The sequence below is a fragment of the Rhinopithecus roxellana genome, chromosome 12 (assembly GCF_007565055.1).
Source record: "Rhinopithecus roxellana isolate Shanxi Qingling chromosome 12, ASM756505v1, whole genome shotgun sequence".
NCBI lineage: Eukaryota > Metazoa > Chordata > Mammalia > Primates > Cercopithecidae > Rhinopithecus > Rhinopithecus roxellana.
In genome coordinates, this window is record NC_044560.1 from 104,801,695 (window position 1) to 104,870,352 (window position 68,658).

Consider the following 68,658-nt stretch of genomic DNA (forward strand, 5'->3'; position numbering starts at 1 on the left):
TCACCCAGGCTGTAGTGCAATGATACAATCATAGCTCACTGTAGCCTTGAACTCCTAGACAAGCAATCCTCCCACCTCGGCCTCCTAAGTAGCTGGGACTACAGGTGCATGCCACCACGCCTGGCTAATTTTTTTATTTTTAGTAGAGACGAGGTCTCCCTATGTTGCCCAGACTAGTATCTAACTCCTGGGCTCAGGTGATCCTCCCACCAGCAATTACAAGGGATTACAGGCATAAGCCACCATGCTGGCTCCCCCCTTTTTTTTTTTTTTTTGAGATGGAGTCTCTCACTGTCACCCAGGCTGGCGTGCAGTGGCACGATCTCGGCTCACTGCAACCTCTGCCTCCCGGGTTCAAGCAATTCTCCTGCCTCAGCCTCCTGAGTAGCTGAGATTACAGGTGCCTGCCACCATATCCAGCTAATTTTTTTTTTTTTTTTTTTTTTTTTTTGGTATTTTTAGTAGAGACGGGGTTTGCCATGTTGGTCAGGCTGGTCTCGAACTCCTGACCTTGTGATCCACCCGTCTCGGCCTCCCAAAGTGATAGAATTAGAGGCGTGAATCACCGCACCCGGCTTTTTTTGTTTGTTTGTTTGTTTTTTGTTTTTTTAGAGATGGGGATCTTACTATGTTGCCCAGGCTGGGCTCTCAAACTCCTGGGCTCAAGGAATCCTCCTACCACAGCTTCCTGAGTAGCTGGGGCTACAAGCCCCTGCCACAGTACCTGGCTGTTTTTGGTTTTTATAATTGTGATAAAATATAAACAACATGGCTGGGCACAGTGGCTCAGGCCTGTAATCCCAATGCTTTGAGAGGTCGAGGTGGGAGGATTATGTGAGCTTCGGAGTTCAAGACCAGCCTGGGCAACTTGGCAAAACCCTGTCTCTACAAAAATAAAAAAATTAGCTGGGCGGCCAGGCGCGGTGGCTCATGCCTGCAATCCCAGCACTTTGGGAGGCTGAGGTGGGTGGATCACTTGAGAGGTCAGCGGTTCAAGACCATCCTGGCCAACATGGTGAAAACCCATCTCTTTAAAAATACAAAAAATTGAGCCGGGCATGGTGGCTCACGCCTGTAATCCCAGCACTTTGGGAGACCGAGGCAGGTGGATCACCTGAGGTCAGGAGTTCGAGCCCAACCTGGCCAACATTGTGAAACCCCATCTCTAGGCCGGGCGCGGTGGCTCAAGCCTGTAATCCCAGCACTTTGGGAGGCCGAGGCGGGCGGATCACGAGGTCAGGAGATCGAGACCATCCTGGCTAACATGGTGAAACCCCGTCTCTACTAAAAAAATACAAAAAACTAGCTGGGCGAGGTGGCGGGCGCCTATAGTCCCAGCTACTGGGGAGGCTGAGGCAGGAGAATGGCGTAAACCCGGGAGGCGGAGCTTGCAGTGAGCTGAGATCTGGCCACTGCACTCCAGCCTGGGCGACAGAGCGAGACTCCGTCTCAAAAAAAAAAAAAAAAAAAAAAAAAAAAAAAAAAAAAAAAAAAAAAAAAGAAACCCCATCTCTATTAAAAATACAAAAAATTAGCTGGGCGTGGTGGCAGGTGCCTATAATTCCAGCTACTGAGGAGGCTGAGGCCAGAGAATTGCTTGAACCTGGGAGGCAGAGGTTGCAGTGAGTTGAGATCGCACCATTACACTCCAGCCAGGGCAACAAGAGCAAAACTCTGTCTCAAATAAATAAATGCATACATACATACATACACACATACATACATACAAAAAATTTGCCGGGAGGTGTTGCCCCGCGCCTGTAATCCCAGCTACTCGGGAGGCTGAAGCAGGAGAATCGCTTGAACCAGGGAGGCAGAGGTTGCAGTGAGCCAAGATCGTGCCATTGCACTCTAGCCTGGGTGACAGAGTGAGACTCTGCCTCAAAAACAAAAACAAAAAAAACAAAACTTACCATTGCAGCCATTTTTAGGTGTACAGTTCAGTGGCATTAAGTACATTCACCTTGTTGTGCAACCATCACCACTATTTCCAGGATATCTTCGTCATCCCAAACAAACTCTGGGTGTTTTCAATCTGCTGATGATTGTTACCGAGGAGCTCCAGGGGACATCTGCTGTGCTCATGCTGGGGCCTCTGGGATGGACAGGATTCTGCCAAGGCAGACATCTGGGTCAAGACAGTCCTGCACTGTTGTTCAGGTTGTGGCCAAGGTTAGGTTTACAGATTTGCCATGTAAAAATGCAGGATGCTCAGTTACATTTGAATTTCAGATTAATAGCAAAAAAACTTTTTGGTACAATTCCCAAATATTGCATGGGACATATTTATACTAAAACATCATGCACTGTTGATTTGAAATTCAAATATAATTGGGCCTCCTCTACTTCATCTGGCAAGCGTAGACAAAAGAATCCAGTCCACAGTCCCCTGACTGAGCCATGTGCCCTGGGGTGCAGCTGGGTCCGTCAAGAGAAAAATGTTCTATTTCTGGCACTATTTCTGGCCTGATGTGAGTTTCTTTTTTTTTAGACAGACTCTCACTCTATTGCCCAGGCTGGAGTGCAGTGGCACGATCTCGGCTCACTGCAATCTTCGCCTCCTAAGTTGAAGCGATTCTCCTGCCTCAGCCTCCTGAGTAGCTGGAACTACAGGCACACGCCGCCATACCCAGCTAATTTTTGTATTTTTAGTAGAGACGGGGTTTCACTATGTTGGCCATGATGGTCTTGATCTCCTAACCTCATGATCCACCCTCCTTGGCCTCCCAAAGTGCTGGGATTACAGGTGTGAGCCACCGTACCTGGCCTTTGTTGGTTTTTGTTGTTGTTATTATTGTTTTGTTTTTGAGACAAGGTCTTGCTCCATTGTCCCCCCCCCCCCCCAGTAGCTGGGATTACAGGCATGCACCACCACACCCGGCTAATTTTTGTATTTTTAGTAGAGACCAGGTTTCACTATGTTTCCCAGGCTGGTCTTGAACTCCTGGCCTCAAGTGATCCGCCTGCCTCAGCCTCCCAAAGTGCTGGGATTACAGGTGGGAGCCACCGCCCTGGCCCTGGACCTGATGTTGATGACCTCCTACTATGTGCACCTGCAGTTCTCCTGCATAGGCCTCAGCCCTCCTGCATGAGGACGCTGGGAGGCAGGTGCTCCCTATCAACCCCATGTTACATTTGAACAAATTGAGCCCTGGAAAAGAAAACGTATTTGCCCAGGTCATGCAGTGAAGGAATGGGGAATTCGAAGCCCAGGTCTGTCTGAAGCCAGAGTCACCCGGAGGAGAAAGAGCTGGAATTGAGAACTCAAGGAATGCGTGGAGGTGATCGGGTTCCAGCCCACCCGGAAAGAAACAGTGGCTGGAGACAAGACTGTGTTGCTATTTCCTGCCATCATCCCTTGGGCCCTGTTGAGGCCCTGCCACAAGCCTGGCCCTGCAGCCCAGTGGCTAGGAGAAATCAGACACAAAATAATAATAACAGCGATGATCTTTGAGCACCTATAATGCCAGGCTCCACGGTAAGAGCTTTCTTTGTTTTTGTTTTGTTTTGTTTTGAGACAGAGTCTCTCTGTCACCCAGGCTGAAGTGCAGTAGCGTGATCGTGGCTCACTGTAGCCTTCACCTCCCGGGTTCAAGCGATTCTCCTGCCTCAGCCTCCCGAGTAGCTGGGATTACAGGCGCGTGTCACTACGTCTGGCTAATTTTTGTATTTTTAGTAGAGACAGGGTTTCACCATGTTGGCCAGGTTGGTCTCAAACTTCTGGCCTCATATGATCCGCCCACCTCAGCCTCCCAAAGTGCTGGGATTACAGGCATGAGCCACTGTGCCTTTCTTTGTTTTTTTTTTTTTTTTTTTTTTGAGACGGAGTCTCGCTCTGTCACCCAGGCTGGAGTGCAGTGGCCGGATCTCAGCTCACTGCCAGCTCCGCCTCCCGGGTTTACGCCATTCTCCTGCCTCAGCCTCCTGTGTAGCTGGGACTACAGGCGCCCGCTACCTCGCCCGGCTAGTTTTTCTTCGTTTTAGTAGAGACGGGGTTTCACCGTGCTAGCCAGGATGGTCTCGATCTCCTGACCTCGTGATCCGCCTGTCTCGGCCTCCCAAAGTGCTGGGACTACAGGCTTGAGCCACGGCGCCCGGCCACCTTTCTTTGTATTTGTTCAAGTAATATCCTGAAATATGTACTATGTCTCGCACTTTATAGAGGAGGAAACTGAGGCCAGCAAATGAGGCTGTCATGGGAGGTGGAGACAGGATTTGAAACTGCTTCAGTGCAGGAGGCTCAAGAGCCTCTGTCTTCTCTCAGGGCACGGTGTGGGAGGGTGGGAAGGAGGGAGGCCCACAGAGGCATGACCTCTGATTGCCACTGTCACCTGGGCCCGGCTCTCTAAAGTCTCTGCCAAGTGGGGAGGTGGCTGGAGGAGGGCCCTGCTCTGTGCAGCCTCCCCTCCCCCGGCCCGCAGAGTTGAGCACAGAGGGACAGAGACACAGAAACCCCAGAAATGTCCCTCTTCAGAAACAGGCTCCAGGACCTGCCTACCCTGTGCCTCTGTGTGCTGGTCCTGGCCTGCATTGGGGGTGAGAAGAAGAGGGTGGAGGGATGGGGGGCCCACACCTGATGGGTGTGAGTGTGGCTGTGTATCCTGTGGCTCTGTAGCCACGTGAGACGTGAGTACGGAGCGTGTGCGTGTCGGGGAGTGTGTGTGTCAGTGGTTGAGAGTAAAGTGTGAATATAACATTGGTACAAACTGGGATCATCTGTGCATGTGTGTGTGTGCGTACATGGAACTGGGAGTGTGCAGTCGTGGTAAAAGTGCATGTCTGTGTGCGTGTGTGTATTTGTGTGCACCTGTCTCTCTGTGGGGTACATGTGTGCAAAATATTTGAGTGTGGACACATGTGAGGGGGTCTGTGAGTGTGTGCTGGTGTGTACGTCTGTGTTTTGCCTATGCATTTAATTTTTTTTTTTTTTTTTGAGACGGAGTCTCTGTCACCCAGTGCGTGACAGTGCAGTGGCGTGATCTCGGCTCACTGCATCATCCGCCTCCCCGGTTCAAGCGATTCTCCTGCCTCAGCCTTCAGAGTATTTGGGACTACAGACTCACACCACCACGCCTGGCTAATTTTTTATATTTTTGGTAGAGACAAGGTTTTGCCATGTTGCCCAGGCTGGTCTTGAACTCCTGACTTCAGGTGATCCGCCCGCCTCGGCCTCCCAAAGTGCTAGGGTTACAGGCATGAGCCACCATGCCCGGCGATGTACTTTATTTTAAAATGGGATCATATTCTAGATCAGTGTCATCCAGTAGAAATTTAAATTTTTAACACAGGGCCGGGCACATTGGCTCATGCCTGTAATCCCAGCACTTTGGGAGGCCGAGGTGGGCAGATCACAAGGTCAGGAGATTGAGACCATCCTGGCTAACAGACGGGTAAAAACTTGTCTCTGAAAATACAAAAAATTAGCCACACATAGTGGCACACACCTGTAGTCCCAGCTACTCGGGAGGCTGAGGCCAGAGAATCACTTGAACCTGGGAGGCAGAGCTTGCAGTGAGCCGAGATCACATCCCTGTACTCCAGCCTGGGCGACAGAGCAAGACTCAGTCTCAAAAAAAAAAAAAAAAAAAAAAAAAATTAAAACGTATATAGCACCTACAATGTGCAAGGCACCATTCTATGTGCATCGTATGTATTAACTCTTAATTCTCACAATAACCCTGCGGTAGGTACTATTATCCCATTCTACAGAAGGGGAAACTGAGTCATGGGAAGAGAGGATAAGTCACCAGCCAAGGCACACAGCCAGCCACATGTGGCCCCCGCGTGACGGTTGGTCTCTGTAGGCGAGGCTTTGTCCAGACGCGTGGGTAGAAGGTCTGGCCTGGAAAGAGGAACTGACAGCAAGGCTAAGCCAATGTCTGCCCCTGGGGGCAGAAAGTCACCTTCTGCTTTCCCTCCACTGTCCATAGAGGTAGCTTAGACAGGGTGGGGGTCACAGGAGAACTAAGGGGGAAAAGGGTAGTTCCTGGGCAGCAAAATCAGGCGGTGAAGGGAGGCATCAGAGGATGGCAATTAGAGAGGCCATTAGAGGGAAACCATAGGCAGACAGGATGACAGGAGGGACTACTGACACAAGGTGAAGAGATGGCCCGGCTGGACGGGGTGGCTCACATCTGTAATCCCAGCATTTGGGGAGGCCGAGGTGGGTGGATCACTTGAGGTCAGGAGTTCAAAGCCCCAACGTGGCGAAACCCCATCTCTACTTAAAATACAAAAATTAGCCGGGCATGGTGGCACATGCCTATAATCCCAGCTACTCAGGAGGCTGAGGCAGGAGAATTGCTTGAATCCAGGAGGTGGAGGTCGCAATGAGACAAGATCACGCCACTGCACTCCACCCTGGGCAACAGAGCAAGAGACTGACTCTGTCTCAAAAAAAAAAAAAAAAAAAAGGGAGAGAGAGAGAGATGATTGATGGTTGAAGAGGGGTAAGCAGTCAGGGAACATATACGGGTAAAGGCAGGAGGCAAGAGGACTGGCAGGGGGCTGCCCCAGGGCCACCAGGAGTGACACAGGATGAGCATGGTGGGAAAGGAAGAAGGGGAGATTGTAGGGTCCCAGCCCGCCCAAGTTGCCCTCTGGTTCCACCTAGCATGCCAGTCAGAAGCCCATGAAGGAACCCCCAGCCCCCCACCAAAGCTAAAGATGAGTCACTGGAGCCTGGTGACGGGCAGGATGAAGGAGCTGCTGGAGCCATTGCTGAACAGGACCAGAGACAGGTGGCAGTGGTTCTGGTGAGTGTGTGCTGGCCTGGGTGGCAGGAGGGGACTCCTGGGTCTGAGGGAGGAGGGGCTGGGGGGCTGGGGGTCTGGGCTCCTGGGTCTGAGGGAGGAGGGGCTGGGGGGCTGGGGGCCTGGGCTCCTGGGTCTGAGGGAGGAGGGGCTGGGGGCCTGGACTCCTGGGTCTGAGGGAGAAGAAGGGGCTGGGGGCCTGGGCTCCTGGGTCTGAGGGAGGAGGGGCTGGGGGCCTGGACTCCTGGGTCTGAGGGAGGAGGGGCTGGGGGCCTGGACTCCTGGGTCTGAGGGAGGAGGGACTGGGGCCTGGGCTCCTGGGTCTGAGGGAGGAGGGCTGGGGGCTTGGGCTCCTGGGTCTGAGGGAGGAGGGGCTGGGGGCCTGGACTCCTGGGTCTGAGGGAGGAGGGGCTGGGGCCGGAATCCCTGGGTTTCAGGGAGGAGGAAAGGGCGGGAGTGGGGCTGTGACCCCTAGGTCTGGGAGGAGCAGAGCGTTAGAGCTGAGAACAGGAACTGGGTCAAAGAAAGGAGCAGATAAATGGGGCAGAGAACACCCAGAGACAGCTGGGGCCTCCACTGTGATGTCCTCTCTCCCGCAGGAGCCCCAGCACCTTCCGGGGCTTCATGCAGACGTACTATGACGACCACCTCAGGGACCTGGGTCCGCGCACCAAGGCCTGGCTCCTCAAATCCAAAGACAGCCTCTTGAACAAGACCCACAGCCTGTGCCCCAGGATTGTCTGTGGGGACAAGGACCAGGGTTAAAATATTCATAAAAGCCAGGTGTGGTTGTGGCGGGTGCCTGTAGTCCCAGCGACTCAGAAGGCTGAGGCGGAAGGATGGCTTGAGCCCAGGAGTCGGAGACCAGCCTGGGCAACACAGCGAGATCCCTTGGGGGGAAACAAAAAGAAACAAAAAAAGTTCATACTTCTCCAATAAATAAAGTCTCACCTGTGTCCCTGTCTGGATCCTTCCCCAGTGTGGCCAGAAGAAAACCCACCCCACCCCCTCCCAGGAATTAATGAGTAGAAGAGGTGACACCTGATGGGGAAGGGAGAGTTGGGGGATAGGGAAGGGTATCAAGGGATAACACCCTACTGTGGGTTTGCGGAGAATGGGGGACTTTGAGGCGCACCAGTTTCAGGAGGGTGAGGGCAGGAGTGCAGGTGGAGTCAGCAGGTCCCCATGATGGCCCTCATGAGAACTTCGCCCTTGTCTCCCACAAGCTCTGACTCCATTCCCAGTGGGCACCCAGCACCTCCAACCCCTCCACAGCCCCCAAGCCACCTCTGTCAGAGGCAAATTCTCAGAGTGAGGGTTCCCTGTCACTTGAGTGAAGGTTCCCTGTGGCGTGACCTTGGGGGACGTCATTGACCTTTCTGTCCCCATCCACCCCCTCGGTGGTTCTGTTGGCCAGGACTTTGGCCTAGACAAAGGATGGGGGTGGTGGCTGTGGAGCGGAAGTGGGTCTCAAACGCTATAAAGCCTCTCTATGCCTGTCTGGAGCTGGAGAGGACAGCCTGCCGGAGTCTGGTAAGAGAGGGATCCAGGGTGCGGGAGCAGGGGGGCGTCAGCAGGGAGAGGGCAAAGATCGATAAAGTAGGAATTGTAAGAGGCACAATGTTAGAAGCCTGTGTTGGAACCATGACTTTGTGTGTGTGTGTGTGTGTGTGTGAGAGTGTGATGAAGTCTTGCTATATTGCCCAGGCTAGACTCAAACTCCTAGGCTCAAGCAATCCTCCTGCCTCAGCGTCCGCAGTAACTGGGACTATAGGTGCACCACCACACTCTGTAAATCACAGAATTTAGAAATGTAGACTATTTGAGCCTCTACTTAGAGTTGGGGTGGCTGAGGAGGGGAGGATCCCTTGAGCCCAGGAGTTTGAGGCTGCAATGAGCTATGATCTTGCCACTGTGTTCCAGCCTGGGTGACAGAGAAACCCCATTTCTAAAAAAGAAAAAGAAAAAGGGCTAGGCACATTGTCTCACGCCTGTAATCCCAGCACTTTGGGAGGCCGAGGTGGGTGGATCATCTGAGGTCAGGAGTTCAAGACCAGTCTTACCAGCATGGTGAAACCCCATCTCTACTAAAAATACAAAAATTAGCCGGGTGTGGTGGCGCATGCCTGTAATCCCAGCTACTCCGGAGGCTGAGGCAGGAGAATTGCTTGAACCTGGGAGGCGGAGGTTGCAATGAGCCCAGATCATGCCACTGCACTCTAGCCTGGGTGACAGAGCAAGACTCAGTCTTGGGGGAAAAAAAAGAATGAAAGAATTTAAAAATCTAAAAAAGAATTGTAGGCTGGGCGCAGTGGCTTACACCTGTAATCCACACGCTTTGGGAGGCCGAGGTGGATGGATCACTTGATATCAGGAGTTGGAGACCAGCCTGGCCAACATGGTGAAACCCCGTCTCTACTAAAAATACAAAAATTAGACAGGCATGGTGGTGCATGCTTGTATTCCCAGTTACTCAGGAGGCTGAGGCAGGAGAATCACTTGAACCCGGGAGACAGAGGTTGCAGTGAGCCAAAATTGTGCCATTGAACTCCAGCCTGGGCAACAGAGAAAGACCCTGTCTCAAAAAAAAATTAATAATAATTGTAGACCATTTGCTTGAGCCGTTCTTTCTCCAGGGAGCAGATCTCAACCTCTTTCTGATGTAGCTTCCTCATCTCCTATGTGTGGATGATGATATTGTGCCCTGTACATGTTCTTCGTAACCAAAAGTGTCTCCCTCATAGGGCGGGTGAGAACTCAATGAGCAGATGGGACATGAGGTCTGAGTTAGGGCCTTTGATCTAGTGTGGGTCCTTAATGGTGTCTGCAGAGCACCTCCCTGCACTGACTCAGGCTTAGCAAAGGGCAGGGGCTTTGCTGTGTTCCTGCTGGGCCCAGAACTGTTTAGGTGCTCAAGAAAGTCTTCTAGGCTGGGCTCAGTGGCTCACGCCTGTACTCCCAGCACCTTGGGGAGGCCGAGATGGGAGGATCGCTTGAGCTCAGGAGTTCCAGACCAGCCTGGGTAACAAAGCAAGTCCCCCATCTCTACAAAAGAATAAAAATTAGCAGCCAGGCATGGTGGCTCACGCCTGTAATCCCAGCACTTGGGGAGGCCAAGGCAGGCAAATCACTTGAGGTTAGGAGTTCAAGACCCGCCTGGACAACATCCTGAAACCCTATCTCTCCTAAAAATACAAAACTTAGGTGGGGCGCCATGGCTCACACCTGTAATCCCAGCACTTTGGGAGGTTGAGGCAGGTGGATCATGAGGTCAGGAGTTCTAGACCAGCCTGGCCAGCATGGTGGAACCCCATCTCTACTAAAAATACAAAAAATTAGCCAGGCATGGTGGCAGACACCTGTAATCCCAGCTCCTTGGGAGGCTGAGGCAGGAGAATTGCTTGAACCCCAGAGGCAGAGGTTGCAGTGAGCTGAGAACACACCACTGCACTCCAGCCTGGGTGACAGAACAAGACTCCATCTCAAAAAAACAAAAACAAAAACACAAACAAAAAGCAGCCGGGCATGGTGGCGGATGGCTGTAATCCCAGCTACTGGGGAGGCTGAGGCAGGAGAATTTCTTGAACCTGGGAGGTATGGGTTGTGGTGAGCCAAGATCGCGCCACTATACTCCAACCTGGGTGACAGAGTGAGATTCCGTTTCAAAAAAGGAAAAAAAAAAAAAAAAAGAATTAAAATGTCAAAATCAGGAGTAGAATCACAGGATGTTGGAAAGTGAGGCCCAAGAAAGGGGCTGTGTCCAAGTCCATGCATGGGAAACTTGACTTGGACACCGAGTACATACAGAGCAGGATCTCAGTCCCCCCATCAGAGTGGGGCGTGACCACAGGAACAGCCGCCTCCAGTCGGCTCGCCATATGACACCCGCTCAATGTTCCAGGTCTCCCGATACCATGGGCACACGATTCCTCCTGGCTCTGTGTCTCGTCCTCCTGGTACTGGGAATTGGTGAGTGTGAGCTTCCGGGGAGGGAGGCCGTGGGGAGGGGAATGAGCTCCAAGCATCTTCCTAGCCCAGGACCTTCTTACCCCTGCCTCTGCCCTCTCCTCTCATTCCTGCCACCTTTCCCCCTGCTGCAGCCCCATGGGTTCCCCTGACACACTCTCCCCCTGCAGAGGTCCAGGGGGCCCAACTGCCCCAGCAAGATGAGCCACCCAGCCCGGCCTTGCTCACCCAGGTGCAGGAATCTCTCTCCAGCTACTGGGAGTCAGCAAAGGCAGCCGCCCAGAAGCTGTACCAGAAGACATACCTGCCTGCTGTAGACGAGAAACTCAGGTAGCACCTGCCCCTGGAGAAATGGGGTATAACCCATACGGCCCATACCACCGACTCCATCCAGGACCCAGAATTTCAGGCCCCAGCCCCTCCTCCCTCAGACCTAGGGGTCCAGACCTCAGCCCCTCCTCCCTCAGACCCAGGAGTCCGGGCCCCCAGCCCCTCCTCCCTCAGACCCAGGAGTCCAGGCCCCCAGCCTCTCCACCCTCAGACCCAGGCCCCCACCCCCTCTTTCTCCCTCAGACACAGGAGTCCAGGCCTCAGCCCCTCCTCCCTCAGACCCAGGAGTCCAGGCTTCCAGCCCCTCTTCCCTCTAACCCTCTGTGCATTCTCCCCAGGGACTTGTACAGCAAAAGCACAGCAGCCATGAGCACTTACACGGGCATTTTTACTGACCAAGTTCTTTCTGTGCTGAAGGGAGAGGAATAACAGCCAGACCCTCCATCTGTGGACAAGGGGAGAGTCCCCCGCTCCCCTGATCCCCCAGGTTCGGACTGAGCTCCCCCTTCCCAGTAGCTCTTGCATCCTGCTCCCAACTCTAGCTTGAATTCTTTTCAATAAAAAATACAATTCAAGTTGCTTCTCATGGATGGCACTGCTTTTCTGAGGACTCAGGGGCCAAGATGGAGGGGCTGACTCAGTCCAGCCAACATTTAATCAGCACCTACTGTTGTGTATGGAGCCCTAACCCATGGGTCTGTTGGAATAAAACAGTGAATAGTAACAATAAATAATCGAAACAGCAATTAGAACTACTCTGTATTGAAGTCCAGCTTTCTCTCTCTCTCTCTTTTTTTTTTTGAGGCTGGGTTTCACTCTGTCACCCAGGCTGGACTGCAGTGGTGCAATCTCGCCTCACTGCACCCTCCGCCTCCAAGGCTGCAGCGATTCTCTGTGCCTCAGCCTCTGGAGTAGCTGGGATTACAGGCATGTGCCACTGTGCACGGTTAATGTTTGTATTTTTAGTAGACACAGGGTTTCGCCATGATGGCTAGGCTGGTCTCAAACTTCTGACCTCAAGTGATCCACCTGCCTCGGCCTCCCAAAGTACTGGGGTGACAGGCATGAGCCACTGCGCCAGGCCAAAATCCGGCTTTCTCATTTGTAAAATGACAAATCATAGACACAGCTAGTCCACAGTGGCCTCTGACAGTCTCCAGTTGTTTTTTTTTTTTTTTTTTTTTTTGAGACGGAGTCTCGCTCTGTCACCCAGGCTGGAGTGCAGTGGCCGATCTCAGCTCACTGCAAGCTCCGCCTCCCGGGTTTACGCCATTCTCCTGCCTCAGCCTCCCGAGTAGCTGGGACTACAGGCGCCCGCCACCTTGCCCGGCTAGTTTTTTTGTATTTTTCAGTAGAGACGGGGTTTCACCGTGTTAGCCAGGATGGTCTCGATCTCCTGACCTCGTGATCCGCCCGTCTCGGCCTCCCAAAGTGCTGGGATTACAGGCTTGAGCCACCGCGCCCGGCCATCAGTCTCCAGTTGTTAACGGTGGATGGTGTCCAGGTTCTTGGCGTCTTGAACAAAGAACTGAACAAAACAGACAAAGCAAGGAAGAAATGAAGGGATTTATTGAAAATGAACGTACACTCCACAGTGTGGGAGCGGGCCCAAGCATATGGGTTCAAAAGTCCTGTTACAGAATTTTTGGGAGTTTAAACTCCCCCTAGAGGATTCCCCTTCCACTGGTTACTCCCCTACACCCTATGTAAATGAAGAGGATGAAGAAAAGTTACAAAGTCATTCATCACCTACCTGAGAGGATGTTTCCTGTTATAGCTGAAGTGAATTGGCCTTATGTTCCCTGCCTCCGGACCCTATTTTCCTGCCTCACAGTTGCTGGACTGACACATTTTTTATTTATTTTGTTTTGAGATAAGGTCTTGCTCTGTCACCCAGGCTGAAGTGCAGGGGTGAGATCTTGGCTTCCTGTAGGCTTGACCTCTTGGGCTCAAGAGATCCTCCCATCCCAGCCTCCCAAGTAGTTGGGACAAGAGATGCCCACTGCCACACCTGGCTAATTTTTTGTATTTTTAGTAGAGACGGGGTTTTGCCATGTTGCCTAGGCTAGTCTCCGATTCCCAGGCTCAAGCGATCTGCCCACCTTGTCCTCCCAAAGTGCTGGGATTACTGGTGTGAACCACTGCACCAGGCCTGGGCTGACACTTTAAATGTGCCACTGCAATCAGGTATGAAGGTCCCGTGGCAGAGGGAAGAATGGTGCCCAAGTCAGTGCTGCATTGGCCGGGACCCAAGACGACAGACCTCTAAGGCTGGCGCGGTGGCTCATGCCTGTAATCCCAGAGCTTTGCTTGGCCAAGGTGGGCAGATCATCTGAGATCAGGAGTTCAAGAGCAGCCTGGCCAACATGGTGAAAACACAAAAATAAAACACAAAAATTTCTCTAATAAAAACACAAAAATTAGCCAGGGTGGCCCACGCCTGTAATCCCAGTTACCTGGAGGCTGAGGCAGGAGAACTGCTTGTACCCAGGAGGCAGAGATCGGGCCACTGCACTCCAGCCTGGGCAGCAGAGCGAGACTCTGTCTCAAAAAAGAAAAAAGAAAAACTTATTAAAAAAAAAAATGCAAGTAAAAAGCACAGAAGGCAGAAGGTGCAAATAAGCAGAGGCTTCATGGTCAGAAGGAGGCCACTGCTGGGACCATGAATGCAGGGGGCTGGGGGCCGAGATTCCTGTATCCTGAGGGAGTCCAGGGTGGTCCTGCTCCCCAAGTCCCATGGGTGGGGCTATTGGTCTCTGGAGATCCACGGCTTTTGTTTCTCCTAATCTGCTTGGCATTAACCTCCAGCCAGGCTTTCAACACCCTTGGGGCAGTTTTCCCAGGTCCTGGGGCGGGGCAGCTGAGTCCAGTAAAAAACAGGGGCCCTGGAGAGGGACTGTGGGCAATGCCCCCGAGTCCCCGGGGCCTGGGAAGAATGGAGGCTGCCAAGCGCAGGAGGTGGTGGGGAGGGGGAGACCCTGGAGTAACAATCCCTGCTCTGTCCACTTGGTTCCCACGGACTCGAGCCAAACCAAAGCACTGCCCGGACCAGTTCGGCTTCCAACCAATACTGGTGCTGGCGTCAGACTCCTCCTTCCTTTCTCAGAACCCCATTCCCCTCAGGGCCCCCAGAGTCCAGGCCCCTAGATTCTTCTTCCCCTAAGACTCAGGAGTCTGGGACCCCCCAATCCCTTCTCCTCAGGACCTAGAAGGTTGGATCCCCAGTCCCCTTCTCCCTTAGAACCTGAAATCACAGCCCTTGATCAGTATTTTGCGCCCCCTAGTGGAGAGAACAGTGGGTCTATCCTGTGACTTACAGTAGGAATGGCAGAATTTTTTACTTACTATGATTCTTAATTTTTTTAGAGACAGGGTCTCACTCTGTCACCCAGGATAGAGTGCAGTAGTGTGATCACAGCTAATTGCAACCTCAAACGAACTCCTGGGCTCCGGCATCCCTCCCACCTCAGCCTCGGAGTAGCTGGACCACAGATGGATGCCACCACACCGCCTAATTTTTTAAATTTTTAGTAGAGCTAGGATCTTGCTATGTAGCCAAGGCTGGTCTTAAACTCCTAGGCTCAAGCGATCCTTCTGCCTCAGCCTCCCAGAGTGCTAGGATTACAGGCATGAGCCACCAAGCCTGGACGGAATGGCAAAATTTATTTGGTCACTCAACAGAGCATAGGAAGGCTCTGCAGGGAACCTGGCTCCACAGGAGCCCTGTCCAAGATCACACTTTTCATGAGAAGCTGAGACCTCATCATGCTCCAGCACATTGGCCCTTGCAGTGTATGAGACTTGGAGGGCACATTGGGGCAGTTTGTATTTACAGCCTAGAGCACAGTTGGGGTTGCAGTGAGGCTGGTGAAAGTTTCAAAGACCCTCACTTGGCTGGGCCCAGTGGCTCACGCCTGTCATCCCAGCACTTTGGGAGGCCGAGGAGGGCAGATCATGAGGTCAGGAGATCGAGACCATCCCGGCTAACACAGTGAAACCCCGTCTCTACTAAAAAAAAAAAAAAAAAAAAAAAAAAAATTAGCCGGGTGTGGTGGCCGGCACTTGTAATCCCAGCTACTTGGGAGGCTGAGGCCAGAGAATGGTGTGAAACTGGGAGGCGGAGCTTGCAGTGAGCCGAGAGGGCGCTACCGCACTCCAACCTAGGGCGACAGCGCAAGACTGTCAAAAAAAAAAAAAGGCCCCTCACTTGCCTGGGCTTTCCATGGTCCTCTACCTAAATTTGTACAAGTAATTTTGTACTTTTTTTTTTTTTTGAGACAGAGTTTCCCTCTTGTTGCCCAGGCTGGGAGTGCAATGGCATGATCTCGGCTCACCACAACCTCCGCTTCCCGGGATCAAGCGATTCTTCTGCCTCAGCCTCCCGAGTAGCTGGGATTACAGGCATGTGCCACCATGCCCAGCTAATTTTGTACTTTTAGTAGAGACGGGGTTTCTCCTTGTTGGTCAGGCTGCTCTCAAACTCCCGACCTCAGGTGATCCGCCAGCCTCAGCCTCCCAAAGTGCTGGGATTACAGGTGTGAGCCACCATGCCTGGCCAATTTTGTACTTTTTAAAAGAGGGCAGGCCGGGCACGGTGGCTCACGCCTGTAATCCCAAAACTTTGGGAGGCCAAGGCAGGCGCATCACAACGTCAGGAGATCAAGACCATCCTGGCTAACACAGTGAAACCCCGTTTCTACTAAAAATACAAAAAATTAGCTGGGCCTGGTGGCGGGCCCCTGTAGTCCGAGCTACTCAGGAGGCTGAGGCAGGAGAATGGCATGAATCCGGCAGGCAGAGCTTGCATTAAGCTGAGATCACACCACTGCACTCCAGCCTGGGTGACAGAGTAAGACACTGTCTCAAAAAAAAAAAAAGGCCCACAAAACACATAAGTCTCCTCAATCCCTGTCTTAGTCTATTCACTTCATCCTGGACTTAAAAACTGGGCTGACAACGTTCAAAAAATCGTTATTAACACCATTATTATCTGTAACAGAGGGGATGAGCCACGAAGTTTTCTTTTTTTTTTTTTTTTTTGGAGGCAGAGTCTTGCTCTGTTGCCTAGGCCGGAGTGCAGTGGCATGATCTTGGCTCACTGCAACCTCTGCCTCCCGGGTTCAAGCAATTCTCCTGTCTCAACCTCCCAAGTAGCTGGGATTACAGGCGCCTGCTTCCATGCCCGGCTAATGTTTGTATTTTTAGTAGAGATAGGGTTTCACCATGTTGGCCGGGCTGGTCTCAAACTCCCGACCTCAGGTGATCTGCCTGCCTCAGCCTCCCAAAGTGTTGGGATTACAGGCATGAGCCACTGTGCCCGGCTGCCAGGCATGAAGTTTTCTAAGTTTCCTTCTTGCCCTGTGTTAGCCCTCAGAGAGGTAAGTCACTCACCTTCTGCACTTAGAGAGCCTCATACTTACTTTTTTTTTTTTTTTGAGACGGAGTCTCACTCTGTCGCCCAGGCTGGAGTGCAGTGGATCTCAGCTCACTGCAAGCTCCGCCTCCCAGGTTTACGCCATTCTCCTGCCTCAGCCTCCCAAGTAGCTGGGACTACAGGGGCCCGCCACCTCCCCCGGCTAGTTTTTTGTATTTTTTAGTAGAGACGGGGTTTCACCGTGTTAGACAGGACGGTCTCGATCTCCTGACCTCGTGATCCGCCCGTCTCGGCCTCCCAAAGTGCTGGGATTACAGGCTTGAGCCACCGCGCCCGGCCGAGAGCCTCATACTTTCTTTCAGCAATAATCCCCAGGGCAGTGACCACAACAGTCCAGGATCAGCCTGCCCAGTTGGGGAGACACACCCATCCCTGACAGTGATGACACAAAGTGAGCAGGGGTGGGGTGGAGGAGCTGAGGAGGCAAGGGAGGATGGGAAAGCAACTCAGAGAGAGCTTCCTAGAGCGAGAGCTAGTATTACAGAGCTGAGATCTAGAGGAAAGTGGAGGAAACCGATAATAAAATTATAATTAAATATTTAGAATATCCCAATGCAAAGCTTACTCTCTTTCCAGGTAATATATAAAGTTCATAATCACAGCGCCCCGAATATTGACCACTTAAGCATGAGGCCCAGGGCCTGATGTTTTACATTCGCGATCTAACTACGTCTTCCCAATAACACAGGGGGGCAAAACGGGAAGATGAATAACGAGTACGATTAGAATCCCTAGTTTAGGCCGGGCGCGGTGGCTCAAGCCTGTAATCCCAGCACTTTGGGAGGCCGAGACGGGCGGATCACGAGGTCAGGAGATCGAGACCATCCTGGCTAACACGGTGAAACCCCGTCTCTACTAAAAATACAAAAACTAGCCGGGTGAAGTGGCGGGCGCCTGTAGTCCCAGCTACTCGGGAGGCTGAGGCAGGAGAATGGCGTAAACCCGGGAGGCGGAGCTTGCAGTGAGCTGAGATCCGGCCACTGCACTCCAGTCCGGGCGACAGAGCGAGACTCCGCCTCAAAAAAAAAAAAAAAAAAAAAAAAAAAAAAAAAAAAAAAAAAAAAAAAAAAGAATCCCTAGTTTATAAAAGGGGAGAAACTGAGGCTCAGAGATGTCACTTGTCACCAGCCTGGCCAACACGGTGAAACTCCGTCTCTACTTACAAAAAAAAAAAAAAAAATTAAAATTAAAAAAATTAGCCAGGCGTGGTGGCGAGCTCCTGTAATCCCAGCTACTCGGGAGGCTGAGGCAGAAGAATCACTTGAACCCGGGAGGCCGAGGTTGCAGTGAGCCGAGATCGCGCCATTGCACTCCAGCCTGGTGGACAGAGTGGGACTTCATCTAAAAAAAAAAAGAGAGAGAGAGAGAGATGTCACTTGTCCAGGATCTCTTATCCGGTCAGTAGCACCACAAGGATTCGAACTCTGGCCAGACGTCTACCCAATTTCACGTGTGAAGAGTTAACAGCCTCCTAGAGTCTTGTCCTCTCTGGGCCTCCGTAACACCCTCTCCAAGCCAGGGGTCTCCCATCATATGGCTGCGTTTAGAGCTGTACGAAGACACACAGCTAATGAAAAACTGTGGAATTCTCAGAGCCTGTGAAGCCTAGTCCAGGGATGCGAGGTTTGGACCACTAAGGGAAAGCGCATGCGTGCTAGGCAGGGCTGACCGAAGGCTTCGGGGTGTATCATAGGGTCTCATCGGAGATGTGTTGGCCGTTAAGACCTCTGGAATTGGAACTCTAAATACACAGAAAGGCTATGAGCTCAGGAGACTCGGACGAAAGAGTTGTGTTAGGAAGAGGGGTCAGAAGACAAGGGTGCTGGGCAAAACGCTTCCTCTTCGACTCCGAATACGGTGGCTAGAAAGGTTTCTCTGACGAAAGAGGGGCGTGGTTCGAAGCCGTACTGTGGCCGGTAAAGCTCAAGGCACATGGAACGAAAAGGACGAAAAGAATCGGCAGGGAGAAGCGGACAGGATGGCCCGAAAGGCTCATATAACCGAAAACGTGGGTTAATGTGAAGGGGCGGAAGAAACAGAACTTATGGGAGGTGCATGCTGGCCGAGAAAGTCCTGGAGTTCGGAACATACAGTGTTTCCATCAGGTGGAAACAGCCTGCGGGAAAGAGAAATACGGTGGCCAGGTTGGTCCTTTCACAGCCGAAAGTGGCCTTTCTGAGAGGCGTGGCTGCGGCACTCTTGCTGGATACGGTGGCCCGGCGGGGCTAGAAAGCATGAAATCTCGCGCGATTACTCTGCGCCGTCTGGGACGGGGCGGGGCTGGCGGCGGGGGCGGGAACCCGGAGCGGGAAGATGGCGGCGGCGCAGGAGGTGGACGGGGCCCGCAGCGCCGTGGTGGCGGCCGGGGGAGGCGGCTCCGGTCAGGTACGGAGGCCGAGAGGGGACTGAGGGGGTTCTTCCCCAGTTGGGGGGCCTCCCACGGGGCGTGTCGTGCTCCGTGTCGTGGAATCCAGTGCACTGGGGGCCCCTTGCCCAGAGGGACCTTGAATACCCGGCCTAGGGAGGGCCGGACCGCCCGGGAGGCCGGACGGTGCCGGGAACGGGGCCCTGTTGCGTGTCGGGTCCCCTGCGCGCTCGCGCCGGGCTGCCACCAGCCTTATCGCTGGAGCCGGGAAGACAGTGGCTCGGAGGGGCGCAGGCTTGTGCCTTGGCGCGCTGGGTTCTCGACTCCGCGATTCCGGGCTCTGAGGCCGTTCCTAGAGTGATCTGGCGTTCAGGTTTCGTTGTAGTGCTGGAGGTGTGCGCAGTGATTAATTGAGAGTTTTCTAGCTCTGGGGAAGTCAGGATTAGCAGGGCATGGCCGACAGACCCATTTTACAGACGGGAATCCAAGGAACAGTGAGACTAAGGTGCTTCCAGAAGGTCATCCCGGTTAGGTTTGTAACTTTATGTAGAAGTTACAAGACATTGCTGACACAGGAACTGGTATAGATGTGCTTTTAACATGAACTAGTCCTATGGGTTAATTAGTCCATGTACGGATGACTTCTGACCCACTGCTGCCTTAACACACTGCAGAGCATACCATTTCAGGCAGCTACCGTTTAGGCATTTGGGGAATAGATGGAGACATCAAGGTGCTGTCGACCCACCCACTGGGATGTCACTGACATGTAGGAGGCAGCTCAGGGAAAAGGAGTGCGGGTTGAGAGGGGAGAATGAAGCTGACTCTCTGTATGACCTTGGGCAAGTTCCTTTCCCTCTTCAGGCTTTTATTTCTCCCCTGTTAACTGCAGAGGTTGGACAGGAGGGCCAGCCATATCCCTGCTGTCATGGGACGGGGAGAGGAGACTGACATGTAAACAAACAGTTATAATCCTGAATGATTAGGTTGGTGACAGAAGTCTGTGTCCAGGGACTGGGGAGCCCAGAGAAGGAGCAAGTGGTATCACCTGGGGAGGGCACCTGGATGAAGTTAGTGTGATAGAGCCCACTATATCTGCTCTGAATCTGTTCAGCATTCTCAGCCAGGGCCTGGCCTCAGGGACAGCTCAGGAAATGTGTGTTGAGTTAGTGCTGGAATGAAGGCTCAGTTCCTGTCTTCAAGGGTTTTCCAGTCTTGCTGAAAGGAGGTCGTTTCCCCTCTGGGTTTCTGTTGATTATTGGGTTGGTGGTGGATTGAGAGACCAGGGCCCAGGTTGTTCTGATTGCCCTGAGCTTCCATATGGCACTCTGATCTTCTCTTGTACCAACTCTGCTTAAAAACAATCAAGACTTACCCCTTTGCCTTTAGGACAAAGTACAAATTCTTTTATAAATCACAGCCTTGCATGATCTGACTCTTTTCTTCAGACTAGACTAGGATTTTTCGAGCTCGGCACTGTCAACATTTTGAATTGGATAAGGCTTTGTTTGGGGGACTGCCTTGCGCATTTTAGGATGTTTAGCAGCATTCCTGGCCTCTACGCACTAGATGTCAGTAGCTCAGTAGCATCCACGCCCCTCCCCAGTTGTGACAACCAATAAATGTCTCCAGACATTGCTAAATGTTCCAGGAGCAGGGGGGCAAAGTCATCCCTGCATGAGAACCACTGCGCTAAAGGGGATCCACTGCTCTGAAACCTATTTTATTTCTAAACCTCTTTTATTGCCTCTCAGTCTCTTTCCTCGCAGTCTATGCACAGATCTCTCCCCTCTGTAGCTAGTTAATGTGTGTTAGTCCTACAGATTTCAGATGTTCCCTCCTGCAGAAAGCCCTCTTTGACTGTCTGGGATCCCCTGTCCCAGGCCTGCACCCGCTGGGTTTCACTCTCTGGGGACTGGTCTCCTCCACTGGACTGGGAGCCCCAGGAGGGCAGAGCCGGGACTGCCTTGATCACCACTAGTTCCTTAGCACCACTCAGCTCAGGGTTGGGCACAGAGGAGGTGCTCAGTGTTTGTAGAATGAGTGGATCTTGAAACAGAGGCTGGGCTGAGGTGGAATTCCCTGATGCGCAGTGGTGGATCCAGGTAATCAGTGAAAACATGCCGTAAAATGTAGCTTCCTCCCGCTCTTGCCTAGCCCTGGTGGTCTCAGCTGCTTCTTGGGCCCCTTAGCAGATGTTGCTGGGCATTGTGTGTGTGCGTCGATGTGCAGATCCAAGAGCAGGAACTAACTGTGTCTTAGTCACTGATGTGTCCACAGCCACTGCCACCCTTCTCCCATGCCCAGGGCCTGGTACACAGCAGGCAGACCCTCAGCCCTGTCTCCTGCTTTAGCCAGCCTGCTCCTATAGCCAGGAACTCAGCTTTGCCATTGAGTCCTTCAGCGAATACAAATTGAGTCTACTACATGCTAGGCCTCGTGCTGATGCTGGGGATACAGCTGTGAACAAAATAAGTGCTGCCCTCTTGAAGGCCCTTACCCTTGTGTTCTAGTTGGAGCTGAATTTATAGGGGAAGCACAGACAGGGACACACAGTGAACAAGATAAGTAAGAAAAACAGCAGTTCAGATGACTCTGCATGCCATGGACAGAAATAAAGCTGGGATGGGAATAAGAAGTGAGGGGTGGGTAGAAGAGTTGCAATTAAATAGGGTAGTCTAGGAAGGCCTCTCTGAGGAGGTGATGCTTGAACAAAGACCTGAAGGAAGTGAGAGAGGGAGTCCCAGAGATACGAGGGAAAAGCCTTTCAGGCAAAGGAACAGCCAGTGCGAAGGCCCTGAGGTGGGAGGTGCCTAGTGTGATGAAGGAATGTCAAGGAGGTTGGAGCCGGTGAGGGGAGAGGAGTGGGTGGGGACAGATGCAGATTATGCCAAGCTTTGGAGGCCTTGGGGAGGACTTGGCCTTTACTCAGAGAAATAGGAGCTGAAAACTCTGTCACCACAATCTCAGCTCACTGCAACCTCTGTCTCCTGGGTTCAGGCAATTCTCCTACCTCAGCCTCCCAAGTAGCTGGGATTATAAGCATCTGCTACCACACCCAGCTAATTTTTGTGTTTTTAGTAGAGACAGGGTTTCACCAGGTTGGCCAGGCTGGTCTTAAACTCCTGACCTCAGGCAATCTGCCTGCCTCGGCCTCCCAAAGTGCTGGGATTTCAGGCATGAGCCACCACGCCCAACCTTGTAGTATAATTTAGATGGTATAACGTTAGTTAACCTGTTGTCAGGATAGAGTTCATTGACTCCTGGTCCATTTATGCAGTTGTGTGGTGCAGCCATCACCACAGTCTGGTCTGAGAAAGCTTCTGTCCCCTCAAAAAGTTCCCTTTTGCAGTCTCTGCTGCTCCCAGCCCTAGGCAGCCACAGAGGTGTTATCTCTGTAATTTTCTACAAGTTTCTTAAACAAGGACCTAAACAACATCCAGTCTTTTGTGTCCAGCTTCTTTCATTGGGCATAATGGGTTTGAGGTTCATGTTACACAGATCTGCAGTTGTTCCTTTTTATTTTATTTTTTAACAACCTAGAATCAGGGAAATTTGGCCTTTGGGGAAATCCTAAAGTACATGCTCTCATTTGTTCCTTTTCACTACTGAGTAGCAGTCCACAGACGTGACATGGTTTATTCTTTCACTCCTCAAAGGATATTTGGGTTGTTTATAGTTTTTGGCTGTTGCCAATAATGCTGCTATGAACATTCATGTACAAGCTTTTCTGTGGCAATATTTCTTTTCTTTTTTTTCTGAGTAAAGAGAGACAGGGTCTCCCTGTGTTGCCCAGGCTGGTCTCGAACTCCTGGGCTCAAGGGATCCTCCTGCCTTGGCCTCCCAAAGAGCTAGGATTATAGGCATGAGCCACCACACCTGGCCATTGTTTGTTTTTAAGGCAGTCATGCTCTGTCGCCTAGGCTGTAGTGCAGTGGTGCGATCCTGGCTCACTAGCCTCATCCTCCAAGGCTCAACTGATCTTCCCCCCTCAGCCTTCTGAGTAGCTGGGACCACAGGCATGCACCACCACACCTGACTAATATTTGTATTTTTTATAGAGATGAGGTCTTGCTGTGTTGCCCAGGTTGGTCTTGAACTCCAGGGCTCAAGCAGTCTTCCTGCCTTGGCCTTCCGAAGTGCTGGGATTATAGGCGTGAGCCACTGTGCCCGGCCTGGCTGCACGTTTTCTGCCTCCTGGGTAGCCATTCAGGATGGGTTTGCTGGATTATGTAGTAGGTGCACATATGACTCGTTAAATAACTGCCATATTTTCCAAAGTGGCTGCACTTTTCCTTTCCCCGTAGCAGTGTATGAGGGTTCCTGTTTTTCCACATCCCAGCACTTGTGATTGTCTGTCTTTCTGCTGATAGCCATCCTAATAGGTGTGAAGTGACGTCTCATTGTGGTTTTAACTTGCCATTCAGTGGGAAGGTTCCCAGCCAGATTGCCCATCACTAACAGGTAAGAGAAGAGACCTGGGAGTCAGCCAGACATAGCTTCAAATCCTGGCCTGGCATCACGTGTCCATTCCTGACTCCAAATCAGCTCAGACCCGTTGAAACCCATACGTGGGCCCCTAAATTTCCCAGGAGCTGGGCTGGCCGTGAGGAGGGGCCTTGTGCCTGTCTGATTTAGCTTCCCCAGCTGACCCCCGCTCCATAGATCTCATCAGAATGTGGCTTCCTCTGTTTCAGCCCGAGGGTCTCACCCAAGACGCCAAAGGGAGCGCCTCAGGGAGGCCTCTCTGACCACCCACTCCAAAGTGGATCCCTGTCCCCAACTCAGTTGCTGTCACTTCCCCCTGCTTGTTTTCCATGTACCATTTTTAATTATCCTGTTTACCGTTCTAGTGTGTTTCCCTCTAGATCCTCAGCTCTGGGCAAGCAGGGCCCACATTTCTGTCTGAAATGTACCAGTATTTTCACAATCTGATCCACAGGTCAGAGAGGTGAAGTGATGTTCCCCAGGTGTCACAGCAAGAACGGTGGGACCAGGACGATAGCTGAGGCCCGTTTGACCCTGGAGCCCCTACAGTGCTGTCCTATACTTTGGGAGATTACAGGACGGAGCTCTTGCTGGTGAAGGGGGCAGGAGTTGACAAGTGACACATTTAACAAATGTGGCCCTTGGCCGGGCGCAGTGGCTCAAGCCTGTAATCCCAGCACTTTGGGAGGCCGAGACGGGTGGATCACGATGTCAGGAGATCGAGACCATCCTGGCTAACACGGTGAAACCCCGTCTCTACTAAAAATACAAAAAAAAAAAAAACTAGCCGGGCGAGGTGGCGGGCGCCTGTAGTCCCAGCCACTCCAGAGGCTGAGGCAGGAGAATGGCGTAAACCCGGGAGGCGGAGCTTGCAGTAAGCTGAGATCCGGCCACTGCACTCTAGCCCGGGCAACAGAGCAAGACTCTGTCTCAAAAAAAAAAAAAAAATGTGGCCCCTCTGACCATGCTCCTGGGGCATTTGCTATCTGGTGGGTGAGGTAAACGGAGAAAACCTTGCAGAGGAGTGGACTGGGGGCTGTGGAGGGGAAGGCCAGACACTGGAGCCTCAGAGGGTAGTGGGTTTGGGTGACCTGAGTGTCCAGGGTGAGCCCTTCAGGCAGCAGTGGCTACACCAGTGTGTATCACACCCCTGCTCTGTGCTGCTGCTGTTCCCGAGCTAACTGTGACCATGACAGTCCTGGTCCTGCCTCTTGAAGGCTGACGGCTGAGGGGACAGCTGGGAGGAGGGGTGAGTGAGAACAGGACTGGGGAGCTAGCAGGGTGCACGAAGGGTGAGCAGAACATCCCCTTCCAAACCTGGCATTCTGAGAGTCTCTGGTTGTGACCTTCCGTGTCTGAGTGAAGAGCCCTCCTCTGGGAAGCCGTGCCTGGCTCCCCCTTCCCTTCTGTCATTCTGCTTCTGCGGTTGTCCTTCCTGAGTGACCAGACAAGTGGCTTCACCTCTCTGAGCCTCCTTTTGCTCAGCAGCCAGATGGAGCTGGTCAGTTTTGGCCTCAGGGTTAGTGTGCTGTGTGCTGTCACAGACACGTCCTGTGGCCATGGCTTATGGTAGCGGCTGATAGTCTGATTGTGTTTTTCTGTGTCTGTCTCACCTGCTGGACCAGGGGCCATTGGAGGGCAGGACTGGGCACAGAGGGGGTCTCAGGAATGGTTTGCCCAGGTAAGGCCCTTTCAGCTAAGCCCCAGCCTTGAAGAATCTGACACCGGCCATGAGACTCCTTCTGCTGTTGTCCCCAGTAGCCACCTCCTTGCATCCTGGCTCCAGCCCCAGGGAGCAGTGGACAGTCATCAGAATCAGACTGTGTCTCTAATCTTCTATTTCTACACCTGCTGCTTCTCTCACTTCCTCCTTTGCGCCACCAGCTTGCTATGTTTTAAGTCACAGCTCCAATGCCCTCTCCTCCAGGAAGTTACCCCGACTTCTAGGCTGGACCAGGTGCCTCTCGGGGCTCCTGCGTTCCAGCCCCATTCTGGACAGTCACTGTCTAAAGATGAGTCTGTCTCCCCACTGGGCTGTTGAACCCCAGGAGGACAGCAAAGGACTCTCTAGGTGACCACTGGGTCCCCAGCGCAGAGGAGGTGCTCTGAGAGTGTTTTCCTCCTAAAACAAGAGGGCCCCACCTTCCCAGGTGCTGTCACTGATTCATTCTCCAGTTATTGATAAGCAGCCACTCTTTGCCCAGCCTGTGTCTGGCCTTCATGTGTGATGGTGTCTAAGATAGCCCCTGTGTCCATTCTCCCTCCTTACCCTGGCCTCTGTCCCCCACAGGTGACCAGCAATGGCAGCATCGGGAGGGACCCGCCAGCAGAGACCCAGCCTCAGAACCCACCAGCCCAGCCGGCACCCAATGCCTGGCAGGTCATCAAAGGGGTGCTGTTCAGGTGAGCAGATGGGACTTGGGTTTGTTCACCGAAAACAAATAAAAGTAAGGAAGAAAGGAAAACTCAGCTGATCAGCTGAGGATAGTGATCATTACTGTATTGGTAGAGATACTTTTTTTTTTTGTATAATGGAATATTTTCTAAACCTTTGTTTTACTCTGGTAAAACATATTGAAGTAGGGAGTCTCCCTGAACCTGTTCTGGTTTGGTGGGGGCTACCTGATTTGTAAAAAAATAAAAACACAAAAAATACTGAAGTGGTTTGCTAGGGCCCTTGTAACAAGTAATACAGACTGAGTAGTTTAAACAACTGAAATGTGGAAATTGACTGTCTTACAGTTCTGAAGGCTGGAAGTCCAGGATCCAGCTGTGGGCAGGGGCAGATTCTTCTGTGGCTTCTCTCCTTGGCTTGTAGAAGGCCATCTTCTCCCTGTGTCTTCATGTGGTCTTTCCTCTGTGTGTGTCTGTGTTCTAAGCTCCTCTTATGGGAACACTAGTCATGCTGGCTTAGTGCGCACCATAATGACCTCACTGAACCTTACTTTTTTAAAGACCCTATCTGGGCCGGGCACAATGACTCACCCCCATAATTCCAGCACTTTGGGAGGCCAGGATGGGAGGATCACTTGAGCCCAGGAATTTGAGACTAGCCTGGGCAACATAGTGAGACCCTGTCTCTACTAAAAATAAAAAAATCTGGCCGGGCGCGGTGGCTCACGCCTATAATCCCAGCACTTTGGGAGGCCGAGGCGGGCAGGTCATGACGTGAAGAGATCAAGACCATCCTGGCCAACATGGTAACACCTGTCTCTACTAAAAATACAAAAATTGGCCGGGCGTGGTGGCTCAAGCCTGTAATCCCAGCACTTTGGGAGGCCGAGACGGGTGGATCACGAGGTCAGGAGATCGAGACCATCCTGGCTAACACAGTGAAACCCCGTCTCTACTAAAAAAAAAAATACAAAAACTAGCCGGGCGAGGTGGCGGGCACCTGTAGTCCCAGCTACTCGGGAGGCTGCGGCAGGAGAATGGCGTAAACCCAGGAGGCGGAGCTTGCAGTGAGCTGAGATCCGGCCACTGCACTCCAGTCCGGGCGACAGAGCGAGACTCCGCCTCAAAAAAAAAAAAAAAAAAAATTAGCTGGACATGGTGGCACGTGCCTGTAGTCCCAGCTACTCGGGAGGCTAAGGCAGGAGAATCGTTTGAACCCGGGAGGCAGAGGTTGCGTGTGCCACTGCACTCCAGCTTGGGTACAGAGCAAGACTCCATCTCAAAAAAAAAAAAAAAAAACCAGGTATGGTGACACGTACCTGTAGTCTCAGCTACTCGAGAGGCTAAGGTAGGAGGATCACTTGAGCCTTGGAAGGTTTTTTATTTTTATTTTTGTAATGGAGTCTTGCTCTGTTGCCCAGGCTGGAGTGCAGTGACACGATCTCAGTTCACTGCAACCTCCGCCTCCTGGGTTCAAGCGATTCTCCTGCCTCAGCCTCCCAAGCAGCTGGGATTACAGGCATGTGCCACCATGCCTAGCTAATTTTGTTTTTTTTTTTTTTGAGACGGAGTCTCGCTCTGTCACCCAGACTGGAGCGCAGTGGCCAGATCTCAGCTCACTGCAAGCTCCGCCTCCCGGGTTCACGCCATTCTCCTGCCTCAGCCTCCCGAGTAGCTGGGACTACAGGCGCCACCACCTCGCCCGGCTAGTTTTTTGTATTTTTAGTAGAGACGGGGTTTCACCGTGTTAGCCAGGATGGTTTCGATCTCCTGACTTCGTGATCCGCCCGTCTCGGCCTCCCAAAGTGCTGGGATTACAGGCTTGAGCCACCGCGCCCGGCCGCTAATTTTGTATTTTTAGTAGAGATGGGATTTCTCCATGTTGGTCAGGCTGGTCTCGAACTCCCAACCTCAGGCAATCCACCTGCCTTGGCCTCCCAAAGTGTCGGGATTACAGGCGTGAGCCACTGCACCCAGCGCCTGGCTAATTTTTTTTTTTTTTTTTTTTTTAGTAGAAACAGGGTTTCACTATGTTGACCAGGCTGGTCTCGCACTCCTGACCTCATGATCTACCCGCCTTGGCCTCCCAAAGTGCTGGGATTACAGGCGTGAGCCACTGCGCCCGTCCTGACCCTCGGAAGTTGAAGCTGTAGTGAGCCGAGATCACACCACTATACTCCAGTCTGGGCAACAGAGTGAGACCTTACCACAAAAAAAAGTTGGGGGACCCCGTCTCTAAATCCAGTCACGATGGTACTGAAGGTTAAGACTTCAACATACGAATTTCGGGAGATGTGGTTCAGCCCACATCTGCACATAACATCAAATTTACAATTTTAACCTATGTTTTCATTTTAACCTTTTATTTTTTTTTGAGACAGTCTCATTCTGCCACCTAGGCTGGAGTGCAATAGTGTAATCTCGGCTCACTGCAGTCTCTGCCTCCTGGTTTCAAGCGATTCTCCTGCCTCAGCCACCTGAGTAGCTGGGACTACAGGCACCCGCCACCTTGCCTGGCTAATTTTTGTATTTTTAGTAGAGGTGGGGTTTTGCCGTGTTGGCCAGGCTGATCTTGAACTCCTGACCTCAGGTGATCCACCCGCCTCAGACTCCTAAAGTCCTGGGATTACAGGCGTGAGCCACCGTGCTTGGCCCATTTTAACCATTTTTAAATATATAGTCCTATGGCATTAAGTACATCTCCACTGTTGTGCCCACATCACCATTATCCATCCTGAGAATTTCCTCTTCCTGAACTGAAATTCCACATCCATCAGACACCAGCTCCCCATTTCTTCCTCCTTGCAACACCTGGCAGCCACCTTTCTATTTCCTGTCTCTCTTTCACTACTCTAGTTAGCTCCTGTATGTGGAATCAGCATTTGTCCTTCTGTGACTGCCTGGTGGTGACCCTTTTACCTGTGGGTTCACATGCTATTCCTGGGCAGTGGAACCCCAGGGCCTGCTTTTTCAAAGCCCAGCTTCTCTCCGAGGCCCTGGGGAGATGCTGGGTGGTAGTGTGGAAATATACTTGGCACTGGGTTCTATCCTTCCTGCCTAGACCTGGTGACAGCCACCTTCTTTGCTCTGAGCCTTTGTTTACTCCTCTGCAAAATAGATATTCCTTTTATTTTTTTTCTTTTTGGCGATGTATTTTAGCAAAATAAGAGACCACACCGTGCAATTAGGCAATCAGCTCCCCTACTTATCAGATAGAAGAAATTGCACAGCAGAGATGTTTAAAACAATCATCCCGCCGGGTGCAGTGACTCACGCCTGTAATCCCAGCACTTTGGGAGGCCGAGGCAGGCGGATCACGAGGTCAAGAGATCGAGACCATCCTGGCCAACGTGGTGAAACCCCGTCTCTACTAAAAATACAAAAATTAGCTGCGTGTGGTGGCGCATGCCTGTAGTCCCAGCTACTTGGGAGACTGAGGCAGGAGAATCGCTTGAACCTGGGAGATGGAGGTTGCAGTGAGCTGAGATTGCACCACTGCACTCAGGCCTGGCGACAGAGCTAGACTCTTGTCTCAAAAAAAAGAAAAAAAAAGAAAAAGAAAATAAAACAATCATTCCCTTGGCTAGAATGTCTTCACGTGGCCGTGGCCAGCTGCACGGGAGGCTGGGAAATGTGGTCTTTAATCTGGGAAACTGAGCACCCTGCTGGAAAGCAGGACTTCTATACTGAGGAAGAAGAGGAGAGTGGTTTTGGGGGGACAGCTACTTATCTCTTCCATAAAATCTTATTACTTGTTTCCCTTAACTTATAATTAATGTGTGTTTACTTTACAAAATTAAGTAGTTCAAACAATACAGAAGAGTGAAAAGAAAAAAGCAATGAAAAAGTGTAATGTGGGCCGAGTGCTGTGGCTCACACCTGTAATCCCAGCACTTTGGGAGGCCAAGGTGGGTGGATCATGAGGTTAGGAGATTGAGACCATCCTGGCTAACATAGTGAAACCCCATCTCTATGGAAAAAAAAAAAAATTAGCCAGGCATGGTGGCGGGCTGCTATAGTCACAGCCACTCAGGAGGCTGAGGCAGGAGAAACACTTGAACCCGGGAGGCGGAGCTTGCAGTGAGCCAGGCACTTCAGCCTGGGTTCCAGAGTGAGACTCCATCTCAAAACAAAAAAAGAAAGAAGAAAAAGTGTAATGTATCGGTGGCCATCCCATAAGCACACACTTTTGTAATTGACCCTAAATGGGATTATATATAGACGCTCACAGATAAGAGTTGTTTAAAATAGAGAAAAATTAGGAGGCAGGGGGCAGATAGTGTCAGACAGCGTGTAAGAGCACAGCCCTGCTGACATATCAGCCCTGCCACCTCTGAACTCTGTGGCCTGGTCAGGTGATCACCCTTCTTGAGCCTCACTTTCCACTTCACAGACAGGAATCTTGACAATTAGGGTGCATCAAAAGGATTCCAAGAGAATTCACGTCAACTGAGAGGTGCGGGACCTGGCACACACTCAGACGATGTCGGCCATGATTCCTTTTGTTGTTCAACGTGGAAAAAAAAAAAAAAAAAAAACTTAGGATCAGCCTGAGCAACACAGCAAGACCCCATCTCTTTAAAAAACTAAAAAATTAGCTGGGTGTGATGGTGCACACCTGTAGTCCCAGATATTAGGGAGGCCGAAGAGGGAGGATCACTTGAGCCCAGGGGGTCAAGGCTGCAATGAGTCATGATCCAGTCTGGGCAACAGAGTGAGACTGTGTCTCAAACAAATAAAAACCTTAGGAAATATATAGTGAAACAGTTAAAAGAAATAGCTCATGAGGCCAGGCGCAGTGGCTCATGCCTGTAATCCCAGAACTTTGCGAGGCCAAGGCGCGTGGATCACCTGAGGTCGGGAGTTCCAGACCAGCCTGAGCAACATGGAGAAACCAGTCTCTGCTAAAAATACAAAATTAACCAGGCATGGTGCCTCGTGCTTGTAATCCCAGCTACTCAGGAGGCTGAGGCAGGAGAATCACTTGAACCCGGGAGGCGGAGGTTGCAGTGAGCCGAGATCGTGCCATTGTACTCTAGCCTGGGCAACAAGAGCGAAACTCTGTCTCAAAAAAAAACAAAAAAAAAAACACAACTCATGATCCCTGATGTAGTCACTGATCACATTCTAGACTAGAGCAGAACCGCCTGCCTGGTGTCCTCCAATAGTGTCACACAGGACACTGAGAAACTGTGCAGGAAAGAAACCTCCCCACCCTGATAAGTTGCAAAACTGACATGTGTGCCTCAAAAATTCCTGCCATGTGCCCTAAGCTTCTGTCATGGGCCCCTGTCCCTTATGGTCTCCACTTCATCTCCCCTCCCCATGGCCACGTAAAAACTTCAGATTTTCTTATATATCACCTTCTTTTTTTTGCATGTTGCAAGCTGCTCTGCATGAAAATTATTTTTATCTTTCCCTTCGTTTTTACATAAGCGATAGCCTGTTTTACACACTGTTCTGCTCCTTGATTTTTTTCATTAACAATATATCTTCGAAATCTTTCCACGTCAGTGCATAGGGAGCTTCCTTCACAGAGACATTTTTAATACAAGTCACACTGTAGATTAATTTCCTTTCTTAGAACTAGGCAGCATCAAACATCAGTTCGGGTGGGTGCTCAGAGACCGTCTTGGCTGCAGTTCTTAAAATGGGACTCAGAATTTGTTTTCAGGGGACCATGAACTCCTTGTAGCTTGAAGCTGATTATGCAGGAATAGCCTTTCTGGATAGCGGGTGGTGTCTGTGGTGTTTGTGGTTTTGAGCACATGTGGTTAACCTGGAGTGGGAGGTGGAGCAGGAACTGGGTATGTAAAGGAACGGGGTGGGAGGGAGAGTTTTGATTATACATCTTTTCATGTATTTAAAAATGTTCTGAACCTGTGAATGTAGAATACCTATTTGGGTGTGAGAGAGGATTTAATGTCTGTTTTCTTTGCTTACTCAAGTATATCAGGAAGCATTAGAAAGGTCCAGTCTCCTGCAGGCCTGGGTGCATGGATGAGGGGCTGTGGCCATGAGCCCTCTGAGAGGGTCCACAGAACTGTGGGCGTGTGGATACACACAGATGTTCTTCAGGTGACTAGGGGTTTGGAATCCAAAAAGGCCTGGCCTTGTTTTGTACATGGGAACCTAGAGGCCCAGAGGGGTTCGGACCCCCACAGGCCACACACTAAGCCAGGGCAGAGCTGCCTGGAGGCATCACTGCTTCTACACTCTCCCTAGGTGTGTTTACTAAAGTGAGAGCCTCTGCTGGAGGCATTGGTACCCCAGAGATTGCCAGGTCCAGACCTTCCCCAGCCGTGCGTATCAGGGACTTCATAGGGAGGTAGCAGATGGCTCATCTGGGCCATGGCCCCTGAGACCCTGGACCCCAGGGCCTCGTGGCTTCTACAGGCAGAGACAAGTCCCTGTGTCTGATCCTGCCCCGATCAGGGCTCAGCAGGGAGGCACCCCACCCACAGTAGAATTCACTCATAGTGTTTTTCCACTCCAAAGTTTTTTGTATGCCTTTTTCCTATGATTAAAATAACAGTAATAGCTAATACTTCTAAATCACGAATTGGGTATGTCCAGGCTCCATTCTGAGGTACGTGTGTGTGTGTATTTCAGATACATATACACACTATATAAACATATATATATATACAATTTAATGCATATAATGCTTATAAACTACTCTATGAGAGTAGGCGCTGTTATTATCTCCATTTCAACCATTAAAGTTGACCACTGAGGTCACAGTAAGCTGGGCTCGTAACCTCTTCTGCTATATGGTTATCATACCGGTAATTGATAAGTACTTGAATCATTTAATAATCACCTGGCTACATGCAGCTGAGAAACCTCCATTAACACAGTAGAGGTTAATTTCTCTCTGATATACCAGTCTGGATGGAGGCAGACTAGGATTCAGCAGTCTTCAGTGACCCAGACTCCTTCTTGCTGTTTTTTCCACCATTGCTAGGTTTTTCCCTTTATCCTCATAGCCCAAGACAGCTGCTGAAGATCCAGCCATCACATCCACACTCCAGGCAACAGGAGGAAAGAATAAATCAATAAGGAATATTCCTTCTCTTTAAGGACTTTTTTTTTTTTTTTTTTGAGATGGAGTCTTACTCTGTCACCCAGACTGGCATCCAGTGGCATGATCTCGGCTCACTGTGACCTCCGCCTCCCAGGTTCAAGCGATTTCCCTGCCTCCGCCTCCTGAATAGCTGGGATTACAGATCCCTGCCACCACGCCCAGCTAATTTTTGTATTTTTAGTAGAGATGAGGTTTCACCATGTTGGCCAGGCTGGTCTCAAACTCCTGACCTCAAGTGTCGGCTTCCCAAAGTGCTGGGATTATAGGTGTGAGCCAACACGCCCAGCCTCATTTTGTTTTTGGTATCTGTTGTTGCTGCTGATTCTCACTCATAATGTCTTGTTTGCTTTTGTGCCTGGCTTATCTCTGTCTGTGTCCTGATCATTATACTTGAAAAGTTATTTATAGGAATTTCAGGGCTAGGATGAGCATTTTTTTTTTTTTTTTTTTTTTTTTTTGAGACGGAGTCTCGCTCTGTCGCCCAGGCTGGAGTGCAGTGGCCGGATCTCAGCTCACTGCAAGCTCCGCCTCTCGGGTTTACGCCATTCTCCTGCCTCAGCCTCCCAAGTAGCTGGGACTACAGGCGCCCGCCAACTCGCCCGGCTAGTTTTTTGTATTTTTTAGTAGAGACGGGGTTTCGCCGTGTTAGCTAGGTTGGTCTCGATCTCCTGACCTCGCGATCCACCCGTCTCAGCCTCCCAAAGTGCTGGGATTACAGGCTTGAGCCACCGCGCCCGGCCGGATGAGCATATTTTTCTACAGAGAGGATTGCCTTTGCTTCTGCCTGGGGACATTACCAAGTCCCAGGTTTGCTTGAGCTGCCCTGCGTGACTCCTTGTCCCACGAGTGGCCTTGCACACTTGGCCCAGCATACCTGGTGTGTAACTCCTGGAAATGAGTAGGCCGCCTGGTTCCCTCCTTCTTAGGGGTGGAGCCTTGCGCCTTGCAGGGTCTTAGTTTCCTGTAGGGTAGGTCTCTGGTTACCTCATATGTCGTATGTGCCCTGGGCTAGCATTTCTTATTTTTGAGACAGGGTCTCGCTTTGTCGCCCAGACCAGAGTGCAGTGACACGATCATGGTTCACTGCAGCCTCGACCTCCTGGGCTCAGGTGATTCTCCCACCTCAGCCTCCTGAGTAGCTGGGACTATAGGCATGGTGCATGCTGCCATGCCTGGCTAATTTTTGTATTTTTTGTAGAAACTGTGTTGCCCAGGCTGGTCTTAAATTCCTGGGCTCAAGCAATCCACCTACCTCTGCCTCCCAGCATGCTGGGGTTACAGGTGCGAGCCACCGCACCCAGCCTAGACCAGCATTTTTGTCATCTATCAAAACACCTAGCAGATGTCCTCAGACACATGAAGAAGCTTATAGGGTTCCTTTACTTATTTTTTTTTTCCTAGACCTGCAAATCCAGGATCCTTTACTTCTTTTTTTTTTTTTTTTTGAGACGGACTTTTTGCTCTTGTCACTCAGGCTAGAGTGCAATGGTACAATCTCGGTTCACTGCAGCCTCCTTCTCCCGGGTTCAAGCGATTCTCCTGCCCCAACCTCCTGAGTAGCTGGGATTACAGGCGCCTGCCACCACTCCTGGCTAATTTTTGTATTCTTAGTAGAGACGGGGTTTCACCATGTTGGCCAGGCTGGTCTCGAACTCCTGACCTTAGGTGATCCACCTGCCTCTGCCTCCCAAAGTGCTGGGATTACAGGCGTGAACCACCGCGCACGGCCCATCCTTTACTACTTTAGGATTCCTACTTTCCCTTCACTCTTTGCCTGAAGGTTTGGTAGCCTACAGTCTTGTCTATTCTTCAGAGCTGTCTATTTGTATATATTCATATGTAAACTTGATAAAAATTATATGCACGAGAACAAATATGAGAATACGTGAGCAGCATATATTCTCATCCTATCAATATGTGTAATTATAAATATAAAATATATTGATATCTTTGTAGTGTATTAATTTTTTCAAGCTTTTTCAATTCTTTCAATGAGAGGGTTGGTCTGAATAATTTAGCCCACTATTACTAAAATTGGAACTAACCTATCGCTTACTATCTGCTTCTCCAAAAATTCCGTTAAAGTTCAGAAATATTGCTCTTTCTAAGCTTCTGTGCCTTCGGGCTCATTGCAACCTCTGCCTCCCAGTTTCAAGTGATTCTCCTGCCTCAGCCTCCCAAGTAGCTGGGACTATAGGCGCATGCCACCAGGACCAGCTAATTTTTGTATTTTTAGTAGAGACGGGTTTTCACCATGTTGGCCATGATGATCTCGATCTCCTGACCTCACAATTTGCCCGCTTTGGCCTCCCAAAATGCTGGGATTACAGGCGTGAGCCACCATGCCCGGCCTCTATACTTTTTAAGTTATTTTAAAATGTGTAATTAAATTACTATTGACTATAGTTGCCCTGTTTTGCTACCAAATACTAGATCTCGTTCATTCTATTTTTTGTAGCCATTAACCATCCCCAGTTCTGTGCTTTTGAAGTGCTGGGATTCCAGATTCTTTCTTTCAGAAATGTCATGTTTATTATTATGTTTTCTTTATTTCGTTTTTGTTTTTTTTTATTTTATTTTATTTTTTTGAGACGGAGTCTCGCTCTGCCGCCCAGGCTGGAGTGCAGTGGCCAGATCTCAGCTCACGGCAAGCTCCGCCTCCCGGGTTTACGCCATTCTCCTGCCTCAGCCTCTGGAGTAGCTGGGACTACAGACGCCCGCCACCTCGCCCGGCTAGTTTTTTGTGTTTTTTTTTTAGTAGAGATGGGGTTTCACCGTGTTAGCCAGGATGGTCTCGATCTCCTGACCTCGTGATCCGCCCGCCTCGGCCTCCCAAAGTGCTGGGATTACAGGCTTGAGCCACTGCGCCCGGCCTCGTTTTTGTTTTAATTCACCCATCTGCACACTGAAGGGGTTCCAGATTCTTAGTGTCCTCTCTGGGGGGTCCCAAGGGGCTGGATGGCAGGTTTCCCAGACTGAGGTTTCAAGAGTCAGCCCCTGCAGCCCTGTGGTCACCAGGAGCTCCTGGGGACTTAGAGTCAAGGGTCTGCATGCAGACCAGGGCAGTGCCAGCCCCCCCTGCACTGGCAAATGGTGGATCTGGGCTCCCTCCCCAGATGTGGTCTTTGGGGACATCTTGTCTTCTTGCCAGCCCTGTGACTACCTTCTCAGGGCCTCCCTGACTTGATCACTAGCCCCAGGTCAGGCGCCAGCATGTGCCAAGTCAGAAGGAAGTCAGGTGGGTCTGTTGCGGAGAGCCAAGGCTTGGGGACTCACCACCTTGCTGCTTCTCTCCTCAGGATCTTCATCATCTGGGCCATCAGCAGCTGGTTCCGCCGAGGGCCGGCCCCTCAGGACCAGACGGGCCCCGGAGGAGCCCCACGCGTCGCCAGCCGCAACCTGTTCCCCAAAGACACTTTAATGGTAACTGCCAGCGGTAGGGCAGACTTGGAGATGATGGGGCAAGGAGGGGTGGAATGTGGAAGAGTGATGTCAGCAGTCGGGACAGACCAGGTCCCTGCCCACTGGCAGGTCTAGGAAAACAGGTCCAGGATTGAGGAACTCTAGGCCCATCCCCAGTACATGAGACCTGTGTCACGGGGGTCCATCCCCAGCACATGAAACTTGTGTCACCCAAAAGAAAAAGCAAATCCATTTGGTTAAAATATCTAACCAGGGTCTTTGGATGTTACATTTCAAAATATATTCAGCCTTCCAAGGTTGCAGAGGGATATGTGCAAGGGAGGTAGTGTGAAAGGTGGGGAGGGTAGGGAGCCAGCAGAGGCTGGTGGGAGGTAGGCACGGAAGGAGAGAAGACCTGCACTTTCACAGTGGGCTTGGGCATGGGCAGGGCAGGGCTTCGGGAGCGTGCAGAGCAAAAGCGTTTAGACCTGTCTGTCAGTCTAGGCTTTTCTGAGCAAACATGGCCATGGGGGCTTGAGAAAGGAGGAAGTTCTTGTTGGGTCACAGTGGTTTTGTTTTTTTTTTTTTTTTTTAGATGGAGTCTCACTCTGTCGCCCAGGCTAGAGTGCAGTGGCATAATCTTAACTCACTGCAACCTCCTCCTCCTGGGCTCCAGTGATCCTCCTACCTCAGCCTCCCGAGTAGCTGGGATTACAGACGTGCCACCACGTCCCACTGATTTTTTGTATTTTTAGTACAGATGAGGTTTCACTTTTTTGGGCAGGCTGGTCTCGAACTCCTGACCTCAAGTGATCTACCCGCCTCGGCCTCCAAACGTGCTGGGATTACAGGCGTGGACCACCACGTCCAGCGGCTGACAGTGCTTTTGTAGCTCTGGACTGCTTTGTCCGTAAGCCTGCAGAGCTCTGACCAGGAAGGCCCAGCAGCCACTAGGGCAGGAGATTATTCAGGGAGCTTCTGCCCCTTCCTACCCCTAAATTATAATTGGCAGGCTGGCCAGTCTGCAAGTGTTCTTTGTTCGTTGACTTCACAGGCTCAGACCAGGACAGACATGGTGGTATGAGAACAGAGAAAATATGTTCTCTCTGCTGCTCTTCCTCTCTCCTCTCCCCTGCCCTCTGTAATTACTGTTCCTCTATGTGTGCTGACCGCTGCCATAGCTCTTCATCTGCTCTTTAGCCAGCCTGCAAAGGCTCTCAAGAGCAGGCCTGAGCTGTTGCCTTCTGTCCCAACAGAACCTGCATGTGTACATCTCAGAGCACGAGCACTTTACAGACTTCAACGCCACGTCGGCACTCTTCTGGGAGCAGCACGATCTTGTGTATGGCGACTGGACTAGCGGCGAGAACTCAGACGGCTGCTATGAGCACTTTGCTGAGCTTGACATCCCACAGGTGGGGGCAGCTCCTGGTTTCTGGCCCCATGGCTGCTTGACTGGCACTGAAGGACCTTTCCTCCAGTCCGCTCCTTGCTGAGAGAGTGTGGAGTTTGGGCTCCAGGCTTGGCCCTTCCCTGGGCTCACATGCTCTGTGACCACAGGCTGGTCCCTGAGGTCTCTGGGCTTCACTTTCCCCTGCATGAAAAAGGTAGATATGGGTGGAATTGTCCTGGGACCCTGCCAGCTACCTCTAAGGTTGTGCAGTCCTTGACTTGAAACCGGTGAAAGATTAGTAATTGTCCTTGGGGATGTTTGCCTATCACCAGTTTATCAGGCAGCCCCATTTCAAAATAACATTAGTTAATGCTGATTGAGCTAAGTGCAGGGTACTAAGCTAGGCTGACTCATGGAAACCTACCAGCAACCCTGTGAGGCAGGAACTGTTACTCTCATTTGACATGTGAGGAAACTGAGACAGAGAGAGGGAAGGTGATTTACCCAAGGCCACATTGCATGAGAGATTCAGACTCAGGCTCTATGGCTGTGGACTCTAGCAGCCCTAGGCTCAAATCCTGCCTCCTCCTGGAAGCCCTCCCTGACCCACAGAGCACTCAGACTTGGTTAAGCACCCTCTCTGGGTTCTCACACCTGCTGGACTTCCCCATCCCAGCCCACTCTGGGGCCTCACTGGGACTCCTGCATGGGACTGTGAGTCTTGTGATAATAAGCCTGGGCTGCCTAGATCACTTCCATGTCCCCAGCACTGCCCAATGTGGGGCTGGGGACAGAATCAACAAGTACCAAACAAGTGAAAGGGACGTCTCTTTGGGGCCTTCTTTGGCTGAGTCCAAGACAGCTGCCCTCATTCCTTTCTCCCCAACGGGCCTTCTCAGCTTTGGGGTGGAGGGCACATTTCTGTTTTATTTCTGTCTGGGTGGCTAGAAGCAGAATGTGGACACAGTCGTTCTTTTTTTTTTTTGAGATAGCGTCTTGCTCTGTTACCCAGTCTGGAGTGCAGTGGCGCGACCTTGGCTCACTGCAGCTTCCACCTCCTAGGTTCAAGCGATTCTCGTGTCAGCCTCCTGAGTAGCTGGGATTACAGGCACACATGATCACACCCAGCTAATTTTTGTATTTTTTTAGTAGAGACAGGGTTTCGCTATGTTGGCCAGGCTGGTCTTGAACTTCTGACCTCAAGTGATCCGCCTGCCTCAGCCTCCCAAAGTGCTGGGATTACAGGCGTGAGACACTGCACCCAGCCATTATTCTTTTCTTTTTGAGATTGAGTCTTGCTCTGTTGCCTAGGCTGGAGTGCAGTGGCACAGTTACAGCTCACTGCACTCTCAACCTCACGGGCTTAAGCCATCCTTTCACCTCTGCCTCCCAAGTAGCTGGGACAACAGGCATGCACCACCATGCCCAGCTAATTTTTTGTGTTTTTCGTAGAGATGGGGTCTCAACATGTTGCCCAGGCTGGTCTCAAATTCCTGAGCTCAAGTGATCCTCTCACCTCAGCCTCCCAAAGTGCTGGACTAACAGGCATGAACCACCCCACCCAGCTGGACTTTCTGACCTGCACTGAGAGGTGGCTCCCACAGAGACCTCAAGCCCAGCCCCCAGGCCTTGCCCCAAGATTCAAGGAAGGACCAGGGCCTGGCAGGCCCAGCAGGGGGATCTGCTTCCAAGGGCTTGGATCTAAGTCGAAGCTTCAAGGTGGGGTCTGAGTGGACTTAAAAGGCGGGAATGCTGGGCACAGTGGCACGTGCCTGTAAGCACAGCTACTCAGGAGGCTGAGGTGGGAGAACGGCTAGAGCCCAGGAGTGTAGGACTGTAGTGTGCCACGATCACAACTGCAAATAGCCAGTGCACTCCAGCCTGGGCAACACAGCAAGACCCCATCTCTAAAAAAGACAGGAGAGTGAGGAGAACACAATGTGGCCAAGTGAATCCGAGCTCTGCTCAAAGATCATAGAGGTTCAGTGCTCGCCTTTGTCTCCACTCAGTGCCCCTGGACAACTTGCCTCCCTTCTCAAAGCCTCAGTTTCCTCATCTGTATCAAGTGAGAATAGTTCCCCTTCCCTGGGAGGCAAGGAGACTTTATGAGATAATGAGGAAGACTTGGGCAGAGAGGGGCCAGCTGGAGGTAGCAGGGAGTAGCACCCAGGAGCCCACAGACTGGGTTTCCATCTGCATACTTGCCACACCCTGTATGACCCCTTGGCATGAGCCCCGTTTGCCTCATCTGCAAAATGGGGTGGTAACATGACCCATTGCATACGGTTGACATGTTACATGTGTGTTAACTCATTAGATTAGGGAGCTATTGTCTGAAGTGCCCAGGGCAGGGTCTGGCCCATAGTAGGAGCTCCATGTCGGTCAGCTGCTTCTTCCTGTTGAGTGAGCTTAACGAGAGCTCGTTGACTGAGCTGTGTGCCAGTGCTCCAGGTAGTCCCTGTAGTAGTACCCTCAGGTCAGTGTTGTGGGGACCTCGCATCCTCTAGGTGGGGCCCTGAGGCTTAGAAGCTGAGCTGGCACGGCCATGGCGGGTAGAGTGGGCGTCTGAGGCTAACTCCAGCGTTTACCTCTCTGCCACCCAGCTACACGCGTCACCCTGAGTACTCAGTAAATGGCCAGAGATTTGACGGGGAGGAAACTGCTGGGGACGGGTGCCAGGCAGGGCTTTAATGTTTCCTTCACACCAGTTGCCTAGCCTGCCCACCTGACCTTCCCTCTTTTGCAGAGCGTCCAGCAGAATGGCTCCATCTACATCCACGTTTACTTCACCAAGAGTGGCTTCCACCCAGACCCCCGGCAGAAGGCACTGTACCGCCGCCTTGCCACAGTCCACATGTCCCGGAGTAAGTCACTCCCCTGCAGCCAGGACCCGCTGTCCAGGGGGCCAGCATCCTGGGAGCCCCCAGGCTGATGTGGCGGACAATGAATCCCAGGTCCAGGAGGGCAGGCAGGAAGCCTGCGCTCAAAGAGGGTGGGATTGGCAGGGCAGGCTTAAGCCCCACCCAGCCTTAATGAGCCCTATAGACACTAAGGAGGGAGACCCACAGAGGAAGGGCTCAAAGACCAGAGGGGAATTGGCCAGAAAAAGCAGGTGGAGACGGGGACTCTTGGAGAGGAGGAGACGTCCTTCACCAAGGGGTAAGGGCCAGGGTTGACTTGCGCACAGTATGGGCCTGATAGAAGTAGACACTCAAAAATATTTTGTGGGCTGGGTGCAGTGGTTCACGCCTGTAATCCTAGCACTTTGGGAGATGAGGTGGGCAGGATTGCTTGAGCCCAGGAGTTTGAGACCAGCCTGGGAAACACGGCAAAACCCTGTCTCTACCAAAAGATACAAAAATTAGCTGGGTGTGTGCCTGTAGTCCCATCTGCTCAGGAGGCTGAGGTGGGAGGATCGCTTGAGCCCAGGAGGTGGAGGCTGGATCACACCACTGCACTCCAGCCTAGGTGACAGACTGAGAACCTCTCAAAAAGATAGAGGCCGGGCACAGTGGCTCACTCCTGTAATCCCAGCACTTTGGGAGGCTGAGGCAGGCGGATCACCTGAGGTCAGGGATTCGAGACCAGCCTGACCAACATGGAGGAACCCTGTCTCTACTAAAAATACAAAATTAGCCAGGCGTGGTGGTGCATGCCTGTAATCCCAGCTACTCGGGAAACTGGGGCAGGAGAATCGCTTGAACCCGGGAGGTAGAGGTTGTGGTGAGCTGTGATTGCGCTATTGCATTCCAGCCTGGGCAATAAGAGCGAAACTCGGTCTCATAAACAAAAAGAGAGCCGGGCGCGGTGGCTCACTCCTGTAATCCCAACGCTTTGGGAGGCTGAGGCGGGTGGATCACGAGGTCGAGATAGAGACCATCCTGGCCAACATGGTGAAACCCCGTCTCTACTAAAAATACAAAAATTAGCTGGGCGTGGTAGCACGTGCCTGTAGTCTCAGCTACTTGGGAGGCTGAGGCAAGAGAATTGCTTGAATCCAGGAGGCAGAGATTGCGGTGAGCCGAGATCGCACCATTGCACTCCAGCCTGATGACAGAGCAAGACTCCGTCTCAAAAAAAAAAAGATAGATAAATAGATAACATTCAAAGAACAGTGTGGGCAACATAGTGAGACTTCGTCGCTACAAAAAATAATAGCCAGGTATGGTGGTGAGCACCTATGGTTCCAGCTACATGGGAGGCTGAGGGGGAGGATTGATTGAGTTGGGAGGTCGAGGATGCAATGAGCTGTGATTGCACTGTGGCATTCCAGCCTGGGTGACGGAGCAAGTCCACGTCTCTGAAAAAACAATAGCAATAAAAAATAAGACTACCACTTCTACTCCCATGATAACTCATTAGCCCATTAACCCACTAATCCATGAATGGGTTAATCAGTTCCTGAGGGGAGGGCCCTCATGACCCAGTCACCTCTTAAAAGCGCCGTCTCTCAGTACTGGCACACTGGGGGTTAAATTTCAGTGGGAGTGGGGAGTACTAGAGTACTTCAGTAGTCCCAGCTACTTGGGAGACTGAAGTGGGAGAATTAGCATGACTTTTGGCCAGGACAAATATTCAAACCATAGCATTGTCCATCCTCTTGTTTTTGGGAGGTTAATAATTATTGTCATCTTTCTGCTTGCCTGGCTCTTTTTTTTTTTTTTTTTTTTTAAGACAAGATCTCACTCTGTCACCCAGGCTGGAGTGCAGTGCAGTGGACTATCTCAGCTTACTACAATTTCCACCTCCCGAGTTCAAGTGATTCTCCCACCTTAGCCTCCCAAATAGCTGGGACTGCAGGCACACGCCACTATGCCCGGCTAGTTTTTGTATTTTTAGTAGAGACGGGGTCTCACCATGTTGGCCAGGCTGGTCTCAAGCTCCTGACATCAAGTGATCCGTCCACCTCGGCCTCCAAAGTGCTGGGATTACAGGTGTGAGCCCCCGCACCCGGCCTTGCCTGGTTCTGCATGACCTTTTTCCTTGAGTCCTCTGTCTCCTGATGGGCAGCCTTAGAAATCTCTCACTGTACCTGTTTGAGCGGATCTGGAGAATGGCTTTCTCAGACCCCCATTCTCCTAACTGGAGTTCTGTGTACTCCACCTATCTTTCATTTTATTGAGGACTATTCCAGACATTCCCTGTGGATTTGGTTAAGATCCATCTGGCTGGTTTTGGGTGGTGCAGCAACAGACGGAATTCTATTTGTATGAGTTAGATCTTATCTACTTCTTTTAGTATAAAAATATCCTAAAGGATGATAATTTTTTTATCACCTATACTAGATGGAATGAAAAGTTGATGACTCTATGTAGGTTCCCAGAGATGACTTGGAAAGGTCTTCTGGAGTTAGTTGAGTGCCATTCTGAGTGAGTGTGTCTGGAGAATGTGCTGCGTTGGTGTGTCCCACCCGGCTGAGATGTGGTGAGATCTTTGGAGAACTGGGCAGAAGTGGCTTGAGGGGTGTGACCTACAGGGTTGGTCTCACAGATGTTTCCCTGCAGAGAGGGATACATCAGGGGTCTGGGTTAAAATGCCCCATGCTTCAGAGGTCGCTCTGAAGGTGACCCAGGTGGCTGACTCTTCACCATATTCTCATACCCCCATTTGACGATCACCTGATCATTCCGTTAACCTAAATCGATACCAGTATTTTCTGTGGTTTTGTCTTTAGTGAATGTGTGATCCATGTCACTGTGTGGTGAGGTTTATTCACAGTCAGTCTGGTCTGTAAAATAGAATCTGCAGACAGTGACCCTGAAAAGCATACTAGGATCATGCAGGCCTCCCTCCCCAGCCTTGGAGCTTGGATCCTCAGAGCAGGGACATAGAAGGACTTGGAGTGAGCCACCCACCAACTCTAGGGTGAAGGAGAGTGTGAGTTCAGAAAAGCCCCCTTTGGGCTGGCTGTGGTGGCTCACACCTGGAAACCCAGCACTTTGGGAGGCCAAGGTGGGCAGGTCTCTTAAGGTCATGAGTTCAAGAACAGCCTGACCAACATGGTGAAACTCTGTCTCTACTAAAAATACAAAACTTGCCAGGCGCGGTGGCTCACGCCTGTAATCCCAGCACTTTGGGAGGCCGAGACGGGTGGATCACGAGGTCAGGAGATGGAGACTATCCTGGCTAACACGGTGAAACCCCGTCTCTACTAAAAATACAAAAATTAGCCAGGCGCGGTGGCAGGCGCCTGTAGTCCCAGCTACACGGGAGGCTGAGGCAGGAGAATGGCGTGAACCCGGGAGGTGGAGCTTGCAGTGAGTGGAGATCGCGCCACTGCACTCCAGCCTGGGCGACAGAGCAAGACTCCATCTCAAAAAAAAAAAAAAAAAAAAAGCAAAGCCCCTTTTCTTCCCAAAAGGCCAGTAATCAGTATTCTAGAGCAGCTCCATCCCATGGAGATAGGATGTGAGCCAGAGAAGGCATTAAAATATTTCCAGTAGAAAAAGACTAAAGAGTAAAAAGGTAAAGACAGGCCAGGCACGGTGGCTCATGCCTGCAATCCCAGCACTTTGGGAGGCCAAAGTGAGAGGATCACTTGAGCCTAGGAGTTCAAGGCCAGCCCTGGCAACATAGAGAGACCTCATCTCTACAAAAAGAAATTTTATTTTTTATATTTTAATTTTATTTATTTTATTATTTATTTTTATTTTTTTGGAGATGGAGTCTCGCTCTATTGCCCAGGCCGGAATGCAGTGGCATGATCTTGGCTCATCGCAATCACTGTCTCCTGGGTTCACCCCATTCTCCTGCCTCAGCCTCCTGAGTAGCTGGGACTACAGGCACCCACCACCACGCCTGGCTAATTTTTTTGTATTTTTAGTAGAGACTGGGTTTCACCATGTTAGCCAGGATGGTCTTGATCTCCTGACCTCATGATCTGCCCGCCTTGGCCTCCCAAAGTACTGGGATTACAGGCATGAGCCACCGCGCCCAGCCTATTTGAATTTTTTTTTTTTTTTTTTTTTTTTTTTTGAGATGGAGTCTCGCTCTGTTGCCCAGGCTGGAGTGCACTGCAGATAAGGCTGGTCCAAACCAAGAAGTGCTGTGATATAAAACACACACTGGACCGCCTGTTTTATTTTTTATTTATTTATTTATTTTTTGAGATGGAATCTTGCTCTGTTGCCCAGGCTGGAGTGCAGTGGCGTGATCTCCACTCACTGCAAGCTCCGCCTCCTGGGTTCACAACATTCTCCTGCCTCAGCCTCCCATGTAGCTGGGACTACAGGCGCCTGCCACCGCGCCCGGCTAATTTTTGTATTTTTAGTGGAGACGTGGTTTTGCCGTGTTAGCCAGGATGGTCTTGATCTCCTGACCTCGTGATCCGCCCATCTCAGCCTCCCAAAGTGCTGGGATTACAGGCGTGAGCCACCGCGCTTGGCCTGATTTTTTTTTTTTTTTTTTTTTTTTGAGGCGGAGTCTCGCTCTGTCGCCCGGACTGGAGTGCAGTGGCCAGATCTCAGCTCACTGCAAGCTCCGCCTCCCGGGTTTACGCCATTCTCCTGCCTCAGCCTCCGGAGTAGCTGGGACTACAGGCGCCCGCCACCTCGCACGGCTAGTTTTTGTATTTTTAGTAGAGACGGGGTTTCACCGTGTTAGCCAGGATGGTCTCGATCTCCTGACCTCGTGATCCGCCCGTCTCGGCCTCCCAAAGTGCTGGGATTACAGGCTTGAGCCACCGCGCCCGGCCAGCCTGATTTTTTTTTGAGACAGAGTTTCACTCTTGTTGCCCAGGCTGGAGTGCAATGGCACGATCTTGGCTCGCTGCAGCCTCCATCTCCCAGGTTCAAGCAATTCTGCCTCAGCCTTCCGAGTAGCTGGGGTTACAGGCATGTGCCACCATGCCAAATTAATTTTGTATTTATAGTAGAGAGGGGGTTTCTCCATGTTGGTCAGGCTGGTCTTGAACTCCTGACCTGAGGTGACCCAGCCGCTTTGGCCTCCCAAAGTGTTTGGATTACAGGCGTGAGCCAAAAAAATTTTTTAAAATTAGCCAGATATGGTGGTGTGCACCTGTAGTGTCCTCCAACTCAGGAGGCTTAGGTAGGAGGATCATTTGAGCCCAGGAGGTCAAGGCTGCAGGGAGCTGTGATCAGGCCACTGCACTTCAGCCTGAGCAACAAAGCGAGACCCTGTCTCAAAAAGAAATATAAATAAAATAAAAAGGTAAGGCCAGGGCCGTGTTGGCTCACACCTGGGATACAAAGTAATCCCAGCACTTTGGGAGGCCGAGGCTAGAGGATCGCTTGAGCCTAGGAGTTCGAGACCAGCCTGGGCAACATGGCAAAATTAAATACAAATACAAAAATTAGCCAGGCATGGTGGGGGATGCCTGTAATCCCAGCTACTTGTGAGCCTGAGGTGGAAGGATCACCCAAGCCCAGGAGGTTGAGGCTGCAGTGATCACACCCCTACACTCTAGCCTGGGTAACAAAGGGAGACCCTGTCTCACAAATAAAAAGGTAAAGAAAAACCACGAGATTAATAATAATAGTTTAATTGAGCTCAGCGTATTCCCATTTCAACATATAAGCAGTATAAAAAGTGAGATATTTTACATTTTTTTCCCCCTTGCGCCATTTTTCAGAATCTAGTGTGTGTGGCTGGGCATGGTGGTTCACGTCTGTAGTCCCAGCACTTTAGGAGGTTGAGGCAGGTGGATCACTTGAGGCCAGGAGTTTGAGACCAGCCTGGCCAACATAATGAAACCCCAGATATACTAAAAATACAAAAATTAGGCGGGCATGGTGGCTAACGCTTGTATTTCCATCTACTTAGGAGGCTGAGGCAGGAGAATCACTTGAACCCAGAAGGCAGAGGTGGCAGTGAGCTGAAATCATGCCACTGCACTCCAGTCTGGGTGACAAAGCAAGACTATGTCTTTAAAAAAAAAAAAAGAGAGAGAGAGAGGGTCTAGTGTGTGTTTTATATCATAGCACTTCTTGGTTTGGACCAGCCATATTTGCAGTGCCCAGTAGCTGCATGTGGCCAGCAACCCCCATACTGGATGATGCAGCTCTAGAAGATTTCCCTCCAAGAAAGGGGGGCTTTTTCCTCCCCACAGGAGCCAGGTCCCTCTGGTCTGGATGCCTCCAAGCTGCAGAATGTGTTCTCTGTCTGAGCCAAAGCCTCTCTCCCCTGTGCATCCCCCTCCACCAGCCAGCACTGCCCTCTGGGGCCCTCCCTTTCCTGGACCATCTCTGTCAGGTGTGGACAGGATTGGGGCATGTCCCCCTGGAATTTTCTCCAAGTCAGCCCTTGAATGTTGGCTTCTCCCCATGGACACAGGAGGAAGATCCCCAATGATTTAATAATCATAGAAATGATGAGGATTGGCCAGGGTGGTGGTTCAAGCCTGTAGTCCCAGCAATTTGGGAGGCCGAGGCAGGTGGATCACTTGAGGTTAGAATTTGAGACATGCCTGGCCAACATGGTGAAACCCCGTCTCTAATAAAAATACAAAAATTGCTGGTCGTGGTAGTGGATGCCTGTAATCCCAGGTACTCGGGAGGCTGAAGCAGGCGAATTGCTTTAACCTGGGAGGTGGAGGTTACAGTGAACTGAAATCACGCCACTGCTCTCCAGCCTGGGCAACAGAGTGAGACTCCATCTCAAAAAAAAAAAAAAAAAAAAAAGGATGACGTTTGTGCTAATAAGCAGCAGGCCCTGGGCCAAGAAGAAGCGAGGCTTTTCTTCCTTCATTAGGGAAGTGACGTCACTCACCAGTGTCCCTTAGATTGTAGGATTCAGAGGCAAGATTGCCTCCAAGCCCCCGCGCTTGGCCAGGTCTCTTTCCCCTTTCCCTGTCTTTCCCTGGCCCCAGGGGGCAGGATGGAGAGTTGAGGGAAGGCAGACTGAGTTTTCCTTCCCAGCATAAGGAAGAGCTGAAAAGTTCCTGGGCGCGGTGGCTCACGCCTGTCATCCCAGCACTTTGGGAGACTGAGGTGGGCAGATCACGAGGCCAGGAGATTGAGACCAGCCTGGGCAACATGGTGACACCCTGTCTCTACTAAAAATACAAAACTAGCCGGGCATGGTGGCACACGCCTATAGTCCCAGCTACCCAGGAGGCTGAGGTGGGAGAATAGCTGGAACCTGGGAGTCAGAGGTTGCAGTGAGCCGAGATCACACCACTGCACTACAGCTTGGATGACAGCAAGACTCTGTCTCAAAAAAAAAAAAAAGAAAAAGAAATGCTTAGCTTCTTTTTGGGCTGGGCGCAGTGACTCACACCTGTAATCCCAGCACTTTCGGAGGCCGAGGTGGGCGGATCATGAGGTCAGGAGATTGAGCTCATCCTGGCTAACACGGTGAAACCCCATCTCTACTAAAAATACAAAAAATTAGCAGAGTGTGGTGGCGGGCACCTGTAGTCCCAGCTTCTTGGGAGGCTGAGGCAGGAGAATCGCTTGAACCTGGAGGCGGAGATTGCAGTGAGCCAAGATTGTGCCACTGCACTCCAGCCTGGGTGACAGGGCGAGACTCTGTCTCCAGAAAAAAACAGAAACATCCCCAGGCTAGGGCAGAGGTTGGGGGATGCAGCGTAGGCACACACAGCCCCTTCCTCCCCGGCAGCATTTGGGACAACGTGGCAGGGAGCCTGTGGCCAACCTGGCCTCTGCTAGAGGAAGTGAGGCCAACTCCTGGCTGGGGATTCACAGTCCCGAAGTGTTTCTCATCTTGGTTTCTCGTGTTGGTGGCTTCAGAGCTTCTCTGGAACTATCTGCCGCCTCTTTATAGTCATGTATTCACCTGGTCATCGCTGAGCCTGTGCAGGCGCTCCATGTGTGTTCAAACAGGCCCTGCCCCTACCCGCATTTCCGCAGGGGGTTTGCACACTGGTTGCAGGGATAGACAGCAGGCAGGTAAACCACCGGTAAAGTTTTGGATAGTGGTGAAATGTTGTGAAGGAAACAAGCTGACAGGAGAATGACTGCGTAGCCTCATTCAGTGGGGTGGCCAGGAAGCCCTGTGGAAGAAGGATATTCTGCCAGGCATTTGAACGCCACGGAGGAGCCAGGCCATGAAGATTGTGTTGGGGCATGCGTTCCTGGGACACAGAGCAGCACACCCGGAGGCCCCGGGTTGGCATATTTGAGAAGTGGAAGGTGTTGAGGGTTGAGAGGTCACTGGGGCTATGGTGAGTGTCTGGGGTTCCAAAGCTGCAGGATGCCATGATTAGTCACTTGATTTTATTTATTTATTTGTTTTTTTCTTTTTTCTTTTTTTTTTTTTTTTTGAGACGGAGTTTCGCTCTTGTTGCTCAGGCTAAAGTGCAACAGTGCGATCTCAGCTTACTGTAACCTCCACCTCCCTTGTTTAAGCGATTCTCCTGCCTCAGCCTCCCGAGTAGCTGGGATTACAGGCACCTGCCACCACATCTGGCTGATTTTTGTATTTTTATAGAGACGGGGGTTTCACCATGTTGGCCAGGCTGGTTGCAAACTCCTGACCTCAGGTGATCCGCCTTCCCCGGCCTCCCAAAGTGCCAGGATTACAGTGCCCTGATAAGCTGGGGTTTTTGCCTGGGGCATTTGGTGATGGTGGCATCCCCATGATCATGAGGAACTGGGATTGGTTGAGATTTGGGGAGGCAGTTCTGGCGTTCCAGGTCACGTTGATCTCAGCAGGTGAGTGCAAGGTGGACGCCAGGAGACCGTGAGCCGTTGCTGGTGGGCAGGGGTCCGGGCTCTGCAGGCTGCAGGTCCCGGCAGGTCTCACATCCCCTCCTTTCCCCACCTCCCAACCACAGTGATCAACAAATACAAACGCAGGCGATTTCAGAAAACCAAGAACCTGCTGACAGGAGAGACAGAAGCGGACCCAGAAATGATCAAGGTAAACGGGCAGGGTTGTCAGGGCCTATAGGGACCAAGCCAGGCCATTCACAGCTCATACCAGACCACTGGGCCTGTCATCTGTCACCACCACTGAGCCACCATGCCGGCTCGGTCACGCCACCTCCCCTCCCTGAGCACTGGGCTCTTCCTCTGGGAAATGGGGTCAGGAGGCAGCTGCCTCTCAGGGAGTAGGGGGGATCCCAAGCAGGGTTACCTGGGCCTTTCGCCAGCCTGGGAGGGGGCTGCATCACAGTCCCATTCTCACATGAGGACACTTGTTGAATCTTACAGCAAGGAAGTGACAGGCCAGGGACTCTAACCCACACAGTCAGGCCCCAGAGCCCAAGCTCAGCCTGGCATCAAGCAGGCACACGAGAATATGACTTTAGTAGGAACTGCAGGATTAATAGTTGCTGTCACTCCTGGTGGGCTGGGGAACCAGGCAGTTAATCTGTGGTTAACCTGCAGTGGGCACTAAGAGACTTCCTCTCTCTGCGGGTGGTCCTGTGTGGGAGGGGTGGTCCCTGCTCATGGAGGTGAGGCCACTGTGCAAGAGTGTATGGAGCCTGCTGTCATGAGGCTGGGCTTCACAGCCTGGCCTAGGATGCCAGCCCTGCCCCTACCTCTGCAGGCCTTGGTTTTCTGCATGTGGGGTGGAAGGATCCTGTCGGTGGCCGGAAGGGTCCTGGGTAGCGTAATCTCTAAGCCGAGGGAGGAGAGCCCTCTGCCAGCACTTGATGTGGTGGCTGATACTCTGCTGCCAAGGTTGTCAGGGGAGGTGGCTCATGCCTGTAATCCCAGTGCTTTGGGAGGCTGAAGCAGAAGGATCACTTGAGCCCAGGAGTTCAAGATCAGCCCAGGCAGCATAGTGAGACCCCATCTCTCCCAAAAAAGAGAGAGAAAAGAAAGAAAGAAAAAAGAAGCTGTCCGTGGTGGCTCACGCCTCTAATCCCAGCACTTTGGGAGGCTGAGATGGGAGGATCGTGCTTGAGCCCAGGAATTCAAGACCAGCTTGGGCAGCATGGCAAGACCCCATCTCAAAAACTAAAAAGCAAAGATTAAGATTTTCATGGGAACCCTTGGGAGGAAGTATGCAGAGGCTGATGGTCCCTGGGCACCTCCACCTGCCTCTGAGGCCTTTCCCCACATGTTGCCTCAGAGGGCTGAGGACTATGGGCCCGTGGAGGTGATCTCCCATTGGCACCCCAACATCACCATCAACATCGTGGACGACCACACGCCGTGGGTGAAGGGCAGTGTGCCCCCTCCCCTGGATCAATGTAAGCTCCCCAGCCCTGCCAGCTGCTTGCAGAGGCCTTTGGGAGGGTGCTCGGGGCCCATCTCCTTGTCTTCTCCTGGCCCCATCCACCTGAGAGAGCTTTCTAGGGCTCCACCCTCTGAAGCTCCCCACCCTGTCCTATCCCCTTCCCATGTCCTCTCCCTCTCCCGCACCCCCACCCCTGGGGTCACCAGGACTGACTCCCATATGCCAGCATCAGTCCACAGTCAAGTCCCATTGAGCCCACAAACTGTTTTCAGAAAATCTATCACTTGCCAACTTTTGAAATTGAGGCAGTATCATTTAAAAGCCATATTTTCTGGCTTTTATAAAACTGGGTTACATGGTCACCCATGGGGCAGCCGTGAGCTGGAGCTGAGCCACAGCTGCCCCCTTAAGCGGGGACCTGCCTGCTCTTTGCATCTGGTTCCCTCTGCTGAGGTCAAGGGGCCCTTTAACTCCTCATGGCGTGGCCTAGAAATGTCCCCTGTCCTCCAGTCTCTGTAGAGGGGCCCTGTTGGGTCCCTGCAGATATCTGAGGCCTGTGGGTACCCTGGCCTCCTGCCTGGGCCAAACGGTGTCCCCTGCCCCATGTGCTGCAGATGTGAAGTTCGACGCCGTGAGCGGTGACTACTACCCCATTATCTACTTCAATGACTACTGGAACCTACAGAAGGACTACTACCCCATCAACGAGAGCCTGGCCAGCCTGCCGCTCCGTGTCTCCTTCTGCCCGCTCTCGCTTTGGCGCTGGCAGCTCTATGCTGCCCAGAGCACCAAGTCGCCCTGGAACTTCCTGGGCGATGAGTTGTATGAGCAGTCAGATGAGGAGCAGGACTCAGTGAAGGTGAGTGCGGCCGGGGCGGGCGGGACTTCCCAGTGCCTTCCTGGGCGCAGGAGGCCAAGAGGAAGTGCGCCAGGCCTGGGCTGTGGGACCTCCCGCCTGGTGCTCCTCTGCCCACAGTTTCACAACCTCCCAGGTCCCTTCTCCGCAGTGAAAGGAAGTGGGCACCCAGCCCTCCAGGCCTAGATGACTGGGGGTCCTCTCCCCAGGCTGTTCTGTTGGTTTGGCCGGGCCCTTTTGGTCCAGACCTGTCCCTTAATCCTTCTGTCCCAGACCTTGTCTCCCTGGCCCTGGGCTCCGACTCCGTGTCTCTACCATCTCACTGGGTCCTGAAATGTCAGCCCGTTTCTGTGGCGTGAGGCTCAGCTTTGCCTCCTGGGTTGTCGTCACTGTTGGGTCTCTGCTCTTGGCTCCCAGTGTCCCTTCACACACTCCCCACAGCACTCCCTCGGCCTCTGCCTCTTCCCCTAGTGCCATCTCCCTGTCTTTTCTGTCTCCGTGAGTCACCCTCCTCTCTGTCCTCATCTGCCCATCTCTGACCCAGTCTCCTCCCGGCTGGCCCACCCTCACCCTGCCTCTACAGGCGGCTCCAGGGTCAGGTCTTAGGGGACAAAAGCTGGTGAAGTTGCTCTTGGGCGGGGGCGGGCTGTGCTCACAAGTGTCCCCTGCAGGTGGCCCTGCTGGAGACCAACCCCTACCTGCTGGCGCTCACCATCATCGTGTCTATCGTCCACAGTGTCTTCGAGTTCCTGGCCTTCAAGAATGGTAGGAACGGGACCCCAGGGCTAATGAGAGGCTGCGCAGGGCTGGGGACAGGGCCTGCCCCCTTCGTCCCCCCCCTCCCTCCCCACATATCCTCCCCCTGCCTGGGGTCTCTCAGCCCTACTCTCCAGAGGCCTAGTGAGCTGGGGAGGGGCAGTGGCCCCAAAACTCCCAACCCAGAAATTCCCACCCACCGGGTGTGGAGCTAAGGGAGGGGCTGGCCCGCTGCTGGGGCAGAGGCCAGGCCAGTACTGCCAGGAAGCAGGGCTGGGGAACTCCAGAGCCAAGAGCAGGGAAGCCCCGGAGCTGCTCCCGCCACCCTGCCCGGCAGGCTGCCTGCTGCGGGAGGCCACTTAGGACTGAGTGGATGGGGCCTGCCCGAATGGGAAGGAGGAGCACTGTCCCCCGAAGGTCCCTAGGTTCTAAGGCTGACCATGCTGATGGCCAGCGTTTGAGGAGAAGCAGCCACATGCCAGGCACTGTCCTGGGTACCCTCCCCAGGTAACTCCTTGAGCCGTACGGGAACCAGAGGCTCAGGGATGTCACTTGCCCAGTCACACAGTTCCTAAGGGGTAGATAGTTCCAGCCCCAACTCTCATCTTCTAGGCCCTGCAGGCCACTTCTTCCTTGCCCAGAGTACCCCAGTCTAAAGGAGGCAGCCTGCTGCCCTATAGCTGCCGGAGGTGGCAGGAGGAATGACTAGTAGTATTCCTGGTATTAAGACGCTATTGCCAGCCTGGTGGTGACTCTCGCCTGTAATCCCAGCACTTTGGGAGGCCAAGGTGGGAGGATCGCCTGAGCCCAGGAGTTTGAGACCAGCCTCGGCAACAAGGCGAGATTCGTTTCTACACAATTTTTTTTTTTTTTTTGGAGATGGAGTCTTGCTCTGCCGCCCAGGCTGGAGTGCAGCGGCATGATCTCGGCTCACTGCAAGCTCCACCTCCTGGGTTCACGTCATTCTCCTGCCTCAGCCTCCCGAGTAGCTGGGACTACAGGCGCCCGCCACCACGCCCAGCTAATTTTTTGTGTTTTTAGTAGACAAGGTTTCACCGTGTTAGCCAAGATGGTCTCGATCTCCTGACCGCGTGATCCGTCAGCCTCGGCCTCCCAAAGTGCTGGGATTAAAGGCGTGAGCCACTGCGCCCGGCCTTTACACAAATATTTTTTAGAATTAGCTGGGCATGGCAGTACGTGCCTGTGGTCTCAGCCACTCAGGAGTCTTGGGCCCGAAAGGTCAAGGCTGCCGTGAGCCATGATCACGCCGCTGAGCTCCAGCCTGGGCAACAGAGTGAGACCCTGTTCCAAAGAAAGGGACGCTCTTGCCATTATTGAGAGCTACCATCTGGAAGAATGCAGTGTCATATGGGCATAGGAGCTGGTGCCGACCCCAGCCGGCCATCTGCCAGCTGTCGTTGGGAGACAGGACCCTTTTGCCCGGGAGCTGGCTTGGCTAGGGTCCAGTGAGAAACGAGGCACAAGAAGGCTGTTCCCTCACGCAGTGTCATGCAGGAGGGGGCACGGGCCTCACTTGACACCAGTGCTGTGTGGCCTCCCTAGTCTAAGGAGGGGCTTGGGCCCACCCGCCCCCTCGCCAGAACCTTGTCTCCAGACCCATTCTTCTCAGTTGGGACGAGGGTCAGTCTGATGGGCAGGGGTGGGTGGGGGGAGCCTGTGGAGTATGGCAGAGCTCTGGGATGTGGGGGAGCTCTGAGATGGGGTGGGGTCCAGAGCTCCCACAGCCCTCACTCCCTGAGTGCAGAGCTGGCCCTGACCCTGCATGACTGCAGACCTGGCTCCACCACTCTGCTACAGATGTGGTGGCTCAGCCTCCTGTGGCTGCAGTTAGACGCTCAGTCGGGCAGGGTCAGAGAGGGGTGTGCATGGTGAGACCGGGGCTCAGAGTTAGGAGTACACTGACATGGATCCTTGGCAGCATCCAGGCGGAGCACTGGAAGGAGCTCCAGACTGGAGCCCAGGGCCCTTGTCTCGTTTCCTGAGCATGTCTGTGAGCCAGTTCCTTCACGGTGTCAGGGCGGGGGCTTGGAGGAGGTGGTCTTGAAGTGCATGCCACAGATCTTCCTTCCCGGGGGGAGGGGAGGGGTGGGCAGGCACCACGGTGCTGCACAGACCCAGCGTCCCTCCAGATTCTGCCGCGCCAGGCTGTTCGGCCTCAGGGAAGCAGCTTCCTGACCAGCCCTTAGTACCTGGCACATGGGGAGCCCCGTCCATGGCACCAGTCACTGTCACCATCAGTCAAGGGACTGCACCCTGCAGTGCTGGGTGCTGACGTCCTATGGGAGGGCTCCAGGGCTGCTGCCTGTCTGGTGCTCTGGGGGCCACCTGATGAATGAGAGAGCCTTCCTGGGAGAGAGGGGTCTCATTCGGCACCCCTCCTGAGGACCCAGCGCCACCCTGGGGTGTGAGGAGGATGTAGGTCAAGGGGGCCTGAGGGAGCTGCAGGAGGGTCTTAGTACCTCCTCAGCCTCCTGGTTCCCCCTACCCGCTGCGCACAGATATCCAGTTCTGGAACAGCCGGCAGTCTCTGGAGGGCCTGTCTGTGCGCTCCGTCTTCTTCGGCGTTTTTCAGTCATTCGTGGTCCTTCTCTACATCCTGGACAACGAGACCAACTTCGTGGTCCAGGTCAGCGTTTTCATCGGGGTCCTCATCGACCTCTGGAAGATCACCAAGGTCATGGACGTCCGGGTAAGGCCGGGGCGACATGCTGTCTCGGGAGCTGCAGGGGCTGTGAGGGATAGTGTGGCCCAGCTGGACCCTGGAGCTGGCCCCCGGGGGATTCCCAGCAAGTGTCTCGCTCCCAGGACCAAGGGGATTTTCTCACCAGGGGATTTTTTGGGTCACACATGGGGCAGGGGAACTGGGAACGGTGGGGAAGGGCAGATGCTGGTTCTGGCTTGTGGGGTGAGAGCCAGCATGGCAACTGACCATGGCGCCCACCTCATCCACAGCTGGACCGGGAGCACAGGGTGGCAGGAATCTTCCCCCGCCTATCCTTCAAGGACAAGTCCACGTATATCGAGTCCTCGACCAAAGTGTATGACGATGTGAGTGTCTCGCACACTGGGCCCCTAGGGGTGGTCTCCAAGCACCCACCTACCCCTGAGGGACCCAGGGCCGACCATCTGCTTGCTGGACCCATGCTTTATAGCCTGTGTCACATCCTCTGTGTCCCCCACCTGCCATAACTGCTTCCTGGTCGAGTCCAGAGTCCCCAGGGCTACCTGGAAATTCCCCCTGCCCGTCCTGCCAGACCAGGTGTGGTGGCTGAGGGTGGGGAGTAGGGTTGCCAGGCAGGGCCGAGGAGCTGGCTCACAGCCCCACCCTGTTGGCCCCACAGATGGCGTTCCGGTACCTGTCCTGGATCCTCTTCCCACTCCTGGGCTGCTATGCTGTGTACAGTCTTCTATACCTGGAGCACAAGGGCTGGTACTCCTGGGTGCTCAGCATGCTTTACGGCTTCCTGCTGACCTTCGGTGAGCGGCACAGCTGCCCCAGGAGAGAGCACGCCCCATGCTAGGCAGGGCTCACAGCCCAGTGTGGGAGACAGACCCATTCCCAGGCAGGGACAACCCAGGGCGGGCAGAGCTGGGATGTAGGGAGGCCCGAGGGCACACATGGCCCCATCTGGGGTCAGAGAGGGCTTTGGGGAGGACATGAACAGTACACTTCAGTCCCCATTTTCAGGGGACCTTTATGTCTTGGGAACAAGTAAACAAGTAGGGTCAGGTGCGGTGGCTCACACCTGTTATCCCAATGTTTTGGGAGGCTGAGGCAGGAGGATCACTTGAGCCCAGGAATTAGTGACCAGTCTGGGCAATGTGGCAAGATCCAATCTCTACAAAAAACACAAAAATTATTGGGGAGTGGTGGTGCGTGCCTGTAGTCCCAGCTGCCTGGGAGGCTGAGGTGGGAGGATCCCTTGAGTCCAGGAGGTTGAAGCTGCAGTGAGCCGTGATTATGCCACTGCACTCCTGCCTGGGTGACAGAGTGAGACCCTGTCTCAAAAAAGAAAAGACCGGGTGAATCACAGCCAGTAATGAGTACTGTGAAGGGCAGAGTGGTGAGGGGATGCACATTAATAGGGGTCAGGGCCCCTCCGAGGACAGGACATTTAAACCCAGGCCTCAGATATCCAGGGAGGGAGCTGTGTGGATGTGACAGAAGGCCCCACCAGTGCAGGGGCTGCTGGTAGAGTGTGCCCAGGTGTAGGAAGTGGTGAGGGGGCTGGTATGGCCGGTGCAGAGCGTGCAGGGGAGGGGTGGGAGAGGCTGTTCCTCCGCTCATGGGTGCCCTCACTGCAGGCTTCATCACCATGACGCCCCAGCTCTTCATCAACTACAAGCTCAAGTCCGTGGCGCATCTGCCCTGGCGCATGCTCACCTACAAGGCCCTCAACACATTCATCGACGACCTGTTCGCCTTTGTCATCAAGATGCCCGTTATGTACCGGATCGGCTGCCTGCGGGACGGTGAGGCCTGGTGGGCAGGTTGGGGCTCCCACTGGAACAGGGCCCCAAGGCAGTCTTCAGGGCCCAGGTCTGAGGGGGTGCCAAGGCCCCAGATGGGGTGTTCAGTCTGAGGGGGCTCGGCCCCACCCTTGCATCACACCCTCTCCACCCAGGCCCACCTGGCTGTGGACGGGCCAGCCCGACCTCACACTGCCTCCCACCCCTCTCCAGATGTGGTTTTCTTCATCTACCTCTACCAACGGTGGATCTACCGCGTCGACCCCACCCGGGTCAATGAGTTTGGCATGAGTGGAGAAGACCCCACAGCTGCCGCCCCTGTGGCCGAGGTTCCTACAGCAGCAGGGGCCCTCACGCCCACACCTGCACCCACCACGACCACCGCCACCAGGGAGGAGGCCTCCACGTCCCTGCCCACCAAGCCCACCCAGGGGGCCAGCTCTGCCACCGAGCCCCAGGAAGCCCCTCCAAAGCCAGCAGAGGACAAGAAAAAGGATTAGTTGCGACTGGTCCTCGCCTGCTCCGGCTCCTGGCGACTACTACCCCTGCGCCCCGGCCCCCTCCCCTCCCTGTCGCCCTTTCCTTGGACAGATCAGGCCGGGGCGGCGGGAGGCCCGCCTCAGGCCAGGGCCCAGTGTGTGACATAGGGGCCAGGGCAGGCCAGGGCTTGTATGTGGAGGCGCCGTCTGTCCCTCTGTCCCTCTGTGTTTCCAGCCATCTCGCCCTACCAGCCCAGCACCACTGGGAATCATGGTGAAGCCGATGCCGCGTTGCTGAGGGGGTGGGTTGGGCGGGGGCGGGGCCGGGCCCCCCTACGGGATGCCCACGGCCATTCATCATCTTGTCCCTCGTCCCCCTACCATACTCCCCCTCCTAGACCACCACCCTTTAACACAGTCTGGATTTAATAAATTCATATGGGTGTTTAACTTAAACTCAGCACTGCCCTCCTCCTCGTGCCTTCCTTCCTCTGGCGCCTTGGAGAGCAGCTTCAGGCGGGGATGAGGTGGCTCTCCTGGGTCCGGGAGGGTGACCTGCAGGGTACAGGACATGTAAAGGTGGGGATTGTGACCTTATGTCAAGAGCCATACCTGGCCGGGCACGGTGGCTCACGCCTGTAATCTCAACACTTTGGGAGGCCAAGGTGGATGGATCGCTTGAGGTCAGGAGTTTGGGACCAGCCTGGCCAACATAGTGAAACCTTGTCTCTACTAAAAATTAATTGAGCATGGTGGCGGGCACCTGTAATCACAGTTACTCGAGAGGCTAAGGCAGGAGAATCATTTGAACCTGGGAGGCAGAGGTTTTGGTGAGCCCAGATCACACACTGCACTCCAGCCTGGGTGACAGAGCAAGATTCCATCTCAAAAAAAAAAAAAAAGCCATACCTACCAGGCCAGGCCTCTTCCTCATTTGTTGCCCTCCCACTAGCCCACTGAGATTTCATTAACTGGCCCCATTTCAGATTCCTGGGGAAGCTGCTCGCCGGGAGCTTGCTGCCCCTGCCAGGCTCAGGCTAGAGCCTCCTGTATGCCTGCTGAATGTCTCCTAACCTGACACCACCAGGCACGGCCAAGTACAGCTTTCAGCTGGGTCGCCATGAGCGAAGGCACCTGCCACCCTGAGACCTCAGCACAGCAGTTGAGGCACACTAGATGTGTGCCCTTGGCTTTTTGTGCTGACACCTGCTCACCCCCAATTTTGGGGAGCATGGGGGTGAAGGCTCAGCCAGCCTGAGTGGCACCTGGCTGTAGCACTGGCGGGAGGGCATGGGGATGAAGGCTCAGCCAACCGGTGTGACACCTGGCTGTAGCACTCCATGAGTGTTAGGGTGTCACTTCACATCCCCGGGGCTGCCTGTGCCGACGACCAGCCAAGCCCTCCAGAGGTGGCACGAGTTGGACTTCCCAGCCCAGCCCCTGGTGCTGGGACCCTTTGCCCACTGGATAGGTGAACTGAGTGAGGCCTCTGTGTTCTGAGGGGTGGGGACCCTGCATTCCCAGGTTGACTGTTTTGTGGGGTGGTCTCAGCAACACTTCGGTATAGGGGGCCCAGCGCTGAGGACCACACCAGGTTCCTTCAGGCTCCAGCTGCCACCCCACGTTGCAGAGCCAGTCAGGGGATCCATGAGGTCCCAGGGAGATGGTGGTGCCCTTGGAGCCCTACACCACAGGTCCACAGACAGGCCACGGCAGTCTCGCATCCCTCAGGGCAGCCATGGGTCTCCATTAGCCACCCCCGCACTCTATACCATTCCATGAATCCCCGGTGCCCTTGGAGGAACCCCAGGCTCTGCACCATGGTAAACCCAGGAAAGCCTGACTGATGGGCTTCTAGGAGCCCTGGAGGTACAGGACTCGGCAGACCCTTGAGAGTGGTGGGCTCTCCAACCACCTGGACTCCCTGGCCTCATCACCCCTGGCTCTTCCTCCCTCCACAGCTCCACGCCCAAGCCTTTGACAAGGCCCATCAGCTATCCCCACAACTTCCTGGGGGTCTCACCTCTTCATTTGGGACCACCTGCTCCATGCCCCTCCTTACCCTGTAGTGTTCTTGCTCAGTGTTCTGTCTGGTCCCCTGTCCCAGTCCTGCCCTCACCACTTCCCATTCACACTCTAGCTAGCAGCTAGAGGAAACTTTTTTTTTTCTTTGAGACAGCGTCTCGCTCTGTTGCCCAGGCTGTAGTGCAGTCATAGGATCTCAGCTCACTGCAGCCTCTACCTCCTGGGTTCAAGTGATTCTCCTGTCTCAGCCTCCTGAATAGCTAGGATTACAGGCATGCACCACCACACTTGGCTAATTTTTTGTATTTTTAGTAGAGACGGGGTTTCACCATGTTGGCCAGGCTGGTCTCTACCTCAAGCAATCCACCCACCTCAGCCTCGCAAAGTGCTGAGATTATAGACATGAGCCACCACGCCCATCCCAGCTAGAGGAAACTTTCTAGTTTCTTCTACTAAAGCACAAACATGATCCTGCCCAGCCCTTGCTCAGAACCTACTGTGGCTGCCCAGTGACCTCAGGAGAAAGCCCAGGCTCCTTACCGGGGAGTGAGACCTTGGTGATGGGGACACTTATTAATCCCTGCATCCAGCCTGATCTTCCCCTTAGCTGGATCCTGTCCCCAGGCACACAACCCCTGTCCACTTTTTTTTTTTATCCTTTGAGACAAAATCGCGTTGTCATCCAGGCTGGAGTGCAGTCGCACGATCACAGCTCTGCAGCCTTGACCTGCTGGCTCAACCAATCCTCCTGCCTCAGCCTCCCAACTACCTAGGACCACAGGCAAGTGCCAGTACGCCTGCGTAATTATTTATTTATTTATTATTTTTATTTATATATTTATTTTGAGATAGAGTCTCCCTCCTGTTGCCCAGGCTGGAGTGCAGTGGCACGATCTTGGCTCACTGCAACCTCCACCTCCTGGGTTCAAGCAATTCTCCTGCCTCAGCCTCCTGAGTAGCTGGGATTACAGGGACATACCACTACGTCCGACTAATTTTTGTATTTTTAGTAGAGACGGGATTTCACCATCTTGACCAGTCTGGTCTCGAACTCCTGACCCCGTGATCCACCCGCCTTGGCCTCCCAAAGTGCTGGGATTACAAGTGTGAGCCACTGTGCCCGGCCACCTGCATAATTTTTAAATTTTTTGTAGAAATGGAGTCTCTCGATGTTGCCGAAGCTGGTTTCAAACTCCTGACCTCAAGCAGTCCTCCCATCTGGGTCTCCCAAAGTGCTGGGATTACAGGCCTGAGCCATCACAGCTGGCTCATCCCTTCTTTACCTTACCCATGTGTCCTCCAAGTTGTGGCTCCAATGCTTCCTCCTCTAGGAAGCTCTCCCTGACTGCCAAGTTCTCTGGGGTCTCTCGTGGCAGCCCTGTGCACTGTGAGTTATCACTGGGGACAAGTTGGTCTCTTCCACTGGATGGAGCCCTGTGAGGACATAGCCAGACCTGTCTTGATCACTGCTGTGTCCCCAGCATAGGGCCAAACACAGGGAAGGCACTCCAGGAATATTTAATGAGTGCATGTTGAACAACCCCAACAATCATTTTCCCAGACACATGGACACATCCAGAAGTGTGGACCTCGGTGGGGCTCATATTCAGACACTGGAGACTGTGACAAGCAGTCAGTTAACAAAAGTAACAGCTGAACCCTGCCCCTGGGTAGGGCCATGTGCTGGGACGTATTGTGTATACAGCCAGGACCAAGACAGACCCAGACCTGCCCTCATGGGGCTCACAGCCCAGCAGAAATCCTGAATGCTGAGGATATCTGACATGTCCTTTTTATTTTTCATTTTTATTTATTTACTTTTTTTTTTTTTGAGATGGGAGTCTCACTCTGTTGTCCAGGCTGGAGTGTAGTGGCATGATCTCAGCTTACTGCAACTTTCACCTCTCAAGTTCAAGCAATTCTCCTGCCTCAGCCTCCCAAGTAGCTGGGACTACAGGCACCCACTACCAAGCCCGGCTAACTTTTGTATTTTTAATAGAGACAGGGTTTCGTGTTTCACCATATTGGTCAGGCTGGTCTCAAACTCCTGACCTCAAGTGATCTGCCTGCCTCAGCCTCCCACAGTGCTGGGATTACAGGCGTGAGCCACGGCACCCAGCTATCCTATTTATTTATTTATCTATGGATTTATTGAGACAAAGTCTTACTCTGTCGCCCAGGATGGAGTGCAGTGGTGTGATCTCGGCTCACTATAAGCTCTACCTCCCAGGTTCAAGCAATTCTTCTACCTCAGCCTCCTGAGTAGCTGGGATTACAGGTGTCCACCACCACGTCTGGCTAATTTTTGTATTTTTAGTACAGATGGTGTTTCACGATGTTGGTCAGGCTGATCTCAAACTCCTGACCTTGTGATCCGCCCGCCTCAGCCTCACGAAGTGCTAGAATTACAGACGTGAGCCACCGCACCTGGTCCCGTTTTTATTTATTTATTTTTGAGATGGAGTCACTGTCACCCAGGCTGGAGTGAGTGCAGTGGCACGATCTCAGTTCACTGCAACCTCCGCCTCCTGGGTTCAAGTGATTCTCCTGCCTCAGCCTCCTGAGTAGCTGGGATTATAGATGCCTGCCACCACACCAGCTAATTTTTGCATTTTTAGTAGACATGGAGTTTCACCATGTTGGCCAGGCTGGTCTCGAACTCCTGACCTCAGGTGATCTGCCTGCCTCAGCCTCTCAAAGTGCTGGGATTATAGACGTGAGCCACCGTGCCTGGCCCTGACATGTCCTTTTAGTTAGTCACTCAGCACATTTTTGTTTGTTTGTTTTTTGAGACAGTCTCACTCTTGTCACCCAGGCTGGAGTGCAGTGGCATGATCTTGACTCACTGCAGCCTCTGCTTCCTGGGTTCAAGCGATTGTCCTGCCTCAGCCTCCCTAGTAGCTGGGACTACAGGTGCATTACACCATGCCCGACTAGTTTTGTGTTTTTAGTACAGACGGGGTTTTACCACGTTGGCCAGGCTGGTCTTGAACTCTTGACCTCAGGTGATCTGCCTGCCTTGGCCTCCCAAAGTGCTGGGATTACAGGCATGAGCCACTGCACCCAGTCTCAACAAACATTTTTGAGGCCTGGCATTGGCAAGGGGCAGAGAGGAATCAGGAGAGCTTCTAGTCGTATAACAATGGGAGCTGCTATTTGTCATCCTTATCATAAGCCAAGCGCTAGTGTAAGTGCTGCCCGTGGTCGGCTTCATCCATTACATTTAATATTATTCAATGTCCTCGACACCTTACTGGTCCATCACTCTGCCCTCATCTCCACCCCTTTCCTGTCACTCATGCTGCACCAGCCTTCTTGCTATTCCTTAAGCATGTCATGCATGTTCCTACCACAGGGCCTTTGCACGTGCTAGCCCCTGTGCTTTGAACACTCTCACCTAGCTATCCACATGAATCCCTCACGTCCTTTGACTTCCTGTTCAAATGGCACCTCTCAGACCCTGATCTTCCTAACTCAAACTATCCTCCAAATTCATTCTGTTTATCCTGCTCTATCCTGTAATACTGCCATCACCATCAGACACATATTTGCTTATCTGTTTTCCATCTGTCTCCTCACTTGGATTTCCTTGATGGCAAGGGCTTTTTGTCTGCTGTGTGCCTTGCTATGTCCCTAGCTTTCAGAGCAGTGCCTGACACTGTTACACTGTGTGTAATAACTCTGTAAATCGAAGAGCTGGGCACAGTGGCTCATGCCTGTAATCCCAGTGCTTTGGGAGGTTCAGGCAGAAGGATCACTTGAGGCTAGGAGGTCAAGATCAGCCTGGGCAACAGCAAAATCCCACATCTTAAAGAAAGAAGGCCGGGCACGGTGCCTCACGCCTGTAATCCCAGCACTTTGGGAGGCCGAGGTGGGCAGATCGCCTGAGGTCGGGAGTTCGAGACTAGCCTGGCCAGCATGGTGAAACCCCGTCTCTGCTAAAAATACAAAAATTAGCCGGGTGTGGTGGTGCGCACCTGTAATCCCAGCTACTTGGGAAGCTGAGGCAGGAGAATCGCTTGAACCTGGGAGGTGGGTGAACCAAGATGGCACCGTTGCACTCCAGCCTGGGCAACACAGCGAGACTCCGTCTCAAAAAAAAACAAAAAACAAAAGAGATAGGGCTGGGCACAGTGGCTCATGCCTGTAATCCCAGCACTTTGGGAGGCAGAGGCAGGCGGATCATGAGGTCAGGAGATCGAAACCATCCTGGCTAACACAGTGAAACCCCGTCTCTACTAAAAATACAAAAAATTAGTCAGGCGTGGTGGTGGGCGTCTGTAGTCCCAGCTATTCAGGAGGCTGAGGCAGCAGAATGGCGTGAACCCGGGAGTAGGAGCTTGCAGTGAGCCGAGATCGCGTCACTGGACTCCAGCCTGGGCAACAGAGCAAGATTCCATCTCAAGAAAAAAAAAGAAAGAAAGAAATAGGGCTGGGCACATTGGCTCATGACTGTAATCCCAGCACTTTGGGAGGCCGAGACAGGCGGATCACCTGAGGTCAGAAGTTCAAGACCAGCCTGGCCAACATGGTGAAACCCCATCTCTTCTGAAAAAAGAAAGAAATGTAGTCCCAGCACTTTGGGAGGCTGAGGTGGGCAGATCGCTTGAGCCCAGGAATTTGAGACCAGCTTCAGCAACATGGTGAAACCTCATCTCTGCTAAAAACACAAAAATTAGGCTAGGCATGGTGGCACACACCTGTGGTCCCAGCTCACCAGCTGTGTGATCTCTGGCAACTGACTTCATCTCTCTGAGCTTCAGTTTCCCATCTGTAAAGTGGGTCTAGTAACAGGATGATCATGAGGATTAAATAAGATGATGTTAATAGTTAGTTGCCCTTTGGCCAGGTGCACTGGCTCAGCCTGAGCAACAGATCCTGTCTCTACAAAAATAGAAAACAGACTGGGCACAGTGGCTCATGCCTGTAGTCCCAGCTACTTGGGAAGCTGAGGCAGGAGAATCACTTGAACCCGGGAGGCAGAGATTGCAGTGAGCTGAGATCACACCACTGCACTGCAGCCTGGGTGACACAGCGAGACTCCATCTCTCGAAAAAGAGGGGAGAGGGAGAGTGAGAGGGAGGAGAGGGAGGAAAGGGAGAGGGAGAGGGAGAGGAAGAGGGAGAGGACATTAGCTAGATGTATTGGTGTGTGCCTGTAGTCCCAGCTACTCTGGAGACTGAGGTAAGAGGATCCCCTTAGTCCAGGAGGTTGAGGCTGTGGTGAGCCATGTTCCTGCCACTGCACTCCAGCCTGGGTGACAGAGTGACACCCTGCCTCAAAAAAAAAAAAAAAAAAAAAAAAAAGTTCACATTTGTATATAGCACTCACATGTGCCAGACCCTGTCCCAAGAATTTTATGTTTTAAATATTTGTGTCATATTAATTTGTGTGGCCTTCAAGAAATTAATTTCACTGGGTCTCAGTTTTCTCATCTGCTATGTGGGGATAAATAACAACATATACTTCACATAATTGTTGTGAACATTCAACTTACAGAGTTATTTCTTTTTCTTTTTGAGATAAGGTCTCGCTCTGTCACCCAGGCTGGAGTACAATAGCATGATCACAGCTCGCTGCAACCTCAACCTCCTAGGCTCAAGCAATCCTCCTACCTCGGCCTCCCAAAGTATTGGGGCTACAGGTGTGAGCCACCGTGCCCAGCCAGAACACCCAAATTTTATACAAGCAAAGGAAAGACAACAAACCCTGCATCTGTGGTCTGAGAGTGCCTGGTATCCAAGCTAGAAACTAATAGATCACCTAGTCGTTCTCAGGTATGTGGGAGTCTTAGAAATGTGGGAGTCTAGCCAAATGGCTGCCCCTCTTCCAGCCTGAGTCTCTTCTGCAATAATCCTATCATATGCTTCTGGTGCTGGTGCGAGGGATGAGCTCAGGGTTTGGGCACACAGCTCAGGATGTATACGGAGGCTACACTGCTGCCATTCACAGACTACATTACTGAGCTTTTGAGCTCAAAGTGGTCTGGGCTATCTATGGGTAACTTTCAGGGGTTGGGGGGAGGAACAAACCAATAAATAAAACATCCTTGCATTCATCCAATAAACTTTTTTTTTTTTTTTTTTTTTTTTGAGATGGGAGTCTCACTCTGTTGCCCAGGTTGGAGTGCAATGGCATGATCTCGGCTCACTGCAACCTCTGCCTCCCAGGTTCAAGCGATTATCCTGCCTCAGCCTCCAGAGTAGCTGGCATTACAGGTGCACACCAACACGCCCAGCTAATTTTTGTATTTTTAGTAGAGACGGGATTTCACCATGTTGGTCAGGCTGGTCTCAAACTCCCGACCTTGTGATATGCCCACCTCGGTCTCCCAAAGTGCTGAGATTATAGGCATGAACCACCGCGCCTGGCCTCCAATAAACATTTATTGGGCACCTACGGTGTTCCAGGCGCTGGTCTAGGCATTGGGGTTACAACAATGCACAAAACAGAACCTCTGAAGCTGACATGCTAGCTTCAAACGTTCCTTAAATATCTTTATCCCCAATTTACGGTTGAGGAAACAGAGGTGTAGAGAGACCTTGGAGGTTTCTGAAATATTATTATGATGGCAGGTGCAGAGCCCTGGCAATCTCTCCATCCTGAAGCTCCCCTTCCAGCCTTAGAAACGGCAGGTTCAAGTCCCACTGGGAGACCAAAGCGGGGAGCGGCTCAGTGTCCCGGCTTGCTCAATGGGTAAGGCGTGATGGCCCTAAGCAGGCCTCAGTTGTTTCGTCCAGAGCAATGGGCAGCGACTCCTGCCCAACCCCTCCTGAGCGCCCAGCCTCCCTTTCCCGGCCGGCCCCGCCCCCGCGATCACGTGACGCGTGGGGGTTTTCCCGTTCCCCAGGCGTGACGTCACGGCGGGGTGCAGACCAATGGGCGTGCAGGCCGGCGGCGCCGGGGAATTCCGCCGCCCCGCCCCCGCCCGCCGCCCGCCCGGCCCGGCCCCGCGCCCCGCGCAGCCCCGGGCGCCGCGCGTCCTGCCCGGCCTGCGGCCCCAGCCCTTGCGCCGCTTGCCCGACCCGTGATCGTCCACCAGACCGTGCCTCCCGGCCGCCCGGCCTGCCCGCGTGCATGCTTCGGTCTGGGCCAGCCTCTGGGCCGTCCGTCCCCACTGGCCGGGCCATGCCGAGTCGCCGCGTCGCCAGACCGCCGGCTGCGCCGGAGCTGGGGGCCTTGGGTAAGCGGGGCTGGGGTTCAGGAGAGAGGTCTGGGGCGGGGCTGGAGATGCGGGGATTCTGGCGGCCCCGGAGTAGTCTGGGGGTTCCTATGGGAGTCTAAGGGTTTCGCGGGGGCAGAGTGAGGGTTCCTGAGACACTGTATTAGGGCGTAGGAAGGAGTCAGAGGGTGATGAGGGGGTACGGCCCGAGGTTCGAGCGAGGCGTCCCGCTGTAGAGTGAGAGGGGGCGGGGCCTGACCCTGAGGCAAAGAAGGGGGCGTGGCCTGACTCAGAGAAGGAGGAGCGAAAGCTGCTCTTGGGGGACATGGGGGCGGGGCCCGGCCCAGAGAGGGAGAAGAGGGGTGGGATCCAACCGGGACTATGAGAAGAGGGCCGGGCCTGACTCAAGAAAGGAAGCAGGGCCCTGCGCGGAGTGGTGAGGGGGCGGGGCCTGGCCGTGAGGGCAGGAAGGGGGCGGGGCCTGAGTTGGCCAAAAGAAGGGGAAGGGGCGGGGCCTGACTCTGGCCGAGTGGAGGGGAAGGGCCTGTTACCCAAAAAAGCAGGGCGAGGCCTGACACAGAGAATGGGGAGGGGGTGGTGCTTGCCTCCAGACGGAGAAGGGGGGCCTTGACATTGAAAAAATCAAAAGTGGTCTGACCCTGACAGGAGGCTGTTTTTGTTTTTTTGTTTTTTGTTTTTTTGTTTTGAGATGGAGTCTCGCTCTGCCGCCCAGGCTGGAGTGCAGTGGCGCGATCTCGGCTCACTGCAACCTCTGCCTCCCAGATTCAAGCGATCCTCCTGCTTCAACCCCCCGAGTAGCTGGAATTACAGGTGCCCGCCACCACACCCGGCTAGTTTTTGTATTTTTGGTAGAGACGGGATTTCACCATGCTGGTCAGGCTGGCCTCGAACTTCTGACCTCAGGTGATCCGCACGCCTCAGCCTCCCAAAGTGTTGGGATTACAAGCGTGAGCCCTTGAGTCCAGCGGGATGGGGACTTTTAAAACTGAGATTGAGATGGGGTACCCTCCAGGCCCAACTTTAAGGGAGAAAAGGAGCGGGCCCTGAGTGTGATGAAGGGTAGGGCGAACTACAGATACTAAAGGCCAGGACCTGTCCATGATTTAGCCAGTAAGCCTGGCCAGACTCAGGGGCAATCAGGGCGAGGGGCCTGATTCAGAGAGGAAGGGCTAGGAGAGGAAGGGGCGGGGCTTGCTTGGGAGATTCTCTGGTCCCCTGCCTGCCCTCTATCACCTTCTGAGACGTTCCTTCTTCTCTGCAGGGTCCCCCGACCTCTCTTCGCTCTCGCTCACCGTTTCCAGGAGCACAGGTGAGCAGCCCTCCACAGTTCCTGCCCACTTGCTCGTGCAGGATGGGGTTGGGAGGACCCCACAGAGATGTCTCTGTTTGGGGCTTCACGAGGTTCACCTCAGCTTTCCCCTGACAGACTACATCCCTCCCTGCCAGTTGAGATGGGCCCTTTAGGTTTTCTTACTTCTTGGACTGTTAAGAGCGTGACAGGTGGCCAGGCGCGGTGGCTCACGCCTGTAATCCCAGCACTTTGGGAGGCCAACGCGGGCGGATCACGAGGTCAGGAGATCGAGACCATCCTGGCTAACACGGTGAAACCCCATCTCTACTAAAAAATACAAAAAAGAAAAAAATTAGCCGGGCGTGGTGGCGGGCGCCTGTAGTCCCAGCTACATGGGAGGCTGAGGCAGGAGAATGGCATGAACCCGGGAGGCAGAGCTTGCAGTGAGCCGAGATTGCGCCACTGCACTCCAGCCTGGGCGACAGAGCAAGACTCCATCTCAAAAAAAAAAAAAAGAAAAAGAGCGTGACAGGTAAAACTAACCACCTATCCATGCGCGAAGCCTTCTTTAGAGATTCGCTGTGGCTTAGCAGAAGGTAATCACTGCCATCCTGGGCTTTGGTTTACATACTGCTGTCACTGCCCCTCCCTGTGTGAATGTCTGCAAGTCAATTCCCCAGTCCAGGCCTCAGTTTTCCTCATCTGTAAGATGGACAGAATAACAGTGCCTCTCTTTCAGGGAGATTGAGAGTATTCAGTGAATTGATATAGATACACTTTCCAAGCAGTATCTGGCACAGAGTAAGGGCTCAATAAGTGTTAACTGTTAGTGGTATAATAATAATAACAATAATTA

General features: G+C 52.7%; 4 protein-coding genes across 5 annotated transcripts in view; all 4 read left to right on the forward strand.

Annotated features, from left to right (window-relative positions):
- The first annotated feature begins 4,401 nt into the window (after positions 1–4,401).
- On the forward strand, positions 4,402–7,708 carry APOC4 (apolipoprotein C4). Its single transcript, XM_010377511.2, has 3 exons — positions 4,402–4,536; positions 6,614–6,755; positions 7,352–7,708. The coding sequence occupies exons 1-3, from the start codon at positions 4,461–4,463 to the stop codon at positions 7,515–7,517; spliced, it is 384 nt and encodes a 127-aa protein (XP_010375813.1). The 5' UTR covers positions 4,402–4,460; the 3' UTR covers positions 7,518–7,708.
- A 450-nt stretch (positions 7,709–8,158) lies between these two features.
- APOC2 (apolipoprotein C2) lies at positions 8,159–11,794 on the forward strand. Its single transcript, XM_010377510.2, has 4 exons — positions 8,159–8,285; positions 10,654–10,721; positions 10,889–11,048; positions 11,387–11,794. The coding sequence occupies exons 1-4, from the start codon at positions 8,245–8,247 to the stop codon at positions 11,475–11,477; spliced, it is 360 nt and encodes a 119-aa protein (XP_010375812.1). The 5' UTR covers positions 8,159–8,244; the 3' UTR covers positions 11,478–11,794.
- Positions 11,795–18,646: 6,852 nt separating this feature from the next.
- Positions 18,647–57,763, forward strand: CLPTM1 (CLPTM1 regulator of GABA type A receptor forward trafficking). Its single transcript, XM_010377508.2, has 14 exons — positions 18,647–18,867; positions 25,626–25,738; positions 36,116–36,239; positions 37,475–37,633; positions 40,358–40,475; positions 49,367–49,452; positions 50,614–50,734; positions 51,336–51,580; positions 52,249–52,342; positions 54,853–55,043; positions 55,307–55,402; positions 55,696–55,831; positions 56,660–56,827; positions 57,038–57,763. Exons 1-14 carry the CDS (start codon positions 18,796–18,798, stop codon positions 57,322–57,324), a joined length of 2,010 nt encoding a protein of 669 aa, XP_010375810.1. The 5' UTR covers positions 18,647–18,795; the 3' UTR covers positions 57,325–57,763.
- An 8,504-nt stretch (positions 57,764–66,267) lies between these two features.
- The window catches only part of RELB (RELB proto-oncogene, NF-kB subunit), a 41,991-nt gene continuing 39,600 nt past the window's right edge, over positions 66,268–68,658 (forward strand). For both annotated transcript variants that reach the window (XM_030913324.1, XM_030913323.1), the window contains exons 1-2: positions 66,268–66,511; positions 67,773–67,820. In XM_030913324.1, coding sequence (XP_030769184.1) covers positions 66,406–66,511; positions 67,773–67,820 — 154 coding nt within the window. In that variant the 5' untranslated portion in view covers positions 66,268–66,405. The remainder of the gene's footprint in view (positions 66,512–67,772; positions 67,821–68,658) is intronic.

Bases quoted from the DNA above. Each gene is read 5' to 3' on its own strand.
- APOC2 (XM_010377510.2), top strand. From the start codon at position 8,245: ATGCCTGTCTGGAGCTGGAGAGGACAGCCTGCCGGAGTCTG. The intron at 10,722-10,888 runs GTGAGTGTGAGC...CTCCCCCTGCAG, and splicing joins CCTCCTGGTACTGGGAATTG to AGGTCCAGGGGGCCCAACTG. The intron at 11,049-11,386 runs GTAGCACCTGCC...CATTCTCCCCAG, and splicing joins GCTGTAGACGAGAAACTCAG to GGACTTGTACAGCAAAAGCA.
- APOC4 (XM_010377511.2), top strand. From the start codon at position 4,461: ATGTCCCTCTTCAGAAACAGGCTCCAGGACCTGCCTACCCTGTGCCTC. The intron at 4,537-6,613 runs GTGAGAAGAAGA...GGTTCCACCTAG, and splicing joins GGTCCTGGCCTGCATTGGGG to CATGCCAGTCAGAAGCCCAT. The intron at 6,756-7,351 runs GTGAGTGTGTGC...TCTCTCCCGCAG, and splicing joins GACAGGTGGCAGTGGTTCTG to GAGCCCCAGCACCTTCCGGG.
- CLPTM1 (XM_010377508.2), top strand. From the start codon at position 18,796: ATGGCGGCGGCGCAGGAGGTGGACGGGGCCCGCAGCGCCGTGGTGGCG. The intron at 36,240-37,474 runs GTAACTGCCAGC...CTGTCCCAACAG, and splicing joins TCCCCAAAGACACTTTAATG to AACCTGCATGTGTACATCTC. The intron at 56,828-57,037 runs GTGAGGCCTGGT...ACCCCTCTCCAG, and splicing joins GATCGGCTGCCTGCGGGACG to ATGTGGTTTTCTTCATCTAC.